The following is a 72,089-nucleotide window of genomic DNA, read 5'->3' as shown; positions in this document are numbered from 1 at the left end:
TGAGCATAAAGCATAACAATTTTGGTACATCGAACCGTAGCATGTGTAGGCGATAAAGTTTGATAATGATATAAATGACATTCTTCAATTATTTTTCTCATTTTTTTATATAATTTTATATTTTTAATATTTTCATTCTCAGGATCACCTTTCCTTTTCCTCATAATTTTTGTCATGTACTTTTGTTTGTTGAAATATTTTATGCGTACATAATATCTTTGAATGATATAGGTAGCGCTTCCTTACTTCTTCAGGACATTCTGTTGCTAAATCTTGTTCTATAATTATATCGATCAATTTTTTTTGTAACATTAGGACTTGGTGTAATAAATCCTTCAAAACGACAAGAATTGAAGCCAATCTGGGGGTTGAATGTAGCCATGCTAAATTGTGGTATCTTTAGTATATTTATCCCATATCTGAATACTTGGAATGAAATTTTCTTACCACATAGCCACACAAATATTGAAAAGCATCATTTTCATCATCTTTTCCAGAAGTTGAAGAGGATGTTGTTCAAACAGTATCAGGAGAATTGTCCTTCAGATGTGCTTGCACTAATTCGTCAAGTTCCCGATGTAGAGAATGAGTTTCCTGAAACTTTTTAGGGTTTTAACTTCCAATTTCTGGAACAAAATTAATTGAAAAATTGGAATGAACGATTTGCCCCTGCGTAAATTCTTGCACTAATTTGTCAGGAGCAAATCAACTAGAAAAAATTGTTGCCTGACAATGAACTGAAAATAAAGAACTTTGAAATTATAATTTAATATTGTAACGTTTCGGAGTCTATATCAGACTCCTTCATCAAACGAAAATAATTTTCGAAAATCTTCTGAATTGTATCTTTCGTTTGACATTAATTGTCAATACATAGAGACTGCATAGAAACGTTGATTCATTTAATTTTGAAATTACTGGAATTTCCTTCTTCAGTAAATTAATCTAAATATGATCTATTCCTACCGAACAATTTGCCAAATTTTTATTTTGATCCAATAAAATACACGTAGACTCTTTAATCTTTCGTTTATAATGGTCCGGCTACGTCATTAAAATTTTAGTGTTATTCCAATCCATCATGTGGTCTCCTGTATTAAAACAAACATGATCTGCGATCTGTGATCTATTAATTTCTCTATTTTTAATATTATTTTTATGTTCGCGTTTTCTTCTTTCTAGTGGTCTAGACGTTTCACCTGTATAAGTTTTACCACAAATGCAGGGAATGTTGTAAATACAATTTTTTGATTTTCGTTTTTCGTTCTAAGGTTGAGTTTTTGTTCATATAGATCTTAAATCATTTCGTGTTTTAAAAACAGTTCTTATGTTGAATTTGGAACCGATTCTTCTTATTTTTTCTGGCCATTAACATAAGGAATTACGTTCAATAAGTTTGGTTGTTCTTGACGGTTTGTTGGTTGTTCCTGATCATTATTGTGATTTTGGTTAGTCATTTTTCTCTCTAAATTAAAATATTGTTTTCTCAATAAAATCTGTCGGTATTGATTTTCCCTAAGGAAATATTTAATGAAGTCAATTTCATTTTTTCTAATTTCGGGTGTAGATGAAATCAAGTTAGCTCTATCATAAAGTGTTTCAATTATACCTCTTTTGACACTTACTTGGTGATTAGAATTAAAATTCAAATATCTATTAGTATGTGTCTTTTTTCGGTATACGCTCGTTTCAATATAAAATTATAATTTCAAAGTTCTTTATTTTCAGTTCATTGTCAGGCAACAATTTTTTCTAGTTGATTTGCTCCTGACAAATTAGTGCAAGAATTTACGCAGAAGCAAATCGTTTATTACAATTTTTTAATTGATTTTGTTCCAGAGATTGGGAGTGAAGCCCCTAAAAAGTTTCAGGAAATGTAGAATTCTCCCAGAATGAATTTTAATCGACATCTAAAGAATGGTGTTGTCTTCGATCTCAGTGGGTTCCAAGATAACCTTAGCTCTTGAAAATACTGATGATGTGACATACTCTTCATTGTCTACAGATCTACTAATTTTGTTTTTTTCTTGTCAAACTCCAGGATTTTTTCCTAGTGCGATAATCCGCAATCGATATATGGCTCCTAAATGTGTGGGATGATCGTGCAATCCACCTCTTGCACGAAGTTGGGAGAATTAGCTCTCCAAGCAGTCCTGCTTCAAGCGACGTGTAATGATATATTTACATTTATAACGTCTTTTCATATCTTAGAGAAGACCTTGTAAAGGCCTTATGCTGATCAAAACTGCTTTTTGGAAAAAAGGCTTCGTTTTCCTGCACAGAGCATACTTTGGAATAAATTAAACATTTCATCCAAGCTTGAGTCTCGGTGTTCCAATAAACCACCAAAGCCATAGGGTTTTCTAGTATGTTGACCCCGTAATGGAGAATAAGAATTCATAATGTCCATCCAAGTTGCTTCTGATGAAATGAAATTACCAGTTGACTTGACAACGGTTTTATCTCCTGGTTGATATTTCAACAAGGCAGTTGCAACTGAATTGCAATTAATTGTGATGCCAAGCCCGCATTTTGCCTCTCAGTCTTACGACAATTTATATGTTTCTCCGTCAACTTATGCACAACATTTATTTCATTATCCACAATCTTCAATAAATCCTCCAGAGGTTTTTTTGAAACGACTTCATCTCCTTCTAGCACAAAACCTCTTAAGAGCCAATTCGTGATCAACTTCAGCAAGTGAGGTGCATCTGGACACATGAATATTTTCTCATTAGTTATTGGATGAAAAAATAAAGGTTTCTCATGTGTGATATCCAGAGGTTTTGGATTACACAGGCCTTGATTTCCACTGACACAATCGCTCACACAAGCAACTACATCATAACTGACTTCATGTAACTCAGTGATTAAGTTAGTTAGAATATCTTTCGTCATTGTCTCATCAAAATTTAAATAACATAACATAACATAACATAACTTTATTCACAAATATGATACATGGTCTAGATACAATTTTGGAATGAAAAGAAAACCGTGAAACATGAGCCAGGCTCGTGCGTTTCCAATTTTCCCCTATGTATTGAATAAAGAAAAAACATCCGACCATAATACATACACATCATTCTATTCATGAAATAGGTACAACCAGAAAAGAGCAGACAAACCAACGCGACGCCCCCGAGGAGAGAGAGAGATCGCCAAGTAGCCAACACAATTGAAAACAACTTTTTTCAATCACTACCTCAAAACATCATTGAATCCTTCAAAATTTTCCATCACATAGTTCATTATTGCGTTACGATTGGTTTTTTTCTTTGTATTTATGTTTCTAAAAGAAGCCGGAAGAAGATTGAGAAACTTGGGACCCATGAAGCAGATATTCCTCTGTAAATGACTTCTCTGCAGGAACGGGACCACCACTGATGCATTTTGTCTAAATCTAGTGAGATAACTGTGTTCAACATAATTTCTGTTGTTCTTTATTTGATGAATCAGAGAGTTGAACACATATAGCTGTCTTATATTAGGTTTTTTGGATTTCAAAAACAGTAGTTCGGAACTGAAAGTTTTTCTCACATTGAGTATGATTTTCAAAATGTACTTTTGAACTATTTGCAAGCCCTCCAGGGCATTGTTATAAGCGCCACCCCATATGGATATTCCATAGCGTAATATTGATTCCATCAACGACTCATAAACCTTAAATAAACACATTCTATTCGTAGTTTCACGGAGTACATAAAAAACAGGTATTAATTTTTTACATCGCTTTTTCAAGTACTCAGTATGGGCTTCCCATCTTATATGCTGGTCAAAATATACTCCCAAATATTTAATCGATGTTGTCTTTTGTACTTTTGGACAAGAACATTCAACACGTCTGCATTGTGTCTGGTGGACGGACATAGAAGTGAAGTGTGGCTGTCCTATCATGCTGAGAGAGAATGTGATAAATTTGGTTTTTTTCAAATTGAGGCTCAACCTATTTTCACTCAGCCATCTATGCAAGAGCTCCATACCGTCTTCAGCTCCCCGTAGCACCTCATCCCAAGTTTCGAACCCAATCAAGATTACTGTGTCGTCCGCGTACGATAAAATTTCTCCACCGCGTATACCAACAGACAACATTTCATTAATATAAATGAGGAACAGAGTTGGCCCCAGAACTGTGCCTTGAGGTATTCCCATCTCGATCCTACGCCGCCCACTCACCACCTCGCCCATCTTAACTCTCTGGTATCTCCCAAACAGATAGTTCCTAAACAACTCCAATAGCCCCTGATTCCCACATTCTCCAATCTCTCAAGTAGTATGTCGTGTGCAACCGACATCGTGTCAAAGGCCTTCGCTAGGTCTAGAAATATAGCCATACATTTTTTGTTTGAGTTTATATGGGAGATCACAGAATTTATCAGTTTCTCCATTGCGTCCTGTGTAGTCGTGTTCGGTTGAAATCCAAACTGTTTCGGGTTTATGATACTAGAGCTTTCCAGAAATTGTGTTACACGGTTTTTCAAGCATTTTTCAAAAACCTTCGCGAAATTGTTTATTAGAGCAATCGGTCGGTAGTTAGTCATATTTTCTTTATCTTCAGACTTATGTATACAGACAATCAAAGATTCTTTCCATTCGACAGGAACCTCAGATGTTTCAAATGTAAGATTTATTATATGAGCCAGGGGCATTTTCAAGTGGTGGTGAATGGTTTTTATGAGTTTTACACCAATTCCATCTGGTCCAGGTGAAGCACTGTTTCTCAAGGAATCTATGACCTGAACAATCTCATTTTCTGTTACTGGGCTCAAAAAAATTGATGAATCGTTTGATTTAGATTGCCGGAATTCGGAACCTTCAAACCTAGGTATATCAGACGCCATTCTGCCCCCAACGCTCACAAAAAAATCATTGAATTTGTTCGCCTTGCTTATATCGTCCACGATCAATTCTCCCTCTTCATCCACTATCACTTGAGGTTTATAGGATCTGAAACCTCTATTAGCCACTTCATTGATAACCTCCCAGACTTTTTTCGTGTCCTTCCCTGCATCTCTTAACTTTTCTTCATAAAAATTTCTTTTTGTTAGTCTTATAAGTTCACCCACTTTGTTTCTATATCTTTTGTAATTTTCTCTGGCCTCGTCACTACCATTATGTTTTAAATCTTTTCTCATTTTATGAAAAGTCGGCACTAATACAGTGTACTAGACAACCGCTTGTAACTGAGAACAGGTCGCCTACAACTACAGACATGGGAGCGTCGCTGTCACTGGCGATAGTCGAAACGACACTAGCGTTCAACAAATCAGCTCTAACCTCCACTCCGCGTGAATGCGGTCGAGATGGAGTCAATCTCGTAGGAGTAGCCTCCACCGAGTCTAAGCTTATGGTTGAGGACGCACGCCTCATTGGAGTTTGAATGGGTATCGTTTCTTCGCCACTGGCGTTTTCTTTAATGTGCTGGTAGCAGAAATGCCACCAGACGCTTTAGTGATATCTTTTGAAGTGGAGGGAACCTCCTTTAACACTTTGGAAGAAGACACCGGAACGGGTGTCTTCTTAAGCGTGGACGGAGCAGGCGCTGCAGTTTTCGTCTTATTGTTCCTTTCAAACACGTGCCCCCTAAACCCTTCGAGTTTCAGGGCGGTCTTTAAACTGCTGATCTCAGCCGGTTTTAACTCGCTTCGCTTGCCAGCTGAAACCCGCTCGACGGAAAATATTGTGACATCTTTCCCTGCGCGGGTAGCTTTGCCCTCGCGCTTGAGAAAGAATTTTCCGGTCAATTTATCACCGGTAAACTTGCCTTCGAAGAAAGCCTTCACGTTTACACGTATGTTAACGTCAGGTAGAACTATGCAGGGAAGAGAAGAATCTCCCCTTACCATTATCACTTTATTGTAATCTTCAACTGTCGGAGAGATGTCGAAGCCGATTATCTCGCCTGTTGCATTTTCGGAGTCGGTTCGAACCAGCAGCGTCTTGAGACCCACCATTTGTTCGCCGCACCGGATTAGATAACTGGAGAAAAATTTCCCTCTACTCGCCATCTTGGGTCAGGTCCCGTCGTAGAAATAAAATAGAATTAGAATTAAATAGATCGGTTGTTTCCATAAATGGAATAAACCTTGCACCATCACTACTTGTATCTGATTATATGGGCCAACAATTTGATCCAGAATTTTGTCATACTCATAAAATGCTTTGACCTTGACTTCATCAAATGCTGACACACAAACTTTTTGCATATTAGATTTTGCTAAACCAGCAATTTTCATAAAATCAAGAACATCATGGAGAATCAATTCCACTTCTAAAATTCAATATTGATGCCCACTTTCTCATGTTACTAAATGTGGTAGTGGATATGACAAATTAGATGAAGATATGTCCTTTGGCTTAGGTAACAAAGAGTGCTCTAGAAATATCTTCTGATGACCACTTAACCCACTTCTTATCATTTTGTAATTTATTTTTTTGGGCTTTAGTTAAAACCCTTGAAATTAAATCATTGATTTTTTCAGTAAGCGATGAAACGGTTGTTTCATTTATTTCACATTTCAGCCTCAGCATCTCAATTTCTTTTCCTTGCTGACTATTTTTTTCCAAGAGCTGTTCATATTTAATTTTCCACTCCTTTTTCTCTTTAGATTGAAGATTAGATAGCTTTGCCCTCGCGCTTGAGAAAGAATTTTCCGGTCAATTTATCACCGGTAAACTTGCCTTCGAAGAAAGCCTTCACGTTTACACGTATGTTAACGTCAGGTAGAACTATGCAGGGAAGAGAAGAATCTCCCCTTACCATTATCACTTTATTGTAATCTTCAACTGTCGGAGAGATGTCGAAGCCGATTATCTCGCCTGTTGCATTTTCGGAGTCGGTTCGAACCAGCAGCGTCTTGAGACCCACCATTTGTTCGCCGCACCGGATTAGATAACTGGAGAAAAATTTCCCTCTACTCGCCATCTTGGGTCAGGTCCCGTCGTAGAAATAAAATAGAATTAGAATTAGAATCAAATAGATCGGTTGTTTCCATAAATGGAATAAACCTTGCACCATCACTACTTGTATCTGATTATATGGGCCAACAATTTGATCCAGAATTTTGTCATACTCATAAAATGCTTTGACCTTGACTTCATCAAATGCTGACACACAAACTTTTTGCATATTAGATTTTGCTAAACCAGCAATTTTCATAAAATCAAGAACATCATGGATAATTCCACTTCTAAAATTCAATATTGATACCCACTTTCTCATGTTACTAAATGTGGTAGTGGATATGACAAATTAGATGAAGATATGTCCTTTGGCTTAGGTAACAAAGAGTGCTCTAGAAATATCTTCTGATGACCACTTAACCCACTTCTTATCATTTTGTAATTTATTTTTTTGGGCTTTAGTTAAAACCCTTGAAATTAAATCATTGATTTTTTCAGTAAGCGATGAAACGGTTGTTTCATTTATTTCACATTTCAGCCTCAGCATCTCAATTTCTTTTCCTTGCTGACTATTTTTTTCCAAGAGCTGTTCATATTTAATTTTCCACTCCTTTTTCTCTTTAGATTGAAGATTATCTGCAAGTGAAAAAATTAAAACTTCGAATAATTTAATAATAATCAATATATTGTCCCTTTGGAAATAATTATTTCATGAATATAGTACCTACGTATATGGAAATGAAATTAATAAAATGATAACTTATTAATGTATCACACACCATCATGTCTGCAAAGGTTGTCGCTTTTATTAGCTGAACATGAAGGAGGTATGTTTTCTTGCTAGCCTTTTCCTTCTCATACATTCTATTCTCCCTTTCAGTTGGTGATAACTGGTCATTTCTGATAGTGGGAAACGCCAAGGAAAACTAAATGAATGACTTGTATAGAAATTTGAAGCAGAATTGCTTGAAATTCTGTTACCACTTACCACAAGTCTAGTCTTGCTTTTCGTATTTAAAAGTTGTTCTCTAAAGTTAAGCTCAGAGTTTTTCTTCTCAAAATGCTAGCTGCAAAGGAAGCTTGTTGAAGGATTCCAATTATATTTGCGTTTAAAAAAATCAACCCAAATCTTCCTCAATTTCTGTAATTTTTGGAATGGGTGGAAAGATAATGTCTTATCCTTTCTACTATCGCTCTTGCACGTAGTCACTGCTCAAACAGTAATCTAAAGATATCAAAATAATTTTCAAAGCTATATTTTGTTAAAATAACTACGTTAAACGAGACAGACATACAGAAGAGAAGATAATCATGATGAGTCATTTTCACGAATAGATGAATGAAGTGTTCCTTTTTATAGATAACTAGGTTATAGTTATATTATTGAATGATGTCAGGGATAAATTTATTTTTTGAAAAGAAGATTTTAAGTCATAAATCTGAGAACATTCCCAATGAAGAAACAAGTTTAACTCACTTAGTCACTTCTTATAGTGGATATATTTGTATAAATGTAATCAAAATGTAGTGTTCTATAAACACATACTGCTGGAAAAACATTGATTGAAATTTTAAGTCAAGAATAATTACAATTATACAAATGTCACACTCATCCACTCCATAAAAATTTTACAATTCGTCAACGTAAATATCAATACACATTCAAAGCATAAGCTGCATGCAAATATTATTCTTCACCATCACCTCTTGAAATATTCATAAACATCCTGAGCTAACCTAAGGTAAATACAATTATCATTTTTCACCAATACATTCTAAACATTAACATAGACAATCTAACATAGCTTAAGATACATAAAGTTATAAATCTTCTCCATCACTTTTCACATTCATTAATACAATGTTTCTCCTGAATGAAATGATTCAATTCATCTTGGTACCTCAGCTTACTTCCTGAAGGCGCATCCATAATTAAATTATTACTGTCATCCTCAGAATGTCGACTACCTAAAACAGACTCGCTCCTCCGCTCAAGCAGAGATACAGCATGTATGTGTTTACACAGTACCCTTTTCACTGTATTTTCCGAACATTCCCATACATATCTATGTATGCATACCTTACATGAATCACAAAATCCTGCTCGGCAGTCATAATCACAGATATCTTTGCAACTTACCACATAAAATTTATTCGTCACTGAACTAGAACTTAAAATATCCAAATTCATGTGTTTCTATCCTACTGATATTCATTTGTCCAGCTTGTGCTGGTATTTGTTTGCATTGGGTCTCTCTTCATTTATTATTTTTTTCCACATTTTCTCTTCTACCAGTTCATCTAATAAATCCAATAGTTTTTCAACCCTGGAATGGAGATTTGTGTTAATTTTTCCTATAAATTCATTTATTTATTTCAGAACACCTCAGATTACGTTGACCTCTCATTTTATTATATTTTAGAACTTTGTTCAAACTATAACTATAGCCATATTTGTGTTTCTGCCAGCATTCAATCGATGACAGTGGGCCCACATCATCACCCTTTCTTCAGTTTGGAAATAATAATTGAAAATAAAAAATTACTTTCTAATTCATACATTACGTTGGCTTTTTTACTTTTGCAAGTATTTCAGAAATTCATTTTCTCCTTCCTTTTCTAAGAAATTGAAGTAATGATCTTTCAATTCAGTGAATTTTTTAAAATCAGTCTCTTTCAAAATCTTCCTCATCGCCTGTTTCATTTGTTTTTTTATTTCAGGATTCCTAATTTTCGATTTTCCTTGTAGATTCCAATTTTTTATTATGTGCCATGTGCATAGCAGTCTTCTTGGTTTCTGCTCGGAAGACATTACTTTGACCCATGCATTATAGTACTTTGGGTCATCATCACTCATAAAAATGTTCTTGGATCGTCTGATCCAATCTATTAGATAAAAGGAAAGCTACAGGAAAACCCATGTTATTTTCATCCTTCACCAATACTATTGTTAGGTCCCAATTATTTCTATTTGTCCCATGAGTTCCGTCTACACATATATTATATAATATTTTTGAAATCTCAAATTTTTTTTTCCAATAAGACATTCATAAAACCTAATGCAAAATCCTCATCCCTCAATCCAGGGTAAGGTTCACCTACAATTATTCAAGACTATTTCCTACACCATGCAAAATTCTAAGCAATAATTCAAATTACATATTACATACAAGAATAGCTATATACATGCGAAACAACTTACCAATTTTTTTGAATAAAAATGCAAAATTTTTTCTCTGCTGATTCCATTCAGTACTTCAGAGCTGTTGCTACCATATCATCATCATCATCATGGCTGGGCGCGAAAATCGGGTTGACGTTCGGACAGAACCGACGAAAGACGATTTCACTCGAAAGCTCGTGCTTGTGATTAGTCCGCACGCAGTGTAAGTTAATGTATGCTCCGCAACTGTATTTCTTTTTCTTATGCTGGGTACGGTGCACGTGCACATACTACCCAACCCCTAGACGATTCACACCACCAACAGTCTGGTATCGGTACTGAAAAGAAGCGGGAAACACTGCAAACCATTCATTAATTCAAAGTAGTTTATGGCGAGAAATTTACTCCTTAGTGAGATTTTTTCCAATATGATATTTGAAATCTCGAACAAAATTTTCCCGCAAGTGACAAAATGTTCTGCTAATGTCGAATAAAACAAATCCAAATAAGGAAAATATGAATATTCATTTATTCAAAGCTTCAACCTTATTACAAAAGAATAAAATGCAGCAAAATAGAACGGTTAGACTTATTCTAAATTGAGATAAATAACAATATTTAAATAATGTCTTTAATCTGTCATTCCAGGTTTAATATCTCTGGGCAAACAGGGGGGTAAAAACGGAAACAATAATTTTATACCTTTTTTTACATCAAACGCCTAGTTTGAGTTGTTTCATATTTTTCGTTTTCATTCTGTCCAGACGAATTTTATTGGCAAGCTTTTTGACAGAATTTGTACCAGTATAAAGTTGTTTTTTACCCTGAATAATTTTATTGACATCTTTGCACCAATTATGCACTAATGTTCTGTTTGAGAATTTTGTTATTAATTCAATAACATTTTCCTGTGGAGCCAACCTCACAAGATACTCGGAGTCAGCCAATAAAGATTTAATTGACAACATATTACAGGGAACAGAATGGGCAAATTTGGGACCAAGACTTAGTAAATGTTTAATGTCCCTGGGAAAACATGATCTGTTAAATTGGCAAACCACGAATCTTTAACTTTTAAATCCGAGATGGATTTGTGAACCAAGGAATCAAACTTGCGTTTGAGAACGTTGGTGGAAGAGACAGTGACCCTATCTGAGGACCTAGACTGAGTCTGTTCAAAAATGGATATAATACGTATAGGAAGAACAAGGATCAATCTATCACGGATATGCTTAATGCCTGCATGCAGCGAGTTGATCTTTTTGATAGTGACTGATACTTCAAGATTAAGCAGAGTAGAAGATACCTTATTGCTCAGTGCGAGAGCTCTTCTGTTGTCCCCTGCGTTGTCGCCTATCAAATTGTTAATACATTTAATGTTCTGCTTGATGTGTATATGTATATATACCGGATTTCTACTATGGCGTCATGGATCGAATGTGTAATGACACGAACTTCTTCAGATGCAAGTACTATTATTCTCTAATCAACATCAGATGCGTCGTCTTCAAACTGGGACATGTGACACGTCAGTCTCACTCCGGCAACCTCGCAGTCGACGAATGACGCTTTAGACGTCACGTCACGAAATTTAATAATAAAATTGATTTCGCCGCTTGCGCAGACGAGGTAGACGTTAGAAGTGTGTACTCTACTATATACGACTCCTCTAGTACGTCACGAATAGATGAATAACATATACTTTCTACATAACTCATCAGTATCTTCAAGATTCTCACCACTTTATCTATCTGTTGTTGAAAAAAATCGAAAGGATGAATGATCAAATCAAATAGAATAGAACAGAAGTTTATTGACAATAAACTACAACGATTAACACAGAACAGTATATAGACTGTATGTTATTCCACAGGTGTCACTGTGGAAAGCAAATTCTAAAAACAAATCTGTCATCACTACACTCTCAGGTTTTTAATATAATATGTATATATGTATATATACAGGATTTCTACTATGGCGTCATGGATCGAATGTGTAATGACACGAACTTCTTCAGATGAAAGGACTATTATTCTCTAATCAACATCAGATGCGTCGTCTTCAAACTGGTACATGTGACACGTCAGTCTCACTCCGGCAACCTCGCAGTCGACGCTTTAGACGTCACGTCACCAACTTTAATAATAATTGATTTCGTCGCTTGCGCAGACGAGGTACACGTTAGAAGTGCGTGCTCTACTATACACGACTCCTCTAGTACGTCACGAAAAGATGAATAACATATACTTTCTATATAACAGCTCAGCAGTATCTTCAAGATTCTCACCACTTTATCTATCTGTTGTTGAAAAAAATCGAAAGGATGAATGATCAAATCAAATAGAATAGAACAGAAGTTTATTGACAATAACTACAACGATTAACACAGAACAGTATATAGACTGTATGTTATTCCACAGGTGTCACTGTGGAAAGCAAATTCTAAAAACAAATTTGTCATCACTACACTCTCAGGTTTTTAATATAATATGTATATATGTATATATGCAGGATTTCTACTATGGCGTCATGGATCGAATGTGTAATGACACGAACTTCTTCAGATGAAAGGACTATTATTCCCTAATCAACATCAGATGCGTCGTCTTCAAACTGGTACATGTGACACGTCAGTCTCACTCCGGCAACCTCGCAGTCGACGAATGACGCTTTAGACGTCACGTCACGAAATTTAATAATAAAATTGATTTCGCCGCTTGCGCAGACGAGGTACACGTTAGAAGTGCGTGCTCTACTATATACGACTCCTCTAGTACGTCACGAATAGATGAATAACATATACTTTCTACATAACACCTCATCAGTATCTGTAAGATTCTCACCACTTTATCTATCTGTTGTTGAAAAAAATCGAAAGGATGAATGATCAAATCAAATAGAATAGAACAGAAGTTTATTGACAATAACTACAACGATTAACACAGAACAGTATATAAACTGTATGTTATTCCACAGGTGTCACTGTGGAAAGCAAATTCTAAAAACAAATTTGTCATCACTACACTCTCAGGTTTTTAATATAATACGTATATATGTGTATATACAGGATTTCTACTATGGCGTAATGGATCGAATGTGTAATGACACGAACTTCTTCAGATGAAAGGACTATTATTCCCTAATCAACATCAGCTGCGTCGTCTTCAAACTGGTACGTGTGACACGTCAGTCTCACTCCGGCAACCTCGCAGTCGACGAATGACGCTTTAGACGTCACGTCACGAAATTTAATAATAAAATTGATTTCGCCGCTTGCGCAGACGAGGTACACGTTAGAAGTGCGTGCTCTACTATATACGACTCCTCTAGTACGTCACGAATAGATGAATAACATATACTTTCTACATAACACCTCATCAGTATCTGTAAGATTCTCACCACTTTATCTATCTGTTGTTGAAAAAAATCGAAAGGATGAATGATCAAATCAAATAGAATAGAACAGAAGTTTATTGACAATAAACTACAACCATTAACACAGAACAGTATATAGACTGTATGTTATTCCACAGGTGTCACTGTGGAAAGCAAATTCTAAAAACAAATTTGTCATCACTACACTCTCAGGTTTTTAATATAATATGTATATATGTATATAAGATTCAGGTCTATAATGGTCGCAGTTTTAGAGATTAGTTTGTAAGGGAATCGGCCTAGGTTTACCAATAATACTCTTGTTTTCTTTGCCGAGCTTTCGGATTTATTTTAATCCATCTTCAGGGCTTCTACAAGGATACAAAACATTACAATCAGCTCAGTAAAATCTTATCACAATCACAAACATGACTTACTGAATGTAGAGATTTGGATGATTTATCTAAAGTTGTTGTCATTGAAATTTTCCAAAGGAAAAGGAATCACAAGTAGCTCAAGATTTTCTGAGTGCCAAAACTTACAATCAGCTACAATTAATGTCCAAATTTACGTTAAATTACACAAAACAATTTTTCTTTTTACTTCGGTCGTGATTAAGAACGTTCTAGAATAAATTTGACATTAAAGCCATATTTTCGCGATTAAGACGCGTGAAGCGTCTTTAAGCGGTGCTATTCGAGCGAATAAGTCATGACGTCAGTCTTTAAGACGCTTTAAGCGGAACCTGGCGGTCTGTGGAGAGCGCCTGCGTCATAGAGTCATCTTGTCTCTGGCCTGTGTCGTCACAGAAACGTCTTAAGCGGAAAGAGGTAATATTAAGAAGAAGGGAGAATATCTTGTTTATATCGAATTTGATTTGAATTCCTACTAGGGAAGAGTGCTATTATTGCCAATAATGCAGTTTCTGCATTATCATTTAGAATAAATGAATATTTTTCAAATAATAGCCAAAGAACAGAAATTGAAAAATTCACAATTCGATTCGCTGTCTAATGACAACGACAGATGACTCAACCATCAGCGATATTCTATTTTTGCGACAACAAAATTAATGACGTCACGCTTAAAGACGCTTTAAGACATCGATTAAGACGCTTAATCGCCAAAATATGGCTTTATAAACAGGCATGCGTTCCAAAGTCACTCGGTGAAACAATGCGAGCACAGAACAACACAGTTCAATGAGGTTCATAAATTTGATGTTTTGGCTGTCATTGATCTGTCATTCATCTACAGTTCCGTCGTAGAAACTTTCTTTATTTGGATAGGTTAGTAGGTATGTATACATGGAACTCAGACCCTGCGTATCTGATTTTTTGTTTACTACGTTATTTTTTTCTTTGTGTTCAAGTGTTCCTCTGTTATTTTTGGCAAGAGCCCAACACGAATAGGATTCGCTGAAGTGCATACTTGTTTGATATAATTCCATGATACTGGATTTCCTGCATAATCTAGATCATACTTCGCCAAATTATTTCTGATGCTTTTGAGGAGGTGAGGTACATCATAGATGAAATAAATTTTTTCTTCATTTCTGAAAAAGAAGCACTGTTCACTCTTACCATACACACCAGAGCTGTAGTTGCTTTAATATTTCTTCTGACTACTCCTGTGTCTACAACTCCAACAACTTTTCCATTTGACTGATTAAAGTGCAACTCTTCACTTAGACCAATTTCATCGAACATTAAACAACTAATTCCTTTTTTGTGCTCAGTGTTTGGGAAATGCAACCTCAAAGACTCTATAATTGCTTGATAATTCCAGGTGAAATTTTCAATTGGAACTGCCAGTTTCTTAATGTTCTCGGAGTTGGTAAGTTTAAATATTTGGCTATTGCCTTATGTGTTTAGGTGAGGCATAATACCATAGGAGACACATTTCTCTCAAATTGTCGTCATATCTACGATTGCGTTTATTAATAAAGTTTGCTCGTAATTCATTAGAAAATACAATATGTGCCTCCTTAGAGAGAAAACTTTTTGATTCCTTAATCAATTTAAGTATTGTACCTTTTGTACCTTTATTGCTGGATATAAGTGGCTTACCTTTGCAGAAGCAATGCTGCACTTTTCTTCTATATATTTTGCATCGCAAGGAGTTTATTGTTGTTTTCATTTTTCGGATATTTCTATCTCTTTTGGGGAAGGACTTTGAAGTACTTTTCAGTGTGTGAGAACGTCTTTGCCGTATACTCAAAGGAATATCTGAAAAATGGGAAATACTGGTAATCTAATTTTATAACAAAACAATTAATTCAATAAATTATCTTATATATACAATAGAGTAATGCATTCAATTATTTTTGTGACAGATATCTAGGATCACTTACCATCAGTGTTTGTTGTAACATTTTCAACCTGATCACTTTCCATTTCATGTGGCCATGAAAGGAATGCTTCCTGTATAAGAAAAAAATATGCATTCAATGTAGGATATAAATGAGTAATGCATTCAGTAATGCATTGCAGATATCTAGGAACAATTACCATCAGTGTTTGTTGTAACATTTTCAACTTGATCAGTTTCCATTTCATGTGGCCCCTCCATGAAAGGAATGCTTCCTGTATAAGAAAAAAATATGCATTCAATGTAGGATATAAATGAGTAATGTATTCAGTAATGCATTGCAGATATCTAGGAACACTTACCATCAGTACTTGACGTCACACTTTCTATGTGCTCGCTTTCCATAACATGTGGTTCCTCCATGAAAGGATGCTTCCTGTATAAGAAAAACAAAAGCATGCAATATATGAAAATGAGAAATGCATTCGATAATGCATTGCGAATATTGCGATGCATTCAGTAATGCATTGCAGATATCTAGGAAGACTTACCATCAATATTTGATGTATCACTTTCAAACTGCTCGCTCTCCATCGCATGCGGTTCATTTGGTGGCCCGTTCATGCACGGGATGCTTCCTGCATACCATAACTTACGTGGATAGAAGGCTTTGAATTGGCTTGCAACAAAATGCTCACTGCACATGCTGTAGCATTTTCTCAAGTCAATGTCTTTACGCCCAGAGAATTCTATCCACTTCATAGCACTAAACATAAAAATTTATCGGTCAATCTACATACGAGTCACATGGTACGAGTTTCAATACTTACGTTTCCATTTTCTTTGATAAGTTTAAAAAACTGACATTCGAAGAATCCCTTAAACTGCAGTTTCCGCAATTCTTTACCATACAGTATTTTCCGTAGGACATTTTTCTTTGATTTTGAACTTTCACTGAATAAAAAACACAAATAACAAATTTAGGCAACGGGCGAGGTAAAGCCGAGCGCTAGGGGTACGATATTCAAAACCAAAACATAAGCAAAACGACCATGTGCGAAGTTCAAATTATGTTCTGCAAATGGCCCTTCAAGAAATATTTTAACCAGTCTTAGTATTTTAATACACAACGGAACCACCGGGTGGCGCTCGCGTAAGTGTAGTCGCTTCGTTTCCCATCTTCCTTCTCTATAATCTTTGCTCTATAGACTCAACGCTAACCGACGACGATTTTTGTCCCGCTAGCTTTGAAGGTAGCGGTTTCTTCAAAGTGCTCGTAGCCAGAGCATTACTCATGATCTTCTTGGCTTTGCCAGTTTTAGACGATACTTCACTGACCACGTGCGAAGACGAAGTTGGAATCGCCTTTCTCGAATTCGTGTTCCCTAAAACCTTCTAGATTCAAGGCGATTTGCAATTGATCAATCTCGGACTTCTCTGAATCTACCCGTTTGCCAGCAGCTACGCGTTCGATCGAGAATATCGTGATATCTCGACCAGCTCGTGTCGCTTTTCCTTCCCGCTTGAGGAAAGATCTTCCAGTCAACTTATCACCGTTGAACTTACCGCGCATAAATGACTCTATGTTTACTCTTATATTCACTGGATTATATCCAGATCGTAACCAAGAAATTTTAACCACGTATTCCACATCGAAAATAAGCCCTAGTTTGTCATATGAACATATGTCGAGAAATGTTTCCTCTCCGAAATACGGGGTTTTAAAATTATAGAAAAAAAAATGTTTCTCATTAATAACTTTCACACTGCTTGAAATATTTTTATGAATATGAATTCCTCATTACTGAGTTGGTCATGTGGTTCGGAACTCATTACGAAGATGTCAAAGAAGCAAGAATCAAATAGGTTAATTTGTGACTTCAATTAACAACGTCTGTGGCTCCTCTCAAACGCAAAATCATTTCCAATTCCTCATTGCTGAGTTGGTAATGTAATTCGGAACTCATTCCGAAGATGTCAAAGAAGCAAAAATCAAAAAGGTTAATTTGTGAGTTCGATTGAGCCACTACTCTGGACCTCCCATACGCAAAATCATTTCGAATTCCTCATTATTGAGTTGGTCATGTGGTTCGGAACTCATTCCGAAGATGTCAAACAAGCAAGAATCAAATAGGTTAATTTGTGAGTTCGATTCACCAACGGCTCTGGCTCCTTCCTTACGCAAAGTCATTTCCAATTCCTCATTGCTGAGTTGGTAATAAAATTCGGAACTCATTCCGAAGATGTCAAAGAAGCAAGAATCAAAAAGGTTAATTTGTGAGTTCGATTGAGCGACTACTCTGGCACCTCCCATACGCTAAATCATTTCGAATTCCTCATTATTGAGTTGGTCATGTGGTTCGGAACTCATTCCGAAGATGTCAAACAAGCAAGAATCAAATAGGTTAATTTGTGAGTTCGATTCACCAACGACTCTGGCTCCTTCCTTACGCAAAGTCATTTCCAATTCCTCATTGCTGAGTTGGTAATAAAATTCGGAACTCATTCCGAAGATGTCAAAGAAGCAAGAATCAAAAAGGTTAATTTGTGAGTTCGATTCAGCGACTACTCTGGCACCTCCCATACGCAAAATCATTTCGAATTCCTCATTATTGAGTTGGTCATGTGATTCGGAACTCATTCCGAAGATGTTAAACAAGCAAGAATCAAATAGGTTAATTTGTGAGTTCGATTCACCAACGACTCTGGCTCCTTCCTTACGCAAAGTCATTTCCAATTCCTCATTGCTGAGTTGGTAATAAAATTCGGAACTCATTCCGAAGATGTCAAAGAAGCAAGATTCAAAAAGGTTAATTTGTGACTTCGATTAGCAACGTCTATGGCTCCTCTCAAACGCAAAATCATTTCCAATTCCTCATTGCTGAGTTGGTCATGTGGTTCGGAACTCATTCCAAACATGTCAAAGGAGTAAGTCAAATAGGTTAATTTGTGAGTTCGATTCAGCAACGACTCTGGTTCCTTCTATACGCAAAGTCATTTCCAATTCCTCATTGCTGAGTTGGTAATGTGATTCGGAACTCATTTCGGAGATGTTTAACAAGCAAGAATCAAATAGGTTAATTTGTGAGTTCGATTCAGCAACGACTCTGGCTCTTTCCATACGCAAAGTCATTTCCAATTCCTCATTGCTGAGTTGGTAATGTGATTCGGAACTCATTTCGGAGATGTTTAACAAGCAAGAATCAAATAGGTTAATTTGTGAGTTCGATTCAGCAACGACTCTGGCTCTTTCCATACGCAAAGTCATTTCCAATTCCTCATTGCTGAGTTGGTAATGTGATTCGGAACTCATTTCGGAGATGTTTAACAAGCAAGAATCAAATAGGTTAATTTGTGAGTTCGATTCAGCAACGACTCTGGCTCTTTTCATACGCAAAGTCATTTCCAATTCCTCATTGCTGAGTTGGTAATGTGATTCGGAACTCATTTCGGAGATGTTTAACAAGCAAGAATCAAATAGGTTAATTTGTGAGTTCGATTCAGCAACGACTCTGGCTCTTTCCATACGCAAAGTCATTTCCAATTCCTCATTGCTGAGTTGATAATGTGATTCGGAACTCGGAAGATGTCAAAGAAGCAAGAATCAAATAGGTTGATTTGTGACTTCGATTAGCAACGTCTATGGCTCCTCTCAAACGCAAAGTCATTTCCAATTCCTCATTGCTGAGTTGGAAATGTGATTCGGAACTCGGAAGATGTCAAAGAAGCAAGAATCAAATAGGTTGATTTGTGACTTCGATTAGCAACGTCTATGGCTCCTCTCAAACGCAAAATCATTTCCAATTCCTCATTGCTGAGTTGGTCATGTGGTTCGAAACTCATTCCGAACATGTCGAAGGAGCAAGTCAAATAGGTTAATTTGTGAGTTCGATTCAGCAACGACTCAGGCTCCTCCCATACGCAAAATCATTTCGAATTCCTCATTATTGAGTTGGTCATGTGGTTCGGAACTCATTCCGAAGATGTTAAACAAGCAAGAATCAAATAGGTTAATTTGTGAGTTCGATTCACCAACGACTCTGGCTCCTTTCTTACGCAAAGTCATTTCCAATTCCTCATTGCTGAGTTGGTAATGAAATTCGGAACTCATTCCGAAGATGTCAAAGAAGCAAGATTCAAAAAGGTTAATTTGTGACTTCGATAAGCAACGTCTATGGCTCCTCTCAAACGCAAAATCATTTCCAATTCCTCATTGCTGAGTTGGAAATGTGATTCGGAACTCGGAAGATGTCAAAGAAGCAAGAATCAAATAGGTTGATTTGTGACTTCGATTAGCAACGTCTATGGCTCCTCTCAAACGCAAAATCATTTCCAATTCCTCATTGCTGAGTTGGTCATGTGGTTCGGAACTCATTCCAAACATGTCAAAGGAGCAAGTCAAATAGGTTAATTTGTGAGTTCAATTCAGCAACGGCTCAGGCTCCTCCCATACGCAAAATCATTTCGAATTCCTCATTACTGAGTTGGTCATGTGGTTCGGAACTCATTCCGAAGATTTTAAACAAGCAAGAATCAAATAGGCTGATTTGTGACTTCAATTAGCAAAGTCTATGGCTCCTCTCAAACGCAAAATCATTTCGAATTCCTCATTACTGAGTTGGTCATGTGGTTCGGATCTCATTCCGAAGATGTCAAAGAAGCAAGAATCGAATAGATTAATTTGTGAGTTCGATTCAGCAACGACTCTGGCTCTTTCCATACGCAAAGTCATTTCCAATTCCTCATTGCTGAGTTGGTAATGTGATTCGGAACTCATTTCGGAGATGTTTAACAAGCAAGAATCAAATAGGTTAATTTGTGAGTTCGATTCAGCAACGACTCAGGCTCCTCCCATACGCAAAATCATTTCGAATTCCTCATTACTGACTGGTCATGTGGTTCGGAACTCATTCCGAAGATGTTAAACAAGCAAGAATCAAATAGGTTGATTTGTGACTTCGATTAGCAACGTCTATGGCTCCTCTCAAACGCAAAATCATTTCCAATTCCCCATTGCTGAGTTGGTCATGTGGTTCGGAACTCATTCCAAACATGTCAAAGGAGTAAGTCAAATAGGTTAATTTGTGAGTTCGATTCAGCAACGACTCTGGCTCTTTCCATACGCAAAGTCATTTCCAATTCCTCATTGCTGAGGTGGTAATGTGATGCGGAACTCATTCCGGAGATGTTTAACAAGCAAGAATCAAATAGGTTAATTTGTGAGTTTGATTCAGCAACGATTCTGGCTCCTTCCATACGCAAAGTCATTTCCAATTCCTCATTGCTGAGTTGGTAATGTGATGCGGAACTCATTCCGGAGATGTTTAACAAGCAAGAATCAAATAGGTTGATTTGTGACTTCGATTAGCAACGTCTATGGCTCCTCTCAAACGCAAAATCATTTCCAATTCCTCATTGCTGAGTTGGTCATTTGGTTCGAAACTCATTCCAAACATGTCAAAGGAGCAAGTCAAATAGGTTAATTTGTGAGTTCGATTCAGCGACTACTCTGGCACCTCCCATACGCAAAATCATTTCGAATTCCTCATTGCTGAGTTGGGAATGTGGTTCGGAACTCGGAAGATGTCAAAGAAGCAAGAATCAAATAGGTTAATTTGTGAGTTCGATTCAGCAACGACTATGGCTCTTTCCATACGCAAAGTCATTTCCAATTCCTCATTGCTGAGTTGGTAATGAAATTCGGAACTCATTCCGAAGATGTCAAAGAAGCAAGAATCAAATAGGTTGATTTGTGACTTCGATTAGCAACGTCTATGGCTCCTCTCAAACGCAAAATCATTTCCAATTCCTCATTGCTGAGTTGGTCATGTGGTTCGAAACTCATTCCGAACATGTCGAAGGAGCAAGTCAAATAGGTTAATTTGTGAGTTCGATTCAGCAACGACTCAGGCTCCTCCCATACGCAAAATCATTTCGAATTCCTCATTATGGAGTTGGTCATGTGGTTCGGAACTCATTCCGAAGATGTTAAACAAGCAAGAATCAAATAGGTTAATTTGTGAGTTCGATTCACCAACGACTCTGGCTCCTTTCTTACGCAAAGTCATTTCCAATTCCTCATTGCTGAGTTGGTAATGAAATTCGGAACTCATTCCGAAGATGTCAAAGAAGCAAGATTCAAAAAGGTTAATTTGTGACTTCGATAAGCAACGTCTATGGCTCCTCTCAAACGCAAAATCATTTCCAATTCCTCATTGCTGAGTTGGAAATGTGATTCGGAACTCGGAAGATGTCAAAGAAGCAAGAATCAAATAGGTTGATTTGTGACTTCGATTAGCAACGTCTATGGCTCCTCTCAAACGCAAAATCATTTCCAATTCCTCATTGCTGAGTTGGTCATGTGGTTCGGAACTCATTCCAAACATGTCAAAGGAGCAAGTCAAATAGGTTAATTTGTGAGTTCAATTCAGCAACGGCTCAGGCTCCTCCCATACGCAAAATCATTTCGAATTCCTCATTACTGAGTTGGTCATGTGGTTCGGAACTCATTCCGAAGATTTTAAACAAGCAAGAATCAAATAGGCTGATTTGTGACTTCAATTAGCAAAGTCTATGGCTCCTCTCAAACGCAAAATCATTTCGAATTCCTCATTACTGAGTTGGTCATGTGGTTCGGATCTCATTCCGAAGATGTCAAAGAAGCAAGAATCGAATAGATTAATTTGTGAGTTCGATTCAGCAACGACTCTGGCTCTTTCCATACGCAAAGTCATTTCCAATTCCTCATTGCTGAGTTGGTAATGTGATTCGGAACTCATTTCGGAGATGTTTAACAAGCAAGAATCAAATAGGTTAATTTGTGAGTTCGATTCAGCAACGACTCAGGCTCCTCCCATACGCAAAATCATTTCGAATTCCTCATTACTGAGTTGGTCATGTGGTTCGGAACTCATTCCGAAGATGTTAAACAAGCAAGAATCAAATAGGTTGATTTGTGACTTCGATTAGCAACGTCTATGGCTCCTCTCAAACGCAAAATCATTTCCAATTCCCCATTGCTGAGTTGGTCATGTGGTTCGGAACTCATTCCAAACATGTCAAAGGAGTAAGTCAAATAGGTTAATTTGTGAGTTCGATTCAGCAACGACTCTGGCTCTTTCCATACGCAAAGTCATTTCCAATTCCTCATTGCTGAGTTGGTAATGTGATGCGGAACTCATTCCGGAGATGTTTAACAAGCAAGAATCAAATAGGTTAATTTGTGAGTTCGATTCAGCAACGATTCTGGCTCCTTCCATACGCAAAGTCATTTCCAATTCCTCATTGCTGAGTTGGTAATGTGATGCGGAACTCATTCCGGAGATGTTTAACAAGCAAGAATCAAATAGGTTGATTTGTGACTTCGATTAGCAACGTCTATGGCTCCTCTCAAACGCAAAATCATTTCCAATTCCTCATTGCTGAGTTGGTCATTTGGTTCGAAACTCATTCCAAACATGTCAAAGGAGCAAGTCAAATAGGTTAATTTGTGAGTTCGATTCAGCGACTACTCTGGCACCTCCCATACGCAAAATCATTTCGAATTCCTCATTGCTGAGTTGGAAATGTGGTTCGGAACTCGGAAGATGTCAAAGAAGCAAGAATCAAATAGGTTAATTTGTGACTTCGATTAGCAACGTCTATGGCTCCTCTCAAACGCAAAATCATTTCCAATTCCTCATTGCTGAGTTGGTCATGTGGTTCGAAACTCGTTCCGAAGATGTTAAACAAGCAAGAATCAAATAGGTTAATTTGTGAGTTCGATTCACCAACGACTCTGGCTCCTTTCTTACGCAAAGTCATTTCCAATTCCTCATTGCTGAGTTGGTAATGAAATTCGGAACTCATTCCGAAGATGTCAAAGAAGCAAGATTCAAAAAGGTTAATTTGTGACTTCGATAAGCAACGTCTATGGCTCCTCTCAAACGCAAAATCATTTCCAATTCCTCATTGCTGAGTTGATAATGTGATTCGGAACTCGGAAGATGTCAAAGAAGCAAGAATCAAATAGGTTGATTTGTGACTTCGATTAGCAACGTCTATGGCTCCTCTCAAACGCAAAGTCATTTCCAATTCCTCATTGCTGAGTTGGAAATGTGATTCGGAACTCGGAAGATGTCAAAGAAGCAAGAATCAAATAGGTTGATTTGTGACTTCGATTAGCAACGTCTATGGCTCCTCTCAAACGCAAAATCATTTCCAATTCCTCATTGCTGAGTTGGTCATGTGGTTCGAAACTCATTCCGAACATGTCGAAGGAGCAAGTCAAATAGGTTAATTTGTGAGTTCGATTCAGCAACGACTCAGGCTCCTCCCATACGCAAAATCATTTCGAATTCCTCATTATTGAGTTGGTCATGTGGTTCGGAACTCATTCCGAAGATGTTAAACAAGCAAGAATCAAATAGGTTAATTTGTGAGTTCGATTCACCAACGACTCTGGCTCCTTTCTTACGCAAAGTCATTTCCAATTCCTCATTGCTGAGTTGGTAATGAAATTCGGAACTCATTCCGAAGATGTCAAAGAAGCAAGATTCAAAAAGGTTAATTTGTGACTTCGATAAGCAACGTCTATGGCTCCTCTCAAACGCAAAATCATTTCCAATTCCTCATTGCTGAGTTGGAAATGTGATTCGGAACTCGGAAGATGTCAAAGAAGCAAGAATCAAATAGGTTGATTTGTGACTTCGATTAGCAACGTCTATGGCTCCTCTCAAACGCAAAATCATTTCCAATTCCTCATTGCTGAGTTGGTCATGTGGTTCGGAACTCATTCCAAACATGTCAAAGGAGCAAGTCAAATAGGTTAATTTGTGAGTTCAATTCAGCAACGGCTCAGGCTCCTCCCATACGCAAAATCATTTCGAATTCCTCATTACTGAGTTGGTCATGTGGTTCGGAACTCATTCCGAAGATTTTAAACAAGCAAGAATCAAATAGGCTGATTTGTGACTTCAATTAGCAAAGTCTATGGCTCCTCTCAAACGCAAAATCATTTCGAATTCCTCATTACTGAGTTGGTCATGTGGTTCGGATCTCATTCCGAAGATGTCAAAGAAGCAAGAATCGAATAGATTAATTTGTGAGTTCGATTCAGCAACGACTCTGGCTCTTTCCATACGCAAAGTCATTTCCAATTCCTCATTGCTGAGTTGGTAATGTGATTCGGAACTCATTTCGGAGATGTTTAACAAGCAAGAATCAAATAGGTTAATTTGTGAGTTCGATTCAGCAACGACTCAGGCTCCTCCCATACGCAAAATCATTTCGAATTCCTCATTACTGAGTTGGTCATGTGGTTCGGAACTCATTCCGAAGATGTTAAACAAGCAAGAATCAAATAGGTTGATTTGTGACTTCGATTAGCAACGTCTATGGCTCCTCTCAAACGCAAAATCATTTCCAATTCCCCATTGCTGAGTTGGTCATGTGGTTCGGAACTCATTCCAAACATGTCAAAGGAGTAAGTCAAATAGGTTAATTTGTGAGTTCGATTCAGCAACGACTCAGGCTCCTTCCATACGCAAAATCATTTCGAATTCCTCATTACTGAGTTGGTCATGTGGTTCGGAACTCATTCCGAAGATGTTAAACAAGCAAGAATCAAATAGGTTGATTTGTGACTTCGATTAGCAACGTCTATGGCTCCTCTCAAACGCAAAATCATTTCCAATTCCCCATTGCTGAGTTGGTCACGTGGTTCGGAACTCATTCCAAACATGTCAAAGGAGTAAGTCAAATAGGTTAATTTGTGAGTTCGATTCAGCAACGGCTCAGGCTCCTCCCATACGCAAAATCATTTCGAATTCCTCATTGCTGAGTTGGTAATGTGGTTCGGAACTCATTCCGAAGATGTCAAACAAGCAAGAATCAAATTTTGATTTTGATTGAACAATGTTTGTTTTTGATGTTCATTATATGAATGTTCAAAAATGAAATTCAAATGATCAGTCAAATCGCTACTGGTAACAAATATTTCGGGATCTGAGTAAAAAACTCGCAATTTATTTTTCAATTTCTGTTTGTCAAAAAATAGGGCATTATTTTTTCAATGGTATATCCAAAAAATCGCTTGGAATCTTCATCCTGAAATTTATAAATTTCGCTTTATCTACTAATTCTCAAAATATTGAAATATCAAAATTTTTAAACCTCACATGTACTCGTATCTGATTGACCACCATATCCAATATTTCACAAAACAAACCTTCGAAGTGCGTTTTTTTGTCAATATTATCGGCGGGCCGTCTTTGTCATCAAAAAACCTATCGTTACGTCTTGATTCGGCTAGTTAATGTTGAATCCGTGAATTACAATAGTTTATATCCCTACTGATACTCTGACGAATTGAAAAAAAAATGACATCAGTTCGTTGAAAAATTTTATTTAATAATAATAACATAAAGTGAAAGTCGACTCTATTCAAATATAGCAATGAGCCCACTAGCTTCTCTAGGAGGAATTTTGTCTTTCTCAAATTGTTCATTGGTAAGAATGAATTCAATGTCTCAATCAAAGACCGCCTGTTATTTAACACCGTTTCGGTTATTCTCGATTTAAAATTCCATCGCGTTTCAGAATTCTTCGGAAGACTTTTTTTAGATATTTCGTCTAAAACCTTTGTTCTTTTGGTACTTGAAAAAAGAAGTGAATCCTGATAAATCAGAAAAAAATAAACTACATTCCCTTATTTCACTAGACGTTTCTGGCAATATCAGATTCAAATGATGGGCGTAACAGTGAGCAAATGAAGCTTGTGTAGATCTTTAATTCTCGATTGAAAGCCGTTTAATTCCACTGACATTAATGCAGCTCCATCGTGGGTTTGCCCTATTAATTTATTTTTTAAATAGAAGGACTCCAAAAGTCTTCTACCTCCTCACGACCAGGCAGGTGAAAGTCACTTCTATTCAGTCAGTTCTATTGCTTTCATTGCTTCATCCTAGTTGATGGCTTGAAGAGCGGGCAGGAGGTGACCTTTGTAAACCATTCTGTTCCATCTGTGGTATTTTATGGTATTTCAGTAATAAATTGCTCAAATTAACCCAGATAAAGCTGAAATATTTATTTTCTCTAAAAGGTGCATTGAGTATTGTTGTTTTTCAAACCCTCTTGAACATCAGAAAAATATTTAAAAAAAAGTATGAGTGCATAAGATTAAGAGTAATCTGGTATACGGATCGGAAACTTGGCGGATGAAAGAGCAGATGAGGAGAAGAATAGAGGCTACAGAAATGGACGCAATAAGACGGGCATCAAGAACATCAAGACGGGAGAGGATACCCAATGAGATAATAAAGGAGAATATGGGAGTAAAGGAAACGGTCACAGAATTGATAGAGCGGAAGCAGCTAGTGTGGTACGGACATGTCCAAAGGATGGCAGAGCATAGATTACCAAAGAAAGTGATGAGATGGATTCCGCCGGAACATAGAAAGAGAGGAAGACCGAAGAAAACATGGATTGAGGGAGTGAGAAAATCAATGAGTGAGAGGGGACTGGATGATGAAGCCTGCAACGATAGAAGGCACTGGCAAATGGGTATCGGACAACGTCGTAGGGCGTTCTAACCCGAATATATATATATATGAGTGCATATTTTCAACGTAATGGTAGGTCCTTTCAAAAGGACTTTAGGTCAATGTACGTCTATTGAAAAATTTAATTACTAGAATTTAAAAATGTAGGACTTAAAAGATATTTAACATCGATGTGAGTGACTAGGATTGGTTGTATATAAATCAAAGACTGATAAGTATCAACTCTGTTTATTACTCTGAATAACAACTCTGAACTCGGTGCAGATAAGATGCGATCTCAACGCTTGTCAATGATCGACTAACTGTACCATAGACGGCATAGCGTTCCTCCACTACTGAACTGTTAGGTATTGCGCAGACGCTCTATGTATCGACAAAGCTTATTCTTTTTACAAAAAACCGTTTATTTATTTTTTTTAAGTGAACACGATCAATTTTTTTCAGAAAATTGCATATATACTAACTAGGAACATGATATTGGTAAAAACAACCTTTAGGACGAAGTCCAACAATACACTTTTTGCAGATAAAGTTGACTTTTTTTTACAAAACTTGCACTTGACTTGTTTTTCGTTATAGATAATAAGATGGATCAATTTGATCCAAACGAGAAGTTTCATGCAGGCTTTTACTACTTTTTCCTATCTGGTAAGTTGACAGTTTTATATGAGTCTCCAATATACCTTGTGCTATTGTTCTCCTAAACGATAAATGCTCTATTTTCCCTCCACTTCTATGGTGCAATTGCCAGGCATTCTGGATACTCATATCAACTAAATGACAAATGATGGGAAAGTACCATTTTTTACCTCGTATTGACACACGGTAAAGGCTTATATTTTGATCGGCTCTGTCTACCCCGCCCATATTTTCATTATATTTTTTTATAATGTTTGGTTGCTCAACGAATATATTTTTTTTTCTTTCTGGGAAAATCTTTTAAATTGTGACATTGGGTGAACCTGCGTCTTGTTAGATGCCAAGGTAACCAAATTATTGTCATTCCATCTACAGACAATAATTTTTTTATCACTTTCCAACATAAGAACCTCGTTTTTTCTTTTGTGTTCATTTGATTGGCTCATTACGCTTCCAGTAATTCGGTTTTCTCTTATGGTTCTGGTTCCCCCTAGTTGCCGAAGTTGAAGTTCATGAAGTAATGACACAGAGGTGAAAAAATTGTCAAAATAAAGATGAAATGGCATTTTAGGGAACCTTTTCTGTAATTTGTCTGCGAAAGTCAAAACAATGCTAGAACCCAAACCCAAATTTTTATATTTTTCCGGAATCGTGGAGGAGGATCCTTGGTAGGGTTGAAACCACTCAATAAAACCCAGTCGGGTGGTACCCATCCAAAATTTATATCCCCACCTTATAGGTTTTCCTCTAATAAATTGTTTACAGCTATGTCTACCGTAATACGGAGTCTTTGATTCATATATGCTGTGAGCTTCCTCAGTGGGTGCGAATTCAAGAAAACTCTTGTTTAGGGACTCTATAAATGGTCTTATTTTCGCGAATTTCTACTTCCAAATTATTATTGTCACAACAATGGATATTCCACATTGTGAATTTGAATCGATCTCGTGATACTGAATTTCGTACCAGCTCGTTTTTGGTGCCACTCGAATTTTCCCAATACATATGCTTTCGAGCAAGGGCGTACCCAGGATTTCAGCAAGAGGGGGGCAGCTCATACCTGAGAAGATGGTCGGTCGGGTATATTGAAACAAAAAATCATCAAAATTGACTAGATATATATATTAATTTAACAGTAATCTTCTCGGATTTGCCGAAAACTTGTCTATGATGGTCTTTTCAATAAACTCACTGTTTTCTTTTAAATAATTGCGATGTACGCTCATCAGACATAAACCTGTAAGCCTTTCTTCACCCATGGTGCTTCGAAGCCACGTTTTAACCCTTCGCAGCGTACTGAAGGACCGTTCTACGGTCGCCGTGGTGCATGGGATAGTGCTTAAAATAATCAATGCCTTTCTGACAGCAGGGTAAAAAATGTTGGCTTCGTTGAACAGATCAACTACTTCTATGTCCCTTAATTGATCATCTGTTAAAGCCTTCTTCACCCATAAATTATGCCAAAGGTTCATTTCTCCGGTGATATCCAGGTTATAAAATTCTTGGAATGATTCTGCGTTCTTGTGTAAGTCTGTAATGCTGGTTTCGGTCATATACAAGGGATGTAGCTTACTTAAAGCAAACGCCGGAGTATTTTCTTGGGAGAATCGAATATTCAACGATGAAATGAGTGAATCAATGTATGGTATTATCAGGGAACGCCGCCAATATTCGTTATCATTGTCTGATGGCGGATTACTTCTATGTGTTTGCTTGTGAGCAAGACGTGGAATCGAAATTTCTATGTTCAAATCCATTGCAACAGCTCGGGCTCTTTGAAGCATTTCATCACTCATTTTATTAGGAAACTCGCGGTCATTTCTGAGAATGTCCTTGATATTTTTGATGTGTTCCCCCAGCGAGATCATGTCGATCGATTTGGCTTGCAGTGCGTTAACTACTGGTTCTAAAACTGCTGAATATTTGGCTATTGTTTGTAGAGCAACAATAAACACTGGTTTTGTAACGGCTGAATGCAACTGATATGCAGATTTTCTGGTGGCATAATTTCCATCTACGGATAACGTTTCTAGAGATTTCACAAGCTCTGGGAAATGTTGAGAAAACTTTCTGATTGATTTATATTTTTCGGACCATCTCGTCTCACACAATCGTGATAGGTTTGGAGCGTACTTTCGACGTGTAGTCGATTCTCTGAAAAACGTTATAACATCCTCTACAGTGGCGACAGTATTTCTAATTTCTGGCACTACGTTCGCATCATTCACAACAAGGTTGAGTTTGTGACTTGAGCAATGAAAATATAAAGCACGAGGATATTTTTTTCTCAAAATGGCGTGTACGCCACCCTCTTTCCCTGCCATTGTAGAACAGCCATCGAATCCAAACCCTTCGCAATATTCAGTTGGGAGGTTAGAACTAATCAAGAAATTGTCAATTGCTTCGGCAATTGCTGAAGCATTTTGTGCTTTTAGTTCAACGAACCCTACAAATTCTTCTCTGATTTTCCTTTTGCTTTCGTCGTAGAACCGCACGCCTATTGACAGCTGTTCTTTCCCAGCTACGTCTGCTGTTTCATCAGCTAAGACTGCGTAAGCCATGGTCTTCTGAACCTCACCTATTATATTCTCCTTAATAACTTCGCCACATAAATTTATCAATTCGTTTTGTATTCTTGGCGATGTGTAAACTGCATTGCGACCGCACTTTTCCAGGTGACTCTTTAATTTGTCGTCCCCTGAATTGATTCTCAACTTCAATAAATCCAATAAAACACCCTCATCTGGTTGTTTTCCCCTAAGAGGCATATCATGTGTACCGCAAAATACTATACAAGAAACGATTGATGACAATATTTGTCTGTTTTCATCGATTGCTTTTTAGTGTCCACTTTGCAGTTGGATGTCTACAGGAACATTTTCAAGAAAATTTTTTGCAGCATTTGCCGCTGCTAGGTGAAGTTTGGTAGTTGCATGCTTTCGGCAGTCTTCATGCATATTTTTAAACTTTATATATGGCCTGACCATAAATGATCCCAAAATTCCTCTCACAGTGCTGATGGGCGGAGGGAACAAAACACAATGCTTACAGAGAGCGCCTTTTAGTCGCTTGGAATATACTAGCCATGGTGCATATTGATCCAACCAAGCATGATTAAATTTTCTTTTCAAATGGCTTGCATCACTTTCAAAATCGTAAGTTCTGGGTGGGATCCAAGGATTTTGTAACAACTCCCTCTTCTTTTCCGTCGATAGCTGGGTAGCCAACCCAACATAACGACCCAGATCATTTTCATGATAGCCATCATCCACTATAATTTCAGGATCAACGTTGACGTCATAAGTTTGTTGGGATGTCGATGGAGAAGAATAGTCGGCAACAGATATATTTACAGGTTCTGCTGGAGAATGTGACGCTTGTGCAATGTTAGCATGCAATGATCTTGGCATTACATGAGTAGTTTTATCATGGTTGTCATTTTCATCGCTTCCACTGCTACTTTCTCGTCTTTTTTTTCTTTTTTCGCGTGTTGTCCCTAAAAATGGATACACAAAATTACTCTTACGGTGTTTAGGCATAGGACGAAAATGAAGATCATGATACCTATACAAACATCACATTCTAATATTATTTACTTCCTATCAGTAAAAGTAAAATTACGATATTCAAAATTCGTTAACTTTGTGGTATGAACGCCAAATAATCAAAACTAGTTAATTTGAAATAAAACATTTGTTGTGACGTTACCAGAGAAAAGGAACTTTGTTGTCGGTATGGAGTTATTAATAAATCCAAAATATGCATAAAAACACATATTTATAGTACTAATATCATATCTGAGGGTGAAATAGATATTTTTTTAAATGTTGCACGTTCTTAGACAATAAATAGCGATTGCGAGAAAACTATGTTTAAAGTTTAAATTTTGAAAAAGCTAAAAGTTTTCTTTGGAAGTTATTTAAAGAGTTGATTCAATTAAAACACTTTTAGGTGTTTGCTGGTTACTACAAAGTGATGAACAAAAAATTGTACTTTTATTATTATTTCATAAAACTGTCTGTGAACATCTCGGAAACTAAAACTGACCATGAGGTCCCTTTTCCCAAATAACGTCACATTTGTAGAATAACATGTAAGTTTTATTTCTACTAAGTATAAATTTGAAAGTTTTCTTTGTGTGTTTGGACGTTTATTTCTCTATCACGCTGTATCGGCTAGACGCGATTTGATTAAATTTGGAATCTGGATAAATAATACCCCAGAACGTAGGATAATTTTTATTCCTGTTGTATTATTATACAGGTTGCTACCCTGCCCTGAACATGACCACGACCACCCCCACCAAACAAAACTACTTTTAAATGTTTTCCTTCCAGCAAAAAATATACGTACCTACAATAATTGAAATCATACATATATTTTCTATGCTCTATATCCATTCATGTTTGATAAATGAAAGAGCAGTTGAACACAATACAATTATAACAAATCAAATCAAATAATACTAATCCATATATGTGTTTTGTTTTGACTCACCTCTTTCAAAGAATTTCCTGATATCCATTTGACGGAGAAATATTTCCAATTGTTGTACAGTAAACGTAAATCTCGTGACGCCGCAACTAAACTATAAAAATGAGACACTATGGCGCATAAAATATTTAAGGGCCAGTTGCATAAACGCTTGATCTGTAGTTCAACGTGAGTGAACTGTAGTTCATGCGCATAAGAATTCTTATGGCTTGAACTACAGTTCCACTTAAACCACAGATCAAGCGTTTATCTGGCCCTTAGAATAATTATATTCTATGATCTGGCCCTTAAACTCCTAACTGAATTGCCTTATATATTCAAATATTTTCGCTCCCGTCACTGCACTCGACTCTATTTCCATCCTTGTCTCATACTTTCTATCACTGTCTTTTCTTTCCAGAATAGTCCATGCTAGAAGGTTCTTTGTGGCATTGCTGTTCAATACAAGATGTCGCTATTGACAGCATAAAAATTGATGCTATTTCTCTACTGCAAAAAGTACTGTCGTCCGTAACGAGACAGCGCTAGATGTTGTTTTCTTCAAATTATATTCGGCTTTAATCCTAGATGGCTCTGATTGTCTCGTCGGGAGCGGAAACTACGAGATGCAACGGTTCCGCGGGAAATTTGAATTATACTGCGTCGCCAACAGTATACTATCTGGAGTGTTGTAAAATATTTAATTATAGATAAAAAAAAATTTAAATCAAAATATCTGACTGTAAAGATATTTTTTTCCAACACTTTGCGCAGAGTAGGTAACACGTTTTATTTCCCACTTGGCAGGAAAATTAACGTTTATTTTATCTTCAAGGGGGGGGGGGGGGCAGCTGCCCCCCCTGCCCCTACCTGGGTACGCCCATGCTTTCGAGGTAATTGATTATACCCACTCAGAATAAGCACGCTTAAAAAGCACCACATCTCTGATTTGGAAATGTCTCCCACACGATTGTTTTGGGATGCATATAAATTGCTGAAACGACACAAATCGTCAATAAGAGAGTCGTCAAAAAATAAACAAAAAAATTCCACAGGATTCATCTGGTTTTCAGCTGTATATGGTTCGTTCCAGCTTATACTTGGTTCAGATAAGTCTTGTCCAATGAAAATTTTTCAGTTTTTTCAATGGAATAAGAGTTGAAAGCGGCAAATCGTCATCTTCATCTGATGGCTTCTCACTATTATTGTCCTGGAAAGCCTCAATTATGATCTCGGCTTGAGCCCTTAGTTGGCTGGAATGTCATAAATTGTCTCTTTATGGGTCCGTAAATTGTCACGTCAAGAGGCTGCAGCCTATGTTAGCAGTGTGGCGGAAAAGTTGATACGGAAGGGCCGTCCAAGCCTTCAATTGACAAATGAATAGAGTGAATATCGAGCAGTAAAAGTGCAAACTTTATGTTATCTTCATAGGGAAGGCACGATCTTTGAGAACATGATCTACTTTAATTGAGCTGATTCCACAATTTAACTAATTGAATTCTCAGGAACCAAATTTTCAAGTTCTACCGTATACCCAATGTTACACATAAAAGGCTTCTTCAAGTTTACTAAATTGGTGCTGGAACTGCTTTCCTTGACTGTCCATTCTTCTTAGGGCAGGACATGACCAAGTGCTCCAAGCTCCAAGGATCCATACTCAAAACAACAGTTTCCTTTCGGTCTTCTAGGTTGTCTGCATTCTTTCTCTATATGACCTTCTGTATTGCAATTGAAACATTTTCTTTTCAACTGGGTAGCTGATGAAGTGTTTGCATTTCTCGTAGATTCGTTCTGTCGATACGTCTCATGAGACTAAGTCATCTCTCGGCTACATTATTTTCTTATTGTTCGAAGCAAATCATGTAAGGATCTGAAATTCTGCATTCTTGCCAAGTTCCGTTTAGTGATGTCATTGAATCTATCAATATTATAGTCCATCATTTCAGCCCCTGGAACGTTCACATGGTTTTCCGATCTCACTTTATAATGGAAGGTATTCTGTGAATTTTTCGTCCTTTCTCCACCTTCGATTTTCAAATTTTCGTCTAAGGAATACTTCGTCTGGTCCACTCACAAATAATCTTCTCATTTCATCTTTGAGTGTTTTCCAGTCCATTTGAATTGAACGTGATCAACTTTTGACTCCTGGATGCGTCCTGGATGCATCTTCTGGACTATCCACCTCCCTCTCGTAATATGTTTTCAAGAGACCATAAACGGCCACATCTATTGGCTGCATTTTATGAGTAGCGTGTAGGGCCAAAGATAAAATTACAACGATATTATTGCTAGCGTAATCCAGAGATGGGTAATACTTTAATACTTGTGACTCTCATGGTTGTCCATGAGAAGTCCATTCAGGAGTGGGTCGAACATGTTCTACGAAGAAATGCATCCAATCAAGAAATACCTCACCCAAACAATAAGATTACTTTTGGAACCTTCGTTTATTTCCTTGACTTCTACATTTACAAATTCCAAGTTTAAATTTTTACCATTATAAAGGCAGTTTAATTTAGTTTTTCCAATGACAGGAATATTATTATTTCCGAGGCCTTTCATATATTTAATCCATTAATCTCAGAAATATCGTGATGTAAATTCAAACTATCTAATGTTCGTTTAGACATAATATCCAGATCTGCTCCTGTATCTAAGAGAAAATCTATAGTTTTATGATTAATTTCAAATTTAACATACCAATGTTTTTGGTTTGATGAATTATTGTTAGTTAATCCTATAAAGTAGGTTTGATCACTTGGAGCACATTCAGCTGATGCTGAAATCGAATTAACTGACTTTTATTTGCAAATTTTTGACTTTTAGAATGACAAAATTTTTCATAATGATTGAAAATATTGCATGACCTACATTTCACTCCTTTTGCTGGACACTTAAAGCGAGGATTTCTGCAGATTGCCAAATTCACATTCAAGGCTAAGGTTGGTAAGATTTGTTATGAAGTTGTCAATGTTTTCGTTGGTGCCTTGTCATCTTGTGAAGAATTTGAAACGGTTTATTGTTAGATTTCTTTTAGGTACGAAATATTTAGTGAATTGTTTGATGACTTCTTCATGTGTTACAGAATTGACATCCATATTGAAAGAATTGAAGATTTCCAATTCTTGTGGACCTATATTGTGAAGTAGAATGGCAACTCTTCTTTTTTCGCTTTCTTGATCAAGACCAGTCGATACCATGTAAATTTGATATCGTTGTAACCATGTCTCCCATATTTTCTTCATATTTTTTTCATTTTCTATACTTAATTGTACTAGATTTGACGACATGCTTGTTGAAGATTTTGAGGTTACCTCCTTCGATTTTGAGTCATCGGACTTCATTTCGAGAATCCTCGAACGAAACTAGCAATTTAGTTGATTTATCGACACTCTGAAGATTTTTCAACCGAATCTTCACAATATTATTCGGTTTTTACACCTGACACCATGTATCTTTAATAATAAGACGACTTTTGGCGGGGGGGTTAACTCCCTTGAAACGATTTTATTCGGGCAGAAGTAGTGCCATCTATCGAGTTTTTTCCTTTTAATTATCGACGAATTGATATCTCAGAGTAGATTTCTTCACGAATATTTATTTAATACCACCAACTTTGCTTGAGAAAGAAGAAAAGAATAAAAACAACAACAATTAGATGGAAGTCAAAACTTTTGACGAAAAAATGTAAAAAATGATTTGAAGAAACCGCATGTGGCGGGATATTTAGCCAGAAAAACGATGAAAGATATTATGATGAATGTTCGGATTGCTTCGAAGTAATTAAGGCATAGGTATAGCTACAAACCCACTACATAATTCTTTAAATGAAGCCAAACCCAAAATTGGTGAGACCCTCCTGAACATTTAATACTATTTTTCATCGCTCAACTCTGAATATCCTCGCCAAAATAACTCTTTTTAATAACCCAATTCAAAATTAAGGAAGAACTCAGGGGGCAAGTAGATGTTGAGGAGTTTCAAGCCCAATATGAGGAGGTATTATCTTCTTTTATTCCTATAGATTAATTTTTCCAATCAGATGTTACCAAATATACAAATTGAAATTTTTTTGGCGAGTTTCAAATCTGCTGCGCATCATTACTCATTTATGTCGGAAATTAGATTATTTTCGGCATAAATTTGTGATGATACGCGACCGAAATTTCAATCTTGAGGTATTAAAATTTAAACAAAATGCGTTGGCAGTTCAGTAGGCATATGTAATTCTGGTAGCAACGCTGCCAAAATCATGCCAGCGAAAAAGGAAAAAACTCAATAGATGTCGCTCTATAAGGAAACAAATTCAGACAGAGAGTTGAGCATCTATAGGTTATCTATGACTTTTGGAACCTTCGTTTATTTCATTGATTTCTACAATGTCCTTTCCTTTCCATACATGTCATAGACCTAGATGACAAGTTTATAGATCTTCACATGTCGATGACTATGTTCCGTAACACTTTTTGGCAAGTCTACAAAAATTGGAATCCCCAAAATCTTCATAACCTAGGATCTTATCTTCCCCATATCTTCTTTGATGACTATTTCATCATAATGAAAGGGCACATGATGCAAGCTCCATGCCTTCTGCGTAGATTTTCAACAATTTGATGGAAAATATTATTCCAAAGTTTTAAGTATAAAGGTGTGTGGCACCGTGACAAGGATTTCGTATTCGAGAATCCATCTTTGAGTTCCATTGCGCCCGTGTTTTTTTTTTATTTATTCTTCTTCATACAAAATTTCAAATTCCCCAGAACACTAACGTAGCTCCATCTAGGACTGGACTCGAACCAAGTACAAAAAAAAAAAAAATTGATTTTTACAATTTTAACAGAACAGGCAGGCATTAGGGTCCTTGAAAAATTTCTACTGTAAGTTGCAAATTTCAATATGTGTCTGTCCTCTCTCTTACCTATTCTATGGTGCAATGCACACTTTTGTTTCTTGAAACAATGTTCCAGAAATATGTTTCGTGAAACCGGTTGTATAAGAACATGCCGATAGAAGCAACGGTGTTCTATCAGTTTTATGAACACGCCATAATTATTTCTTAACACTAAACTAACTAATTGAAATGCAATGCAGTGAAACGGAAGCTGTAGAAAATCGTTATGCGAAGTTTCGTGAAAATCTTGGAACATAAATACAAGGAATGGAAAATAAACATTTGTTGTTGACCAAAGACAGCAGCGAGTTAGCTGCTTGTTGTCGCCAATTACAATTGAGATAGTTCACTCGAAAATATAGGAAGTATATGAATTTATCCATGCCACTTCAACAGTGTCGTACTAGACCAAGAAGTATAGAATGTGTGTACAACAACAAATACATTCATACCTCTGCAAAGGCCATTCCTTTTATTTATGATTCAAGGTAGAAGTAGATTTCAAATCTCCCACTTTCATGGAACACAGTCTGCACTGCCCTGTGCAATTTTTTTTATCGATTGCAAGCAATTTTTGTTTCACGTTTCGTGAAATCCGTTTCATTAAACGCAGTGTGCAAAATCTCTTTGCAAATTTTGTTGCACGTTCTATGAAATTGGTTTCATGAAACAGGTTTCCCCAGTGTACACTGCGCCTGAGGTATCTGCACAATATCTAACCCGAACAAGAAGCGAGAGGTATATTGTCCTCACAACGTGCATGCATACAAAAAAAATTCGTCAAGTAGGCTATGGAATTTGGAAGTTTGATATTCTATGTTTGAACGTAACTCTCTACTTGAATAATTGCACGCTTCCAAAATGAAAACAAGTAAACATTGTTGATATTGATCTATATAGCGTAATTTTGTATATGAGGCACTTTTTCAGAAAAAGTTAGTAGCAGTTTCAAAACTGATTTTTTCCAATGTGCAAAAAGCATTGTTTTATTAGTGAGATAATAAGAATCCAAAAAATCGGAGGCGATTGAAAAAATTCGTGGTAAAAATTTTTAATCCAAGTTCATCGAAAATATGTCCAACAATTCGTATCTTAAGTGGTGTTTCAAGGAAGAATTGTTCCGATTCTAGACTGCTCCCACATTATCATATTTTGAAAGATGACAAATTCACATAGATAGAACCAGGCTTTATCAGAAAAAAAGATTCAGTTAATCCCTGAATTGGTTGAGAAACCACCGGCAGAAAGCCATCCTACGAGGGTAATCAACTTCTTCGAATTTTCTGATAACAGGTCTATGTGGAAACAAATTGATGTCTCCTTTCGAAAAACTGTGAAATTTAACACCGAAAATCAATGGAGATATGATAGATTCGTGAACCTCCTGTCATCACATTTTCAATATTGCTGATTAATTCTGGTTCTTTCGACCACATCCTTGTTTTTCTTCGAATACGTCCTCATGGAGGACGATAAGTCATCACGAAACAGTTCTCCGAAAAGATTGATGAAATCTTCAGCAATATTGAAATACTCGATCATAAAATCACTAAAACATTTTTATCAACAGAATATTTTCACTCGTCTTCTACTTGCCCCTCATTTCTCAAGTAGGATACGATAATAAATGTTTTTCGCACGTCAGTAAAAATCATGTTTAGAATTTGTTCATAATTTTAATATCACAGCAATCCAAAACACTAACTTGAAAATTAATTAGAATATGGACTCCGTACAGATGAGGAACTGACGATACATCGCGAAAATTTTTAGACAAAGAATTGTGGAAAATTGTGTGGATTGGCCAGCCTGTAGGCTGTGGACTCATAGTGTGAGCTTTCATCGAATAGTGTATGGGGACCATTAGACACACAATATCAACCTTCAAAATTCCATAGCTCACATGAGGACCTTACAAGTGTAATTAATTTGCTGGAGATAGATTTCTGGGACCTTAATACCATCAGCACTTGCAAAAACTGAAAATAATGTTTCAAAAATGAATTGTTGCGACTTAATTGAAAACTTAGTCAGTTCAAAACGAAATTCCTTTGTTGTGTTCCAGAGTAAGATTGAGTTTTACTGGAAGGATTAAGTAATTTCAGTACCTACTAGTTCTTAGAATTAGAAATCCATAAGTCGGTTAGATATAATTTTCGTGGCTTCCATCAGCCTGAATTATAGTTTTTTCTCCATACAAGCAAGAAGTTATATTCATTTCCATTTATAGGAGGAGTCAAATATATGCTGTCGATCAAAGGAGTATTTTCTGGTCTATTAACAAGAGTCCAGGCGTTAATATTTTCATCCGTTATTTCTTCTGAAATAGCTTGTTCCTTTAAATGAAAATCATCCCTCCACTTTGCTCCTTCAAAACTTCGTGGTACATCATTTACAAAGGATTCATCACTCATTGCTAAATGATCAACGTCAATATTGAGATCTTGATATCTTGATGACATTTTCTTTCTTCTGTTACTTCTTCTTGGATCTTGTGTTTCTACGTCATCATTTTCATTTTCTAGTTGGTTCTCTGGCTCACCTTCCTTCCATGTGTGTTATACTATAATTTTGTTCTGTCTTGTTTAATACTCGGAAAATATAACAATTTGTTATTAACAAACTGGCCTTTCATTACCATCGGATTCTACATGCGATAAAGAAGCTCCTATATCATAAAATGATGCATCATAAGATAACCTCAAAGGTTTATCCAAACAATAATGTGTTAAAACTTTATCAGATACTAATCCTTTGTTAAACCATCAGCTGAAATGTTGGATCCATTGTTATATGTTCTTAGTTAAGATATTTCAATCTAGTTATATGAACAATTGTCAATTAATAAAAGGTTTGACAGAGACTAAAAGTTACACCTTTCCTTTCGTCCATATAACGGGCCCTTAACCAAACAGTTCATTCCTGCTTTGATAGATTTTATAGAAATACGAGTATGATGACCTAAATAAGTTATACTGTCTCTGTTTATGTAAGGCGGAAATAGACATTTTTTTGTGGTGGGTGCACTCCTCAGGGAGGTGTTCGGTAGGTCCGGAAAATTTTCAAAATTATTTGTTTTCAGAGCAATTTTAAGGTGTTCTGAAATTTATTGTAGTTGTAGTCAAGGAGATTCCTTCAGTAATTTCAAGGAAAAACGCAAAACGATTCGTTCTAGAGATAAAGGGTGTAATAAAAAAGTTTGAATTTTTTCTCATAGAACCGATTAATTTGAAAAAATGCAGAAAGAATCTTTTTCGTTATACTAAATTGGATCTTTTGTAGTTTTGTCGTATCTGATACCGATTCCGAGTAAGAAATTTTAAACGATTTTCTCAAAATCTTGAAAGAAATCCAAATTATCATAAAAAAATTCCCCCGAATTCGATAGCAGATAGGACAAAACTGCAGGGGACCATAAAGAAGTACAACCACAAAGCTTTTTTCTACATCTTTTCAAATCAACAATGGCTCACCAAAAAAAGTCTCTTCATTTGTTCCTCGAATTAAAGAACACCCTGTATATAAAATAGAATCTTCAAATCAACCAGCTCGAATGTAAGCATAAGTAAAAAACAAGTCATCATTTTAATACAAACCAGTAAGAATGGAAAATATATGAAAGTCATAAAATATGGTTAGAACAAAAATCGAACGTGTATAAACAAATAATTTATATGGGTAGTCAAGGAAGGATACCTTGAAAAATTAGATTTTACTACGATGAGTAAAAAAATTAAAAAAAGTTGAGTTGAGTAGCTTATAGACATAGCTTTGGTCCTAAGCACACACATAATCTCAGAGAGATTGAGTTCCCGTTTGCCTTCTGCAAAAACTTCCACAATTTTCGGGGCAGTCGCAGCTTCCTTGGTGTTGGCACTCTCGATGTTTAATATGGCCAAATTCGTAAATCTATCCTGCCTCATGGAGTTCCTCAGCCAGTTTTTAATCCGCCGCATAGAGTCTAACGGCCGTTTTCAATAATCCTGTCTATCCACTGTTTCAGTTACTGAAGTTAAAAAATTCAGGTGATTTCGTTTTTATGATCTATCTGTAGATATATAATGAATAATATATGCGTATAATTTTTATTGTCATACATTGGAAAATGAAAATCGAATTAAAATTTGTTTCCAATTAAGATGCAACAAATGTACTATGTATGTAATATTCTTCCACTATGTGCCTCGTAGTTTACTGAAATTGAAAGAATTTTTTTAATGACTGAGATGATAGGTTTCAACAACTAAGAGAAATGGAGTGGCATTTTGAGAGTCACAGTAAAGTGCATTTTCTCTTTTTGTGGAAAGATTTTCAAATGTGATCATTAGAAATATTGTGTAGAAGGTAAAAAAAATAAACGTTATACATGAATATTATTTTTATTTGATATATACATACAATTCTAATATATACCTAAATTTATTAATTGAGGTGAATATTTTTCCATATAAAATTTTTTTAACAAGTCGATATTTTCACCCCAAGCATCACATTTTTCTATAACTATTACCTCCATTTCATGGGGTCCAAACCATTAAATAGCATAGCTTTCTCTTGGTTACATGTAATTGGCCTTGTATTTGGTGCCAATATAAATGATTGCGATTGACCTTAGTCATACCGTTCTCATTTTTATAAATAATATAATCTTGCCTACTTGTTAGAATTTCCTCCAGATCTCCTTCCCTAAAACTATAGGGGCATTTTATTTCGATGAGTGCATCGTCCCCTATCAGTCCATCTGGACTAGCCCCTAAATAGCCACATTCATCCAGCCACAATCCAGTGGATACGACATCCATTTCTATTCCAAGCCGAAACATGTCTAACGCCTCTTTCTCATTCTGTCGTCACCACTGGATTGCCTTTGCATGATCGGAATCATAGCCCCCAAGAATGGTCTTAAAAAGTGAAGGCGGGTATTTATCTCTAGCACATGCTGAAATAACGGCGCCAAATTGGCTAGCAGTCAGCCTGTGCTTCCTGACAACTAGCCAGTTTTCATTGCGATGCTGACCCTTCGTAGCTTCAGCTATCCTCACTATAGCATCTGGGCTTATTCTCGCCTTCCCTTCAAAAAACTCAGTCCCATCTGTACTTTCCAAATATTCTTTGGAAAATACAATTTCCTCAATTGAAGGAATGAGGCTCAGACACTCTTCTGTTGGTTTCGGTGTCAACAACCAGCTGAAACCAACAGGCTCTTCCAATTTGCTGAGAAAACGATTTATTTCAGCTTCTGTTGCCAATCTTTTGACAGCACAGTATTCTCTTGTCCTTGGGTAGAGGTCCTCAATGGTTTGTATCTTCTCCTCCGTATTTATTTTTGGAACATTCCATGTGCGTGTGTGTGTGTTCCATCTGTACTTTCCAAATATTCATATTGGTTTCAACAACCAGATGAAGCCAACAGGCTCTTCTAATTTGCTGAGAAAACGATTTATTTCAGCTTCTGTTGCCAATCTTTTGACAGCACAGTATTCTCTTGTCCTTGGGTAGAGGTCCTCAATGGTTTGTATCTTCTCCTCCGTATTTATTTTTGGAACATTCCATGTGCGTGTGTGTGTGTTCCATCTGTACTTTCCAAATATTCATATTGGTTTCAACAACCAGATGAAGCCAACAGGCTCTTCTAATTTGCTGAGAAAACGATTTATTTCAGCTTCTGTTGCCAATCTTTTGACAGCACAGTATTCTCTTGTCCTTGGGTAGAGGTCCTCAATGGTTTGTATCTTCTCCTCCGTATTTATTTTTGGAATATTCCATGTGCGTGTGTGTGTGTGTTCCATCTGTACTTTCCAAATATTCTTTGGAAAATACAATTTCCTCAATTGAAGGAATGAGGCTCAGACACTCTTCTGTTGGTTTCGGTGTCAACAACCAGCTGAAACCAACAGGCTCTTCCAATTTGCTGAGAAAACGATTTATTTCAGCTTCTGTTGCCAATCTTTTGACAGCACAGTATTCTCTTGTCCTTGGGTAGAGGTCCTCAATGGTTTGTATCTTCTCCTCCGTATTTATTTTTGGAACATTCCATGTGCGTGTGTGTGTGTTCCATCTGTACTTTCCAAATATTCATATTGGTTTCAACAACCAGATGAAGCCAACAGGCTCTTCTAATTTGCTGAGAAAACGATTTATTTCAGCTTCTGTTGCCAATCTTTTGACAGCACAGTATTCTCTTGTCCTTGGGTAGAGGTCCTCAATGGTTTGTATCTTCTCCTCCGTATTTATTTTTGGAACATTCCATGTGCGTGTGTGTGTGTTCCATCTGTACTTTCCAAATATTCATATTGGTTTCAACAACCAGATGAAGCCAACAGGCTCTTCTAATTTGCTGAGAAAACGATTTATTTCAGCTTCTGTTGCCAATCTTTTGACAGCACAGTATTCTCTTGTCCTTGGGTAGAGGTCCTCAATGGTTTGTATCTTCTCCTCCGTATTTATTTTTGGAACATTCCATGTGCGTGTGTGTGTGTTCCATCTGTACTTTCCAAATATTCATATTGGTTTCAACAACCAGATGAAGCCAACAGGCTCTTCTAATTTGCTGAGAAAGCGATTTATTTCAGCTTCTGTTGCCAATCTTTTGACAGCACAGTATTCTCTTGTCCTTGGGTAGAGGTCCTCAATGGTTTGTATCTTCTCCTCCGTATTTATTTTTGGAATATTCCATGTGCGTGTGTGTGTGTGTTCCATCTGTACTTTCCAAATATTCTTTGGAAAATACAATTTCCTCAATTGAAGGAATGAGGCTCAGACACTCTTCTGTTGGTTTCGGTGTCAACAACCAGCTGAAACCAACAGGCTCTTCCAATTTGCTGAGAAAAAGATTTATTTCAGCTTCTGTTGCCAATCTTTTGACAGCACAGTATTCTCTTGTCCTTGGGTAGAGGTCCTCAATGGTTTGTATCTTCTCCTCCGTATTTATTTTTGGAATATTCCATGTGCGTGTGTGTGTGTGTTCCATCTGTACTTTCCAAATATTCTTTGGAAAATACAATTTCCTCAATTGAAGGAATGAGGCTCAGACATTCTTCTGTTGGTTTCGGTTTCAACAACCAGATGAAGCCAACAGGCTCTTACAATTTGCTGAGAAAACGATTTATTTGCTTCTGTTGCCAATCTTTTGACAGCACAGTATTCTCTTGTCCTTGGGTAGAGGTCCTCAATGGTTTGTATCTTCTCCTCCGTATTTATTTTTGGAACATTCCATGTGCGTGTGTGTGTGTTCTATCTGTACTTTCCGAATATTCTTTGGAAAATACAATTTCCTCAATTGAAGGAATGAGGCTCAGACACTCTTCTGTTGGTTTCGGTTTCAACAACCAGATGAAGCCAACAGGCTCTTCTAATTTGCTTAGAAAACGATTTATTTCAGCTTCTGTTGCCAATCTTTTGACAGCACAGTATTCTCTTGTCCTTGGGTAGAGGTCCTCAATGGTTTGTATCTTCTCCTCCGTATTTATTTTTGGAACATTCCATGTGCGTGTGTGTGTGTGTTCCATCTGTACTTTCCAAATATTTTTTGGAAAATACAATTTCCTCAATTGAAGGAATGAGGCTCAGACACTCTTCTGTTGGTTTCGGTTTCAACAACCAGCTGAAGCCAACAGGCTCTTCTAATTTGCTGAGAAAAAGATTTATTTCAGCTTCTGTTGCCAATCTTTTGACAGCACAGTATTCTCTTGTCCTTGGGTAGAGGTCCTCAATGGTTTGTATCTTCTCCTCCGTATTTATTTTTGGAACATTCCATGTGCACGCCTTATCCGTCACACTTATAGTGTGATGCCCAAAAATACACACAGCTGCCACGTGATGGCATATTACCTGACCTCTAGGGCAGGAACACGATGCAGCAACAATGCTTTCATCCACAACAGAAGTATTCGCCTCTAGAAATACAAATTAAATGAGGTTTGTTTGGAACCTGGAACCACAGAAATGGAGATGTGACGTCACTACTAATGCGCCGTATTATACACATCTTGTAACGTTGCGAAAAATGTCTGTAATTCGAGACAACTGGTAACAGCATTATTAACCACCAAGTTTAAATTATGAGTGGCGCAACGTACATACTCCGCATTAGACTGCATATCTTTAATCTCTTTCTGTTCACCATTATACATACCGCTCATCAAACTAGCCCCATCATAACCTTGACCCACGCATTTTTTCAAATCAATGTTTTTCTCAAGAAAAAATGAGGTCACCTGTTTCACTAAGTCTGCCTTGCCGTGTTTGAACACTGCATAAAAGCACAGAAATACTTCTCTTAGGGTAGACCGGGGTCGAAAGTAACAAGTTGAGTTCTAATTGGAGTTACTAGAAGACTAAAGCAATAAATGAAAAACTTTTTCTGGAAAAATATCGTATATATATTTGGCTTGATAAAAATGTAACATTTTTTCCTGATTATATTATAGAACTGAAAATATTAATGAAAAACTAAATGTGTTCAAAGTGTTACAACCGCCTCCAGACCCGCAACGATTGTAACACTAGGTGGGGTCGATTGTAACACAGTGTACAGCGTGGTAATATGTTAGCTTGAATATGTCCGAATCATCACAATGGTGGCAAATATACATGACATCTTGATTTGTGCATTCTTCAAGTGACCATTTCTTACAATCCATGCATTGAACCCATTTTTCGCCCGGTTTGCTTATATGAAAAGGCTCTACGCAGACTAGACAAAAATGATCATCGTCATCGTCGCTGTCCGATTCCTGCATTTTCTTTTTCCTTATTGATCTATTTACTTTTCGCTGTTTCGTTGCATTCTTTTTTGGTTGTATGTATGAATTCACAAAACAATCCTACAATCATTCTTGTTCTTTAACATCCCTCTTACCCAGGACGTTCTGTGTCTATCCTTGTTCGTGAATGCTGTGCGGTAATCATCAAGATTCCACCTTCCAACATCACCTTGGGTAGAGATGTTATTACGTGTTTGATGCCATGCATTCGGAACCTCAGTGTAGTTGTTAAAGTCATAGCAAGCGTAGGGTCGTAGGTTTTGGATTTGGTCCTTCCTCACTCTGAAGTTGGTTATGAGTGCGCCCATCGCTACTCTGACATCAATTAACTGATTAGACATAATCTGGATAGTCGATTCGGAATACTGTTCATTACGTTCAAACTGAACCGGCTCTTCCTGGGATCTTGCCGTCCATGCAGCTTGTGCGATGGATCCGTTTCTTGACTCATGTACCGAAGTACCGAGTTTGATGGTTGCCTCAGCCTTCTTTACTCTATCTGAGATTACCTCAAACAGATTCCGATTCATTGGGAACTGTCGGTTGTTGGCATGGATACTTGCCTGGTTATAATGCGGCAAAAGATCTTAAAAGTTAATAAATAATAACATGGATTAGGACTGAATTATCAGATTTTTCGTAGTCAGGAATAAAAATCTTGATCTTAATCTATAGCACACGTAAACAAATTCATTAATAATTGTCAGGTCTATACGTCACAAACATAGAACCTAAATTTAAACTAGCATAAGTCAAAGCCTGGAACATAGATGTGTCTACGCTCCAAGAGTCAAAGTCATGGAATCCAAATTCAAGGTGGTTAACTAGGCAACGAGCAAAACACCGGCAGGTAGAAAATATGAAGTTTTCATATTGATTTGTTTGAAATGTTCTCTTCTTACTATAATCTATACTTCATTCAAATTTATTTTAGCAGTCGGTTGGCCATGAAATAATTTTCTCAAGTTTTTGTAACTAGAACGAAGTTAGGTTGGCACTCATGAAATGTCGTTAATGTCATAACGCCGTTGCCACAACTAATATCAATTTTTATTACGAAAATTTGAAAGTGATTGAAAAAACAGACAGGGTTTCAGGAAGTGCTATTTAGAATTCAGGTCTGCTCATTCAAATAGTTATACCCTGATATTCTAAAATCCACAATACGTCAGACGGTAGCGAACATATTCAATGTAAGAGAATTTATATAATGTTTCATCTGAATCTAAAAGACTTATATTTCAGCTGAATATTTCAGATCAGAAAGATTGTGAATGAAGAGACAAAGAATTTCCTTCTATTGGGAGACGCAAAAAAGTGGTGGCATTTGAGAATTTTATGTTTGAGTGAATTAATGCGAAAAGTTTACTACAGGATTTTCGATAAATGTCATCGGAGAATAAGTTCCCTAAAATGGATTTTTCTATTTTTCATTTGACTTGTCCTATACAATGTAAATGTCTTAAGGTACTAATAAATACCTAATTATTATTATTACATCAATGTATTAAGATGAATAGCCACAAATACGCGCAAGTTGCCCTGTTACTTGTTTATTCATGTGAAATTTTTCTTCAACGGTTAAGTTGCATCTTAACTTGAAACTTCCTTCAATTCCTTTTACTTATATTGATGCAAGATGATTTTTGTTGAAGAATTTAACATGCTTGTAATTATCTGTTAGTTCCTTCGGGTGATACCCATTCCCAACCACTGGATCATATGCATTTCATCTTCAAGTTAATATTTTTGAAATCTACAAATGATGTAAGCCAAAGAAGATAACGAACATTAACTCTCCTCAAGCTAGTGCATATTATGATATTATACTGATTTCTTGTATTTTCCATGCAAATAACTGGATTTGGTATGCCTTCAAACATTTTGTATAAACTTCAATTATGTTCGTCACATATTTTCCGAAGAGATTCGACATTGTGATAAAATACGTAATAACAGAAGCTTTTACGTAGAACGGGCAACATAGCGTCGATTTAAAACCCAAAAATGTTTTGACAAGCTTCAGAACCCCACATTTTCGTACTATACAGAGTGAAATGTGTCAAATTTCCATGGCCAACCGACTGCTAAAATAAAGTTGAATGAAGTATAGTTGTCATCCTGGAAATAGCACAGTCGTAAAATTTACTAAGATTATTAGTGTCTTCTCTATAATTGACCGAATTCTTTTTCCTTATGAACACCATTTCACTTATGAGTCTTTTTGAATTTTCTGTTCCCTATCTAAAATTTTTACGTTGTTAAAATTGAACTTATGTCCTTCCTTTTTCATATGTTGGGTCAACGCTGTTTTGTTTCCACTGTTATTATGTACTTGTGCTGCATCCCCTACATATTGTCTTATTCTCTCACTTAAATATTGTTTAGTCTGTCCCACATACACTTTTCACAATTTGAGCAGTCTTGAGAAAGGAACCATTGGTTCCGAAACGTCGACGAAGTTATAAAAGCTTTTGATATGTCCAACTCCCTACGATACCACTTTCATTCGAATTAAATGTTCGGGGATACTCTAATAGAATAAGGATTCTATAACTACTTGGAGTGGAATGAAAAAAGTGAAATGGGACTTGTTGATAATGAAACCATGCAGAGCCTGCAGAGATTAAAATTTTTTATTATTCTTGCTACCATAATTTCATCAAATCCATAACATATAGAAACAACATAAAATAGGGACGAAAATCAAAACAGAAAAAATATTGAATCTTCAAATATAATTATACATTATAAAAACTCAATTAATAGATATCACGATATTACTTATTGCAATGGAAAATATCCAATTGCATATCTACTCAAAACTGAAGTAAATATCGCAAATGAGCACAAAAAGGACGAGAAATGTAGCTCTTTGCATATTTTGAATAATAAAGTTATATAAACGAAAAGAGAGTGAAATTCAACAAATATATACATAGTACAATAAGTAAAAAATTTTTGATTGTACTTTGTGGCAGACACAAAAAATGTTAAACACATATAAAACCTTACAATAATCTGTAATAATAAGATTATTATTATTGCATCAGATATTTTCAAATCGAATAAAAAAACCTTAAGTTACAAACAAAAAACAAACAAAAAATAGTGGCTCGTCAGGTCCGGTACCTACCCACAAATAATAATAAAAAACGCCACAGTATATAAAAATACATGTAAAAACATTTTAATATTTTATAATTGTAGTTCAAAAACAAAAGTTCTTGAACTTTTTTGGCATTCAGGCGGGTTCTTCGATCTGTCAAAATATTGCCCGCCTTCGAAAATAGATTATCACATGGAACCGATGTTGCAACTGCGCAGAATTTTCGTCGCGCAAGATCACTCAAATTTGGGTATAAGAATTGATTTTCACTCCACCACACCAACGGATCTTTTTTTCTATCAAGGACGACTTCATCTTCCTTATATCTTTGGAATTCAATGATCGCTCTAGAACTCACTGTTTTGTTTGAGCATTTATTGCCTTCATCACTGACAATTCGGTCTTTCGATGACCAAATCGATAGTTTTGTTTTTTTCGGGGGATTCATCACTATTTGGAATGGTCGATTTTTTTTCATCTTTTTCAGAAATGATCTCCCCTAATAGTCCGGGAGGTGGCGTCACTTTTGAACTAGTGATCGATCTTCACACGAATTTTTTAGGATGAGTAGTTCTTCACTTGTACATATGAGGTCCGCGCGTCAGTCAGTTCAATAGCGGTGGGCGTGGGCGTGGGAGGCGGTGAAACTCGCCGGAAAAATCTCAGAAAAAAGTGATTGATCTGCACGTGAAACTTTGTAATAAGGTAAATTATTCATGATTATGAGTGAAAATTGGCGTCAGTCACTTTCCCGATGGTGGAAACATCGTCAGTCAGGCGGTTGAAGATGGTCGGAAAAATCTGAAAATTGACAAGTGACCGATCCTCACTTGAAATATGATTATTTTAATCAAGTTGAACGTAAAAATGGACGTCAGTCACGTTTATAGTGGTGGATTCTGCGTCACTCAGGCTTCCAAAGTCAAGGGCAGTGACCAGCTTCCTTTGGCGCGCTGCACCTTTCGCAGTTATAATAATAATAATAATAACGCATATTCCACCGGCATCGTGCCGGCTGACGATTATTTATCGAGTGTACATAACAATTACTTGTTCATATAGGGTGTTTCATCATATAAATAAATAAATAAAATTATAAAATCCTTTTGGACCCTTAAGAAATGTATAGGACAAGTCTATTATGACAAATACAAGAGAAAAAAAATAACAAATTCAACAAATGAAGTCCTTAAGGAACTCCTCCATACTGTAGTAACACCTGTTAAAAGGAACTCAACTTCTCTCTTGAAAGATTTTGCACTCATTGATTTCAAGCGACTTGGCAAATGGTTATATAATTTGATGCCCATATAACTCGGTGAGGACTCATATTTAACTGTATGATGCCTGGGGAAGACTGTGGAAGCAGTGTGTCATGTTTCGTACCCATGAAAATCAGAGCATTTCCTGTATTTTCCGATGTTCAGGTGGATATAAACAAGACAATTAAGGATGAATTTACAAGGGAAGGGAAGAATACCGAACTGAAAATCGGACGACATGAATCACGTTGCCGAAGTTTGAATATAAGCCTTATAACGCTTTTCTGAGAAATGAAAACTCGAAATTGTTGAAACGTTTCCTGATTGTAGGAAACTACAAGGAAATTGTTCGAAAATTGTGTTCATTCAGAAAATGAAATTCAATTTGGAAACAAAAAAAATCACGGACATCGAAGGTTTTCCGCCATTTTGAAATTTTTTTTCGCAGTTCTTCATCTTTAATGAATTGAGCACTCAAAAATACTCCGATGTGACCAGAAACCGTTACGTTGAGGTTTATAGATAACTGAGCCCACTCAATAGAATATTGCTCAAATACGACGTTGAACACCTTATTTCTCGCTTATGCGTCGAAAACGGGGTATATGTCATAAGGAAAAGTGATTCTCCCGGTGTCATTTAACCACTATATATGTTTGTCCAGTTTATGATGATACACCCTGTATAAACAAGTAATTGTTATGTACACTCGTACAGCCAGCACGATGCCGGTGGAATATGCGTAAGTCGAACTGCATAAGGTGCAGCGCGCCAAAGGAAGCTGGTCACTGCCCTTGAATTTGGAAGCCTGACTGACGCAGAATCCACCACTATAAACGTACTGACGGCTATTTTTATGTTTAATTTGATTAAAATAATCATTTTTCAAAATTTCAAGTGAAGATCGGTCACTTGTCAATTTTCAGATTTTTCCGACCATCTTCAACCGCCTGACTGACGATGTTTCCACCATCGGGAAAGTGACTGACGCCCATTTTCACTCATAATCATGAATAATTTACCTTATTACAAAGTTTTACGTGCAGATCGATCCCTTTTTTTTGAGATTTTTCCGGCGAGTTTCAACGCCTCCCACGCCCACGCCCACCACGGTCGCGCTGACTGACTTTCGATTTCGAGTACAGTAATAGTGCAACTCTCTAATAAATCACATTTGAGTTGCAGATAAATCACTAATAAAAAAGTGACACCACCTCCCGGACTATAAGGCCGAAATTACAAAAGTTTTAATACGCGGATCAAGTAACGTGCAAAAAGCTAACGTATTACTATACTCCACGTTGCTGAGACGTTCTTTCAATCCCCGTTCCAAACTTTTCACCGTTCCAAACATTTGACCTCTGATTCTACATCGATTTTCATTAATTCTTGGCAAATGTCCAAGAGACAATCAGTTATTACTATAACTGATGAAGCTGTCAGGTATTGCTGACCGCTCACAGCTCGTGTAGCCTCTTCGAAGGGCTCTAGCACTTGTTTCAAGTCCTTCATAATTTTCCACCACATGATTACTGAGACTTTTATGTAGAATGTACAAGATAGCGCTGAACTAGAACCAGAAATCTTCTGAAAAGCGTCAAAACCCCACATTTTTCTACTAAACAGAGTAGAATGTGTCAAATTTCTATGGCCAACCGAGTGATAAAATAAATGTGAATGCAGTATAGACATTTAAAATGACTCGATGAATATCAAAAATAAAGTTTCAACTTTGATTTATCGTCATCTTATTAATTTTAATATTATGTTATATATTTTATGTAAAATTTGTGGGAAAAAGAGATATATTTAAGAATAATATATTTATAAAGTCATCAATATCATAGGACAATCTATATGTACAATCAATTCAAATATATTATTTACACATTCACAATTCCAATATAACGAGAAAATCTTCGTTTGTTCTAAAAAAAAATTATTCATAAAACCATCAATATCACAGAATAATTAATGTATAATTCAAATGCATTATTTACATATTTACCATCCAAATATCACGAAAAAATCTTCGTTTGTCAGTATATTTTTATGTGTATTGAATAGTTTAAGTGTATGTCCTTTGAACCTTCTCGATCAATTACCATTAGTTTTTCGGTGCTTTTTCTTTCCCTTTCTTCTGCGATTTGGAGCATTATTTGCGCACACAGCAAGGGGAGAAGTAGTATATATAAAATCATGATGCCTGAATCTGACTTGCCTCGTTCGTTTCCCACATAATTCAGCCAATTCATTATGTGCTATTTCTTTTTGTTTATTCTCTTGCACAGCCCCTTCTAAAATATTTTTCATATAAAATGCCTTCTCCAATTTCTCTTCGAGAAGGCCTGAAGATTTTTTCTTCTTGCTTGGTGGGCATGACAAATTCTGCAGACTCTCATTATTTTCTATAATCCTCAGAATCTTCCTGTCTTGAAGTATGAGATTCTGAAAAATCCAACAATTACAACAACTACACAATAGTTACGAAAGACAACATACCTTCTAGAATAGATTGAGAAACTGTTCTTTCTGTAGCTCTCAAAATATCTTTCTTTTTTTTTCTCACATAACACCTCGTTGGAACCAGCACCTTCAAATCTTCATCACAATCCAATGAAGTTGATGCTGTACTTGATGACTCTGTGAATAATTTAGTCCATAAATGAAGAAGGTAGATAATAGAATATATAAACTACATACCCTCCTTCTTGGATGATGTTTCACCACATGTTTCACCAAATGTTTCGTGGAAGAATATGTCTTTCTCATTTGGATCAGCACAATATTCTATCAAGAACAAGACAAGCGTTAATATTAAGTTGAATCACTAGGGACTGATGTATTACCTGGTAAATTGTGGGTTGGCAATGAAAATCTCATTAGTTTTTTACCTGGCCCCAAACAATCCTTATGGAAATGGTCCTCACACACCACATATAATTGAGGTTGGCTTGACTGTTTTAATTCATTCTTACCGATTCTCTCTACCCATATTCTTTGTATAATTTTAGTTCTCGGTACATGAAAGCTATCAAAAATTAAACATTAATAATAACAAGTAATGAAATGCACGCTAGAACTAGAAAACATACCTTCTATTATAGCAAAAGTGAAAATATCTGTTGATACATATCAAATTTCCTGTTGATACTGGACCAGCAGTTTTTAACTACAAAAAATGGGTTAGTACAAATTCTATAATCTTCGAGTTGAATATCAGAAATGGTACTTACACAAATAATTCCTTTACTACACTATACCTAATTTAAAACTATGTATTATTAAATAAAACAAAATTATTATAAATTAGTGTAAACTGAAAATATTAATACCAATTTTGAACTAGTTATTGAATAACTAGTGAAAACCTATGTGATGAAATTAGATTATTACAAATAAGTAGCTTACAGTCTTTTATTCTCATTGCTGTTAAAGCATTTGGGAACACAACAAAATTTCGGCATTGTGGGAATATAAATCGGAGAATAACTCGGCAAAATTCAAATTATCAGAGCGTACACAACATGCGTAGAAGCAAAGAGGAACTTTGGTAGAAGGCAATGAAAAGGAAGAGTGAAATTTTGGTATCAGGATATGCATTTTAAACACAGACGAAATGGTGTTTGTTTGTTTACTTTTTTCCTCAGTATTGACACTATGACATGACATTACATTTCACGCGCATGCGCGTCATTTCTGCTGTTTACGATACGTTCCGCTAGACGGCAGCCTTGTCAGCAGATTTTAGCGGTTCACGTTGTTTCTAAGCGAGTTTCACCCCCCTGCTATCGGTATAAAATGAGAAACTTGAAACTTTCTTTTTTCTACCTGCCTGCTTTTTCTGAGTTACCCTTACTTTCTATGATTGTCCGCTTAGTAGAGGAATCACTTGACAGATGCGCTTGCCTATCTTAATGTATTTGGTACCTAGTAGAACTTTACTATTAATTAGTTTCCATACTTATTGTTCCTTTGATTAAGTGCGAAGTTACTGGAGAAAAAATAACTTATTTTCAAATTGGCGAAAAATTTATGGGTTTCTGGTTATGATATATATATTTTTATTTTCGATTGTGATATTTAATATGAGTTTCTGAAATAATAGAATACGATTGTTTTCAAAACGTTAGAAGCTTTTTATTTCCATCAATTGGAAAAATTGTATTGAAATTAGAACAATACCACCTTCTAATGAATCTGTTTTACGAGTACATACTTGTTCTTATATTTCTTTTTGTATGAACTCATTGGATTTCATATTTGTCTGTTGCATGATTATGATTATGGATGAGGTCAGAATATTTGAAACTTTTTGGGATTAATTATTTAATGAATATTGTAGCATCCACTCAAAGATAATTCATAATTATAACAGATATTTATATAAACATAATTCAGGTGAACCATTTTCTTGAATGGATAAATTTAGCATTAATTTTTGAAATATTGCCTACAGGCATTTAGGTTCAAACCAAATGAAATGATAGTCTCTTTTTGAGAGATTTTTGTGGGGAAAAAGGAGACAGTCAATGTTTATAGTATTGTGGAAGAAATTTGTGGCAGATTAACATCAAGAAGGGCAACCGTGGAATGCACGTATTCCTCCAGCTCAATCAACCTCTCGATCATATAATATGTGTTGCTACATCTTGAAACAATTTTTTGGGATTATTGATGCCGGCAATTTTTTGTGCATTCATTAATTTTCCTGTAGCTTTTGAGCTTTTTTAGAAATGAGCCACTATGGATCTTATTTTCTCGTTCAGATCTTTCACCGATATAAGCGCATCTTTCACTACTAAATTTAAAGTGTGTGCATAGCATCCAAAAATTTTTTATATTGGCTGCATCATCGGAAACTGCAAAAATAATTTTTTTTGTCAATCCCCATTAATCAGTGGTGATTTTGAGTTCTTTGGCCAAGTTTTCGCTTGTATGCACCTCGCCAAAAACGGCACATTTCAGCAGAACCGATCGAGATGTCGCCATCTAGAAAATGAATGGGGATTCCCAAAAAGCTCTCATTATTTGTTGATGTCCAACAATCCGTAGTTAGTGAAACGACTCAATATTTTTCACCACTTCTTTGACGCGAAGAAGACATTCTTCGTAAAAACTGGGTATCTCCTTGAAATAATTTGTCGTGAAGGCAGCTCGTACGATGGATTCAGAGCTTTTACGAAATCGCGAAAACCAACGTCTTCAACCATTCTGAATGGTTGGAAATCGCTGTAAAACAGTTCTAGTAGCTGAGCATCAATTTTTTTCTTCGTAGACATCGATACCCTTTCTGGTATGTATGCAGAAATGGATTGCTGAATTTTTCTGGATCCTGATGCCAATTCGCAAGAAGTAGGGGTAGGGGAAGCTGAAGAAGTTGTTTCATCCTGAAAAACAGTTTCTTTCGATCCAGTTATATGGAAAACAATAGGCTTTCAAAATACAAAATTCCATCACACAATCAAAATCATTTTGGAATTCACCAAGGTTCACTTTTTTTGAATTACTAAATATGGTCAACACTCTACATATTATCACAGTAAACAGAACCTACCTTTTGGTTTCTAGTAGTGTTACTAGTGTTTGCTTCACTCTTGACATCTTCTGTCGCATCATTTTCTTCATTTGAGTTCGTATTTGCAAAAGCATCCGTCACATTTTTCACTGAGGGGTATTTGTTCTTCTCAATGTGTCTTTTCAGTTTAGACACCGATGACTTGAATAATAATATATTTCGTGCTAGGGAAAAATACATATTTCTTGCACATGTTAAAAGGAACAATATAAAACAATACAATTTGTACACAATGAAGGTATAATACAAAATACATACACAAAAATACAAAAAAAAACTGTAGTTAAGAATAAACCAATCGAAAGTCGAATTGTGAGAATTCATCGACATCATAAAAAGCTCTCTCCAAAAGAAAAGACTCAATCCTCCTCTTGAACAACTCAACAGGCAGCGTCGTAAAGGAGAGCGGCAACCTATTGTATAACTTCATCGATAAATGAAATGGACCCTTCTGAGATTTGGCCAGACGTCTGGTCTGATTAAATATCTACTGCGAGTGGCATAACCATGCTAATCACCATTCAGTGTCAGGTCACTCCTATTCCTGAGTACGAATAATAATGATTTCAACAGGAAAATGCATGGAAAAGTTAAAATGCCATGCGTGATAAACGCCATTCTACAATCGGCGCGATAACCAAGGGAAGCAACAACGAATGAGAGCACTTGCTTGCAAATATCACACTTAGCCAATTGTTTCGATCTCTCATGAATCGTGAAGAAATTCCAAACCGGACTAGATCTTCTACTCATTTTATCAAAATTGTTTAATGAGTAAAATCCGAAAAACAAAACACAAACAAAACTCAACAACAATGAACAAATTAATAATAATAATAATAATCTTTATTTGATCAAATATCAACAGATGTAGATCACGTCAATACATATGAATACTACCTATAATGAAACAAAATCTCCTTCACTCAAAAAATCCCCAACACTATAATAACATTTTCTAACCAAAAATATTTTTAATCTTTTTTTTGAATTGCAATAGGCATGCATTTAAAATTTTGAGGAAATTTATTCCATGCTGTGATTATAAAATATACAGCATTCCTTTGTATATAAAATTTGTTTTTTCTCTACTGAGATAATTTTTTCCTCTGGTATTGTATTCATGACTTAACATTAATTCTTTAAAATCATTGAAGTTGTTGCTTACATACATTACATATTCATAAATAAACAGACTGCACAATGTCAATAAGTTATTACCAATAAATATATTTCTACAGCTCTCATTGTATTTCATTTTGAAGATAGTTCTCAAGCATCTCTTCTGCATTATGAATATTCTCTCATCCTCAACAGAATTACCCCAGAAAATTATTCCGTACCTGAGTTTGGATTGAACGTAGGCATAATAAGCTGTCAGGGCCGTCTCTTCACTAATTGTATTGGTCAATATCCTCAAAGCATAGCAATATCCTGCAATGCCAGTAGACAGATTTTCAATTTGTGTTTTCCAACTCAAGTCTCCATCGATATATATTCTCAGGAAAGGTACTGCATCCTCTCTCTTGATTGTTTTACCATGATATGTCAAGCTTATGGCATCTTTATTTCTTTCCCTAAGACAAGCAATTTTGTTTTATCGATGTTTATTACCAATTCGTTTTTTTTAAACCACTTTTCAAGATTTTCCAAGTCACATTCAAGCTGATCCTTGCACTCAGTCACAGTCTTACGAGACAAAATTATTATATTATATTAAATTAAAATCGAAAACTTTCAATTCGCGACCACTCTTCCTATTCAAAAACCAAGTCTAGAATGGGTCAACCAGAAATTTTATTTTGAAACTAAACCTTTCTTCTTCCTTCAACATGCAATAAAATCCGATGCAGACCGAACCAGATCTACATCTTGTCGGCTCTTCTTTCTTCGTTTATTGAGAGGGTAGTTTTTGGTTTTCATTGAATAAACAATTCGTTATTCAAGAGTAAGTGTTGGGGAGTAGGAAGCGAGTTGTAAATTCCATAAGAATGGAACATTTCGTCAGACGAACCTTTCGTGCGTCACCATTTCCTGGAGCGATATAGGCTCGGCTAGGCATTCCTAAAGTTAAAAGAACAGGTGAGCAGATGAGCAGATTAAAAGAACAGGTTCACGTAAAAGAACAGAATGTAGTGTTTTAATAAAAGCGTATACTTATGATGAGTATTTATTGTCTTCAAAATATTTTATAAGTAATTAATTAAAAATATTAAGTGGAAAAGAACTTACCTACATTACTACTACTACGACTAACTTACTAGCTCGTCATTTATGACAGACAAAGCTTAAAAAGGCGAACTCGAAACCATAGAGTTTATTATCTTTATCCTTTTTAAAATAGTTAATTATACCAACACAGAACAGTTCGGAACTGTTCATTGAATTTATCTATTCCATAACAACTCTAGAAAAATGAATCGGCATTTCGGAAGTACTGCAGAACGTGAACATGACGCATAATATTTTTCTTCCGATTTTGAACCTTATGTAACAATTTACAAATAACCAAATTGCCTATTAAAGGGATGTAAGAGGTAAATAGAAAAGAAATGTGCAGTTCAATCAGGGTGGCAAGAAGAGCGGGCGGTAACGCCGACAAGAGATGTTTTTTATTACACTCAGTAATACCAGCGGCAAAAATAAACCTGACATGATAAGGCACAAAGGAACTGAGATCGCTGTACGGAAGCAATTTTGATTATTCAAAATTCAATGTAATGTTAATAAATTTCTAGTGAAATAATAATCAATTGAAATAGATACTCATAAAAATTTTTTCATATAATAGTAACAAGGAAAAAAAAATTCAAAAACTTCTATATGAAACGTTTTTCAGACATTTCAAACGAAATTTGCAGGTCAGCCCTCTTGGGGGCCCCCTAAGCTTGTATCAGACGACATGCCGCTTTGGCCTTTAGGCGTATTCGCAAAATAATCATCAAATTTTCGAGGAATTTTTTTTTTCCTGCAAGTTGAGGGCGGTTCTAATGAAGGGTCATGTTTTCTGGCAAAATTCTCACCTCTGTTAGGTATTCAATAATAACGTTAAACGGTTGCACACTTTTATTTAACATTAGACTATTCCAGTAATTTACTATTAGACATTCAGACTCAGAGGCAGTAGAGGCACATTCCCTTCTCGCTTGCTCGCCGTACCATCGACTAACTCTAACCTCCGCTTGTCCCCCGACCACTGAAGACCATCCCCTCGTCCATGTCCATGCCATCTGTCATGCTGTTTTGGGAATGGCTGCGTTCCGGAATACTCTAACATTCGGCCATCCTGACAATAAGTTGTCCTCAACTTATCTAAGGAAAACATATAATTAACACAAAAAACAAAATTGCAATATATTCAATGTAGAACTCAGTGTAGAAGAACAAGTAAAACTATCAACTTGTCCAGCATTCGGGACATAACTTGTTCAGCAAGCCGAACGACTACTAATTTGTCCAGCATTTGGGACACAACTTGTTCAGCAAACGGAACAACAATTAATTTGTCCAGCATTTGGGACACAACAACTTGTTCAGCAAGCGGAACAACAACTAATTTGTCCAGCATGTGGGACATAATTTGTTCAGCAAGCGGAACAACAACTAATTTGTCCAGCATGTGGGACATAACTTGTTCAGCAAGCGGAACAACAACTAATTTGTTGAGCATGTGGGACTTTAAATACCTCTACTGTTTCAGTACTTCGTAAGGTTTCATGTGTTCGCAATTAACCACTGCCTCATAAGGGATTCGACTTCTAGTAGTGAATCTATCTTCCTTGACCTTATACCTATTATTGGACAGAACTTCAACAATCCTATAAGGTCTACACGAAATCGGGCTATCGTTTGTCAGTTGAATTTTTAATGAAATAGATGCCACTTTACCCAAGTTTTTCAAATCCCTGTATAAACACAAACAAAATTCATTTAAAAGTTTATACAGTTCAGATATATAATTCTCATTCATGTTATCATGGTCTACCGTGAAACCAAACACATTATCAATGTGCTTTTGCGAAAATTTGAGCCTATTTCCTTCTTTAAAATAGGTTATGGATTCGTTCTCTGAAAAGTTTCTTCCTATCAACACATCATGAGTAAATGATAAGTCATCGATAACATATAATTTACATGTTAATTGAGCTTGGTCTATTTTGACATTACATTCGACAAATTCACATACTGTTGTGCCAAATCCTAAAAATCCTGACAGATCAATATTTCTTTTTAATGGTTTTACTTCAATATTAGCAGATAGAGCAACATCTTTTCTTATAATGGAACAGTCACTGCCAAGGTCAATAAAAGCAGTGAGAGGCTTATCATCAACAAGAATATTTTTCACTAGTTTATTATCATCAGACTCTATGGCATAGATTGCTTTTTCTTGTTTCATATTCTTAGATCAAACCGCTTTTATATGACCAGGAGTATTGGACGAATGACAAATTTTATTTCTATAGGGACATTCTTTGCGAAGATGGGCTGAGGTTCCACAAGAATGACATGACTTCATATTTTATAGTTCTGAGTTTGATGTATTGGTTTTCTATTAGATTCATTTGCCAGATTTTTCTTCAAATAATTTGTTGGATCTTTGACTATTTGGCTCTCGGTTTGACTGGACCTACCACTTTTAGTATTACAGTTTGTGTGTTATTGATTGATTTATTTCTGAGAAAATTTGCTAACACATTCAGATCGGAAATATTGGATTCTTCAACGGTTGAAGCAATTTTTTCATTCCCTATAGCGCCAACAATAAGTGAAATTTTATCACTTTCTGTGAAATTCAACTTCAAATCATCTATCTTACACAAATGTTTAAAATGAAATTCATAAAAAGACTCACCATCCTTGGGTTTATGGTTGAATAAACTTTGTAAAATTTTATGCATGTTCCTTTTAGTCTCAAACGTCTAACTTAACAAATTTTTCCATTCCTTCCAGCTATATTCTGACCAACCTACTTCATTTCTGATAATATTTTCATACCAAATACGAGCTGTGCCTTTCAGTTTGGATATTGCTTGAAAAATAATGGTGTTCTCTTTGAAGTTGTGTATTGATGATGTGAATTCTATAACTTCAAGCCACTTATTGATATCATCGGTTGTAGGGTCGAATTCAGGTATAACCGAAATGGCTTGAATGGGTCCAACATTATTCAAATTTGAGTAATTATTTCTCCTACCTTCTACTGTTACTCTTACGTTTCTTGTGATTATCGGCACTTGATCTTGATTCACTACTAGAGGAAGCAGAGGATGAAGAACTCGAAGAGGAACTCGATTTTGCACGTGGTTTCCTTGACGATGTCATGATTATTCAAAATATCCCGGTTATTTTCGTAATATATATATATATATATATATATATATATATATATATATATATATATATATATATATATATATATATATATATATATTATGTATATATCTGAAATTGATATAAAAAAAATTTCTGCGGATTTTATTCGATATGTAATGCACAATAATGTATTAAACTTAATCTGAAATTTGTACGAATCTACCCCAGAAATGGGTACTCACAGTAACAGGGGTACCTTCAGACACTATGGGGTAGTATCGTGTGAACGATCAAAACTGCGGGTAAAAGGAAATTTTTATTCAGTAATGAAGTAGAAAACATGAAATCAACAGAAGTCTTCTTCTTATCAACAAAAAATATTACTCCTTTGGAAAAATAAAATATCGTCGGCTTAATTCTCAGAATGCGTAACTCCAAATCCTATTACTTGTCAGGAAACGTGAAAAACCAATTTTTTCATTTGCTACCAGTTCTATGTAAATAATTTCATACTGCCTACCTAGTTATCATCAAAAGAACATTTAATTACCAGAGTACTCTTCAAAATTTTCAATATTGGATAATAACAAACGAAAAAAGGAAGTTAAGCATTTTTCTCGATCAAATTTTATCAACAATTTGGAGATACAGGTTTTTCTTCAGGTCCAATTGAACTGAACGCAATAGGGGAAAATATTTTATTCGAATGAAATCTCAGTTGCGTACGACAAATTTTTCAACATTTATTATTCAAAAATGGGGTATATTATCAAAGAAATCGTGATAATCACGTTCTAAGACATTTTTCAGCATCTGTAGGTGTTCGAATTTTTCTGCTTGTATTTTTAGCCTTGTTGTATGAAGTCGGGGCAAGTCACGGGAATTAATTGGCGCGATATTTTTAATATTCAGTCGAATGGGTAATGATTGCCAACCTTCAGTATGACTTAGTTTGAAAAATATACCATTTTTGCAATATTTCAGTGCCTTAAGGTCAGTGACTACAGGTGCACCGGCAGCAGCTTTACCAGGTCTTATAGATTTTACTGCCTTCAAGTTATCATATTTTTTGAAGAACTCATGAGTGAGATATTCAACATGATAAGGACTTTTATGACAAGCAGTTTTGCAAATATTTACGTAGTCTGCAGGAATATTAATCTTTTTGTTTCGAATTTGTCGCTCAATTACTGAATGCATACTATCGACTTCCATCTGTGTGTGTCCTTTTTGTAAATACTTTTGGATTACAGTTATACCAGTCTCTAAGGAAAAGTTCAATAGGCCATTTGCTAGGGTAGAGTTCCAATTTTGTTATCCGCAACCGTCACTCCACAATATGATTTGGATTCCTTCGGGATTTATTTCTTTTAAATTGAACATTTCAATGTGATTCTTTAGAAAATGAATGATAATACTGGTGAACTCATTACTTGTTAACCCACCTTTAGACTCGTTCCATAAGTAGCAAAATCCTTTTTGGCGTTCAATATCATTAACTGTGAAGTTATGAAAAATAATTTTGGTTTTGTAATAGAGTGCAGAAACAGTTGACTTTGGACACAGCAGAACTGATTGTAGATCCATGGTGAAAACATCATTCTGTGATGATTTGTCATTACTTTTCTTGGCTCTTGCCTCGTCTCTTGATTTGATGTGTTCATTATATTTATTCTCTGAGATATTCCCTGTTTGAAATGACACACATATATCACAAAGATCTTTCTTTGGTCTATATAAAGATAGTTTATTTCTGTCGAATCCTTTGTGAAAAGTCGGTATCGATATGGCTTTTTGGTTCTGATTCTTGCAGAAATCAGATTTGTAGAATCGGTACAACTGACTCTTATTAGTCCAGATTGGTTCAAGATAGAGCTTCGAGGTTGAAGCTCTACAATGATGAGACTCCATTTTAGGCAAAGAATCGAAGAATATTTGAATCTGTTCGAGGTCGTTTTCAGCTTTCTGTTGCTGTCGTATAGGTTCTTTGATACCGTCCTTGGCCCATTTCTTCACAACCCATTCTTTTACGCCAAGGATATTTAGAAACATCGTTCTAGAAACTCTCATTCTGGGGGATCCTAAGAAGAATGTGTTTGAAAACGTTCTTCTCGACACTTCATTCAGACTCCGTTTTCTGGATTTTCCTTGAACACATACATGGTTTCTCACGAACATCTTTTTTTCTGACCATGTGCGTTTCCAGAAGTCTTCAAATATTTTTCTTCTTTCAGTTTCGGTAATTTTAGAGCACATTAGGGCAGATTTTCCATTCGGACTCAACTTACAGTTGCAACTCCCCTTCATTGATCTAGGTTCTTTCATTAAGTCGTATCTCCATTTTCCATTCTCCTTTTTCTTTCCTTTATAGGATTTTCCTTTTTCTCCATTCAAACTGTTTTTATTTTTATCCCAGGTGTTCTTATCTACTTCGTGTTTTGAAGACCGTTTTTTTATACATATATCCTGAGTTTCATTCTCATTTGTTATATCACTCAGTATATTCGGAATATTTTCAGGCGATTCAGAACTATCAGAATCTTCCGAATTAAGCTGAAAATCCGAATCATTGCTGCTTTCTCCTGAATTAACTGTACTTTCATAACATGCTTCTTCATTTCTGACTTCGAATGTATTGCTATCTTCATCGTTAGTCTCCATGTTTCCATCACGAGCATTCCTGTTATCGAGTTCATTAAAAATTGGAGGTTCTTTGGAGATGGCAGATGTAGAGGGATGGACAGTTGTTTCAGAGAGTAGTTCTTGAAAGTCGTTCTCCAAATATCCTTGAATAATGTGAAACGTTTCAAAAACTTACACACTAAACAGTAGCAAAATTTACCTTCCACGTCTGCAAATATTATTTCAGCCTCTTGTATAACTGTAGCTGGATCATCACTTTCATTATCCATACATTCTTGGATACTATTTTCGGCATTCCTCAATGCCTCAAATATTTTATCCACCCGGCGAGACATAATTATTCTGTAAAAGAAATGTATATGGAAAAGTGCGTATCTCCCAATCTCTGCATGTGTTTACTACTGAACTGTATATTGGAATACCGCGTATCTCCAATACTCATGGAAATGATTGATTTGAGCATAATTCAAAGAATGAATAATTCATTCATGAAAATGATATTTCGGAACACTAAATATATTACTTACGTACTAACAATATTTATAATACAGGAATCACTCAAAATACCTCAAATATTCATACAAATCCGTTAGCACATGTGCGATGTATGCAACAACAAGTGGATATCTGGATATACGCACTTTGCTGTTGCAGAATTTGTTGGGGTGGAATTACGAGGTTATCTGATTCGCGGATACCGAATGAAGCAGTAGGATTTCGGAGAAAGAAACTATTCCAGCACATACGCTCTATTCATATCAATCAAATGATATAAAAATCTTATTTTAACCCAAATGTGGAGTTACGCAGTTTGCGAACTAAGCCGACGCATTGTTAAAAACGTCTATATTTCGAGGCTATTTTTGGCCTCTTCATCGGGACGCTAAAAAATTCATCATAAAAAGATACAATTACACAAACATAAGGGCTGAAAGATGCTGCGGTAAAACTTATAGTTGGGAAACATTGAAAGTATCAAAAACTACGTTATTCGAACCTTACACTTTTAGTGGCTGTGTACAAGTTGCAAGCACAATTATCGGAAAGGGACCTGATATCACCTCTATGGCTAGAGAAACGTTGTTTTAGGCATTGAGAAGTTTATATATACATATATATATATAGGTATATAGATTGAAGTTATCGGATATTGAAATAGAATGACAATTGATTATATTATTGACTCTTTTTCCTTTTTCTGGAGCGTTCATCATGGAAGAAACGATTTTAGATTAAAATGACATGCAATGACAAACCAACACGACAGACCTCCTGCGATCACAGAGTCATCGTTCTTCTTCTTCAGGTTACTTGGCAAGGGACATTAGATAGGTGTATATGTTACTCAGATTTTGGACATCAGATTTTTTGTTTACGGTATTGTTGTTGTTTTTTTATGTGAATCATCTCTTAAATTAATCGTTTGTTATATTTTGAGCTTTTTTCTAAAATTCTTACATTCTCCAGATCTATTTCATGTCTTTCTTCATGAGCGTGTTTTGTGAAGGCACATCTTGTGTTGTTTTTCTTGATATCACTCCTATGTACTCCTATGCTCTTGAGCCATTGTGATGTCTGCCCAATATAGACGTCTTGACAATTCTTGCAACTTATCTCATACACAATGCCAGATTGAAAGTGTTTTGGTGTGGTGTCCTTTAATCTCGAATAAAGGGTGAACAAGGTTTTGGAATTATATGTGGCTATTTTCAGATCTTCCTCCTTAAAACAGTTCTTGATTCTCCCAGAGAGGGTTTTTATGTTCATTATACTTCCATATTTTATCTCATCTGTATCATTGTTTTGTGATGGTACACTGACTTCTTCAACATCATTCATTCTACTTGTGGTCGACTCAAAAAGTAGTTTTCTGAGCATACTCCTTGGATAACCATGTTCCACAAATATTTTGAAAAGCCTATTACTATTTACCTGCCTGAAATCGGGATCTATCTATCCTTGTTATCATTCCTTTTATAGTATTTATTTTCGTCTTGATTGGGTGATCTGATAAGTATTGGATAAATTTGTCTGATGTTATGTCTTTCCTATACCAGTCTAATTTTATGGTGTTGTTTATTCGGCAGACCTTTGTGTCCAAAAATGGAACTGAGTGGTTTTCATCTTCTTCCTCTACAGTGAACTGGATGTGTTCATTAAAAGTATTGCATGTGAAGGGTCGCGGGGAAAAACGATCAATATCAATTTTTTCAATTGTTGGGAATTTCAATTTTTAAGTTTAAATACCTATAAAATGACGTCGGGTAAAGTTTTTGAGTTAGGAAAAAACCATAATGTTCTTCAATTATCTGTATTCAAGGTTACAAAGATAAATAATTAAAAAGTATGTTGGTTCACTAAGAAAAAAAATGTAAACCTAGAAAAGTCCTTGACCTTGATCGGTATTTCCCGTCACAGCTGCTCCTCTACATCGGTATTTCCTGCTACGGCTGCTCTTATTCAATGTCAATGTTCAGTATCGTCTATTGGAGGATCGTCAAGGTACTCCACTTCGGCTTCTCCACTGTCGTTCTCATCAGTAGCAAGTGCTTCATAAAAATTATGAGCTAATGGGTTAATCAAAAATTGCTTAAGGTGCTTTAGGTCCTCAAGTTTTGCTTTTTTTATAGTAAGAGGGCCACTATATGCAGGGTCAAGAGTGGCATCTTGGTTCCTTTTGGTCTTTATCTGTTTCGTAGTTAGTGTAATAACAGCAGAGTTGAAGGCACCACTGTACGTCGATTTATGATGTAAAAATCGAGGTTTGTTGCTATCGATCATCATGACTCGGATTGGTCTTGTTGCAACAGGACATTTCGTTGGATATCTACCAGCTAGAAACTTAGTCCAGGTCTTGAACTCAACAGTCTTGCCACAGTCAATCACAGTAAAAGGTGAGGGGTTTCGTTGGCTCTCTTCGAAGACTTTCCTCCAGTCATCAGGTATCTCAGTGTACGACTTGGCATTAATTTTCCCCATATCTCTATCGCACTCCATGTAAGAGTGACCTCGAATTGGAAATATAACTTTTATCGAATCAAAGCGTTTTTTGGTGGAAACCATGTAATGTAAAAACCGTATTATTGTATAATTTTTATTTTGACCTGCACAAGAGTCACAGAAGACGACCAATTTTTTTACCTCTGGGTCAAGAATATTAAAAAAAAAATGTTCAAGCATGGAGCACACATCATCAGCTCCTTTTCGTGCAACCGTTTCATCGTAAGTGTAGAATATCGAAGATGAATCGGATAGCACATGCACATTGAATGATATAAAATTCAGCTGGCGACGATAGTAAACATCATTCGTTGTAATGTTGGGAGTGGGTAGATTTCGTTGATAATCCATGACTATACATTCAAGATCGTCCATCCTCTTGGCCTTTTTTCTGTATTTTTTTTTTAATTCGTAGAACTTATCACCTTTTAGTTTGTGCAGATCGTGCTCAACAGTTTTCTTTTTTAGAGATTTCTTCAGTCTCATGATTGTTTCAATTTCAGTGCAAGTGGCAATTTGGCGTTCAAGGAGGCTTATTTCTGACTTCTGTAGGTCGCATGTGCTACACGTGTCTTTGCGAGGGTAGCCAAACGATATGTTGAAATTTTGCTCAAAAATTTCACGAAATGTTGTATAACCAACAAGGTTATCAGGATTCTCGCTCATATACATTCTGTGTAGTTTTTTAATGTTCAATTCTTCAGGAAGGTATACTTTTGAACTGTCTTTAGGTGAGTAGTGGGATTTTCGTCCTTTTAAAGCCTTTATGTAGTCAAAAACTTTAGTTTTGGTTTCGACACTCAATTTATGAGGTCGGTTATCATGTTTGCCACTTTTATCGTCACCAACAACACCAGAAAAAGTCAATTTCCGTTTCAATGTTTGTACACGTCGGTTAGAGATGCCGTGTATAGCTAAAAATGCTTTGTAGCAAACGTGAACATCTTGCAGCTTACCTTCAACGTAACATCGAACACGATAGGTGTAGGAGGCAGTATGAAAGTTTGCCTCATCGTCGTCTTTGGTATTTCTCCGTTGCTTGACAGGGACAATCGTTATCAAACCCCCTAAATATTCATTTTGACGGTTGTAATCACATAAATTATTAAAATCCTTCAAGATTCGTTTTCTTTCTTCCAGGGAAACAGATTCAAAACACTTGTACCTCTTACATCGGCAGTCGTCACCCATTTCGTAGGAACAAGCTTTAATTTTTTTCATCACCTCACTCATTCTTCCGGTAATTTTTCGTTTTTTAGTACCAGCAGTATTCACGACCCTACCCTCACTACTGTCACTACACTCAACTTCACTAAAATCATCCATTTCGTATGCAAAATAACGTTTATTGAGGAACTACGCAACAAAAATGTTTATCAGCACGAAACAAAACAATGAAATGACCGCGGTGGAAAGGAACAGAGTGGACTTTAAACTTTGACGTTGATCCCTTTTCCCAGTCACCGCGCGGACAATGATCTTTCTTTGCCGTCGCAGGGTTTTTTCTTCCTTCATTTTCTCCAATAGTATGATCTTTTTTCCCGGTTTCGATTCACGTTGCGATTGGTACTGGAACAAGCTACTAGATGGCATGACAATCTCATTTTGTCACAAAATTGACATTGATCGTTCTTCCCCGCGACCCTTCATGTGGTTTTGATGTTGGTGATTTCGTTAGCTGGAGCAATGAGTAGGAGATCATATATATATATATATTGGGGACCTTGGTGTGAATCAAAACAACTGTTTGATGATCAATTGTCTATATTTCGGTTCTAGATTTGAACCTTCTTCAGGACACTGAAACATACACACGAAATTTAGTTAACAAATTCGAATAAAAGACAGGGAAAACACCCTCTGATACATCTTAGTTGGAAATAGAGGGATTACATGTCAGTGCACGGTCTGTGTTGACCATCAAGAATATAAAAACTTATTTTTGAGAATGAAGCAATCACGGGTTACAATTTTTAGGTCCACAGTGAGGGAATTATACAATTTTTCAACAATCTTTTTTCTATAAATTTCTTTTTTTTTCTTTCCCAGACCAACGACGCAATTACATATTATTTGACACCTGAACCATAAAAAGCTGGTTAGGTTAGTCATCAACCACAGAAAAAACTTTCTTTTCTCTCCTCCAACAATACAGAAATGAATGAGTGGACAACTTCCTGTTGACATTACTAATAACAATCACGTCAAACAATGAAAAACATTGAAAAAACGTCCAAAAAACAAACAAGAATCAATCCAACCCTCGAACGAACCAAGGTGTCAGGTGACTGGAACGTCCTCTGTACGTACAAGATTTGGACTTGAGCTGACTCTGTCCAATTCAAGGAGATAACTGTAAATTCTGCTGAGGTTGCCGACATCTGTCTTCTTATTCACACTATTATCGCAGTTGTTTATATGGCACATTTCTATGAAAATTCTTTTTTCGTAGTTGGTGACGGTAGTCAAGACCCTTGCATCATCAAAATTGAAACAATGATTCAATCTGTACGCATGCAACGCTAGAGCACATATCTCAGGGTGCAACCGTGTATCACTCTTGTGAAGGGCTATCCGATTCTTGAGAATCTTAGTTGTCTGACCGACATAGGTACCATTGCAATCTCCACAATCAATGGCATAAACAACGTTACTCTTATACATGAGCGGAATGGAGTCCTTAAGATTTGAGAAAAGTAATCTGTTTGGGAAGACATTGTAACTTGACAATTGCCCTGAAGGGCGTTCGAGCATGAAACCCTACTTCTAATTTCTCAAGGGGGGCTTGATTACCCCAGCAACAAAATTCCCAGTCAGGTTTTTCACAATATATTATTTAAAATAATTACAATGTACAATCTGAAAATCACTCGTAATGACAGGAATTTAAAGTTTACAGTCTCTCAAAATTTCACAACTTAGATCTACTTAGCTTAAGTGAGTTCAAGCAACAGATCTGTCCCTGTTGGACGTGGGTTTCCTGTAGTATTCGATAATGTGCAGCCTAGAGTTGAATTTCAGCCCAAGGTTGATGATTCTGCTTTAAACCAAAATCGTACTTTCACAGTCAGACACCTGTATTTCAGTCCAAATTCTATTAAGCCTCAAGCTCCGTTCAAATGCTGTGCTTCAAGCCAAAGTTGCATTCCAAATTCTTGTCAAACACATAAGCACCCAGCTCCGGTACAGAAATTGGAGCTCCAGTCCAAAAATTTGAGCTCCCGTCCAAAAATTTGAGCTCCGGACCAAAAAGCTATGCGAAATAAACAAGAATGAAAATGTGCAGAAAAATTTAACAGAACTCCTTCTCAACTCTTCATGAGAAAACAAAGATTTTCATGAACAAAATAATATAATTATTAAATAAACCTGAGAAGGAATCCTGCTCTGGGGAAATGAAAAGCAGTACAAGAACATGTGCTGTAAAACAAAATGAAGGCAAGCAATAAATCTAGAACCAGCAAATTTACCTGATCAAATATTCCTAGTGAGATCCCTGTTTAAATTAAAGGAATTATGAACTTACCGAGACAATATTGTTAACCTCGCCAACTTAAAATTCATTAATTTCAGAATAATCAATGGATGAGTTCCGATACGATATTTCGACAGATAACCTTCTTCCTTGAGGGAAAAAGCGGAAAAGAAAGAACCTTCGAGAGATTTCCAATGCGCAGACAAATGAAAGATCACAGAGGCGCGAGACACAGAGTTAATTTGTGTCAACGTAAAGATGTAGTTCGCGAAAATCAGCGGCGTTGCAACAATAAGATGTTAAGCATGGGCGTGCAAGTCGTTGCAACATTATATTTTGCAATCTTTATGTCAGGGTTGATTGACAAAATGTTTGAGAGCTTATGAGTGAGTTTGGGCACAAAAGGTAGGGAGGCATATCTTATTTGAGGTTCCATCGATACAACGACTGCTTCCGAACCTCCTTCATCAGCAAGGTCTCCTCTTTGTGGTGGATGCGCCATCTGTTCGTTTGTTTATATATATATATATATATATATATATATATATATATATATATATATATATATATATATATATATATATATATATATATATATATATATATATTTTTTTTTTTTCTCCACCATCTAGGGTTCTGGTTACTAAGAGGAACCGGGTCATATCTGACCAAAATTCTCTTAGGTCGTTGTCAGGAACATTCTCACAATCCTAGCTGTCCACAGGATCACTTCTTTCTGTGCTATGCTAATGAGGTTCAAATCAAGTTATCAAGTTCTAAAGATTGGGTATTATATATATATATATATATATATTAAGGGAAATTAGACTGACAATAACGAAAGACTGTTAAAAAACAACTCAGATTAATATATAAATATATATATATATATATATATTTTTTTTTTTTTTTTTTTTTTTTTTTTTTTTTTTTTTTTTTACCACCATCTAATGACGGGTTAGTTCGGAACATCCTCCGGGAGCTTCAGCGCCAAGGTGGAGTCCTACGACGGACCTTGTAAGAATTTTCTCACCGTACGAACAGTGCCCAGTATGACCTGCTTCTGGGCAGCGGATATTATGGCTCGGTTTAGCCCTAGCTTCTCTGTGTTTCCAACCAGGTGCTGTTCCACCAGACCGCTAACGCTCATAACAAGAGGCATCACACTTATAGACTCCAACTTATGAAGCTCTCTCAGCTGGAAGGCCAGATCTGCGTATTTAGTTATTTTCTCCGTATAGGCCTTGGAGAGATTCTCATCTGCCGGTATGGTGAAGTCGAGCAGGAGACAAGATGCGCGCGTTTTATCAAAGATGACTACATCCGGTCGGTTGTGAGCGACCCCTCTCTCAGTGACCATCGTGACATCCCAGTATAGCTTGTGTCTATCATTCTGCAGCAGGCTTTTAGGTATGTATAGATGTTGTTCGACTTCACGTTTCAGTAGGCCCAGATTGAGGGCTATCTGTTGATGGTAAATTCGTGCCATTGAGTTGTGTCTTTCCAGGTATTCCGTTGGTGCCATAATGGGGCATGCTGATGTTATGTGCTGGATAGTCTCAGCCCCCACCAAACATCTTCTGCATCGGTCAGAAGGGATATCAATCTTCGCTATATGCCTCAAGTACATGCGGGTCGGAACCACCT

At 36.2% G+C, this 72,089-nt stretch overlaps 6 protein-coding genes across 8 annotated transcripts; 1 reads left to right on the top strand and 5 right to left on the bottom strand.

Moving 5' to 3' along the window:
* Positions 1 to 5,366: 5,366 nt before the first annotated feature.
* LOC123321078 lies at positions 5,367 to 8,164 on the bottom strand. The gene is made up of 2 exons (XM_044908582.1): positions 7,892 to 8,164; positions 5,367 to 7,829 (listed from the first exon to the last, which is right to left on the bottom strand). Exon 2 carries the CDS (start codon positions 6,006 to 6,008, stop codon positions 5,367 to 5,369), a length of 642 nt encoding a protein of 213 aa, XP_044764517.1. The 5' UTR covers positions 6,009 to 7,829; positions 7,892 to 8,164.
* A 7,013-nt stretch (positions 8,165 to 15,177) lies between these two features.
* On the bottom strand, positions 15,178 to 17,111 carry LOC123320524. Of its 3 annotated transcripts, XR_006538773.1 has the most exons (3): positions 16,303 to 17,111; positions 15,952 to 16,187; positions 15,178 to 15,669 (listed from the first exon to the last, which is right to left on the bottom strand). XR_006538773.1 is itself a non-coding variant. In XM_044907871.1 (2 exons), the coding sequence occupies exons 1-2, from the start codon at positions 15,835 to 15,837 to the stop codon at positions 15,296 to 15,298; spliced, it is 417 nt and encodes a 138-aa protein (XP_044763806.1). In that variant the 5' UTR covers positions 15,838 to 15,859; the 3' UTR covers positions 15,178 to 15,295. The 3 variants fall into 3 exon arrangements, 1 of the variants encoding a protein (XP_044763806.1); XM_044907871.1 differs by lacking the exons at positions 15,952 to 16,187; positions 16,303 to 17,111 and adding an exon at positions 15,795 to 15,859; XR_006538772.1 differs by having other exon boundaries at positions 15,952 to 17,111.
* A 9,835-nt stretch (positions 17,112 to 26,946) lies between these two features.
* Positions 26,947 to 27,321, top strand: LOC123321077. The gene has a single exon (XM_044908581.1). The coding sequence runs from the start codon at positions 26,947 to 26,949 to the stop codon at positions 27,319 to 27,321; it is 375 nt and encodes a 124-aa protein (XP_044764516.1).
* Positions 27,322 to 29,054: 1,733 nt separating this feature from the next.
* On the bottom strand, positions 29,055 to 30,698 carry LOC123321076 (52 kDa repressor of the inhibitor of the protein kinase-like). The gene has a single exon (XM_044908580.1). It carries the CDS (start codon positions 30,696 to 30,698, stop codon positions 29,055 to 29,057), a length of 1,644 nt encoding a protein of 547 aa, XP_044764515.1.
* Positions 30,699 to 30,770: 72 nt separating this feature from the next.
* On the bottom strand, positions 30,771 to 32,535 carry LOC123320415. The gene is made up of 2 exons (XM_044907735.1): positions 32,428 to 32,535; positions 30,771 to 31,426 (listed from the first exon to the last, which is right to left on the bottom strand). The coding sequence occupies exons 1-2, from the start codon at positions 32,453 to 32,455 to the stop codon at positions 30,771 to 30,773; spliced, it is 684 nt and encodes a 227-aa protein (XP_044763670.1). The 5' UTR covers positions 32,456 to 32,535.
* A 19,826-nt stretch (positions 32,536 to 52,361) lies between these two features.
* Positions 52,362 to 56,020, bottom strand: LOC123320398. The gene is made up of 6 exons (XM_044907713.1): positions 55,988 to 56,020; positions 53,526 to 55,820; positions 53,280 to 53,461; positions 53,134 to 53,220; positions 52,933 to 53,073; positions 52,362 to 52,878 (listed from the first exon to the last, which is right to left on the bottom strand). Exons 3-6 carry the CDS (start codon positions 53,311 to 53,313, stop codon positions 52,832 to 52,834), a joined length of 309 nt encoding a protein of 102 aa, XP_044763648.1. The 5' UTR covers positions 53,314 to 53,461; positions 53,526 to 55,820; positions 55,988 to 56,020; the 3' UTR covers positions 52,362 to 52,831.
* Between the last annotated feature and the right edge of the window lie 16,069 nt (positions 56,021 to 72,089).

This window comes from Coccinella septempunctata, chromosome 9, assembly GCF_907165205.1.
Source record: "Coccinella septempunctata chromosome 9, icCocSept1.1, whole genome shotgun sequence".
Lineage (NCBI taxonomy): Eukaryota > Metazoa > Arthropoda > Insecta > Coleoptera > Coccinellidae > Coccinella > Coccinella septempunctata.
Note: the sequence above shows the minus strand (reverse complement) of the source record. Positions and strands in the feature narration are given on the sequence as shown.

Bases quoted from the DNA above. Each gene is read 5' to 3' on its own strand.
- LOC123321078 (XM_044908582.1), bottom strand. From the start codon at position 6,008: ATGGCGAGTAGAGGGAAATTTTTCTCCAGTTATCTAATCCGGTGCGGC.
- LOC123320524 (XM_044907871.1), bottom strand. From the start codon at position 15,837: ATGGAAAGTGATCAGGTTGAAAATGTTACAACAAACACTGATG. The intron at 15,670-15,794 runs GTAAGTGATCCT...CCCATTTTTCAG, and splicing joins TGTTACAACAAACACTGATG to ATATTCCTTTGAGTATACGG.
- LOC123321077 (XM_044908581.1), top strand. From the start codon at position 26,947: ATGAAAGAGCAGATGAGGAGAAGAATAGAGGCTACAGAAATGGACGCA.
- LOC123321076 (XM_044908580.1), bottom strand. From the start codon at position 30,698: ATGCCTCTTAGGGGAAAACAACCAGATGAGGGTGTTTTATTGGATTTA.
- LOC123320415 (XM_044907735.1), bottom strand. From the start codon at position 32,455: ATGGATATCAGGAAATTCTTTGAAAGAG. The intron at 31,427-32,427 runs GTGAGTCAAAAC...ATCCATTTTTAG, and splicing joins CAGGAAATTCTTTGAAAGAG to GGACAACACGCGAAAAAAGA.
- LOC123320398 (XM_044907713.1), bottom strand. From the start codon at position 53,313: ATGAGATTTTCATTGCCAACCCACAATTTACCAG. The intron at 53,074-53,133 runs GTATGTAGTTTA...AATTATTCACAG, and splicing joins AACATCATCCAAGAAGGAGG to AGTCATCAAGTACAGCATCA. The intron at 52,879-52,932 runs GTATGTTGTCTT...TGGATTTTTCAG, and splicing joins TTCTCAATCTATTCTAGAAG to AATCTCATACTTCAAGACAG.